A 72,089-nucleotide genomic window follows, 5' to 3' on the forward strand; every position below is an offset into this window, starting at 1 on the left:
TAGCAGGATTTTTTTTATTTACATACTTATTTCCTTTCTTTCAGATCATGTCTGTTTCTGCTATTCCTTCTCATAAGTACCTAAACAAACTAGATTCCTTTTGTTATATATGTGGCAGTTTCAACACTTCCAGCCAAAGGATGAACATCAGCACATTTGTCAAGTCTTGGGCCCCTCACACGCTGTGCAAGCAGTATGTTAAGAGTTTACAGATGTGAACAATGGGAAGCCTTGATAAGATGCCATTTGGTTTACCTACTGTATGGTTTGGTGAGAGCCAAAAGATGATACCAGTGAAAACTTCACGATCTAACGAGAAAAATAAATCTAAAATCAAGTGTCCTTCCATCAGCTATATGTCCAGTGCCTTCTTCTGCTCAAATCCCAGTTTTTCTTGAGACAGCAGAGCTTGTGAAAGCATTGGGTATAGAGGACCTGGCCTCCAAGTTCACTTTAAACCTGGTGATACAAATATTCTACATGAGCCACTTGTTGACAGAAAGAACATTATATGAAACTGGATCTCTAAGCAATTCGTTAGTTTTGCCAACTGAAAGAGACTGTTTCAAGCACTTCATTTTGGCAGTTCCTAGCTTGTCATTTAAAAAAATAAAGGCCGTCGAGTTTGATGGCCACAGATTTGGCAGCTAATCAAAAGAGATGAACATTTAATCAGGATAATATCAGCATGGCGAAATAATGCTTGGTTATCATTCAAAGACCGAGTCAATGACTTTCTTGGAAATACAAGAGCAAACATTGACACCAAAGTTGTCCGGATATTTTTGGAGAGCTACAATAGCTTGGCTGCAACATGAGCATCAAGTGTGTTTTCGGCGTAGCCATCTTGCCAACTTTCCTGAAAACTTTGGTGGAGTCAGTGATGAGCAAAGTGAACAATACCACCAAGATTGGATAGCTGACTATAGTTGGAGCATCAGGCGAGAATGTTCACAGACTGATCACTCCAGGATAAGCTATAAGCATAAATTTGTACCTTAACAGCTACGTAACTTTACAACTTGCTCACAATTTGACTTACAAGATCAATAGACCATTTGTATAAACAAAATAGCTTTGAATGAACATTACTTTCAGTTTATTTTTTGCCATTGTATGTACATTTCGTATGGTTTTTGGAAACAAAGAAAGGGTATCCGGCAACTTAAAAAGTTGTTTTGATAACAAGAAAAACTGGGATCCCTTTAGGATTCAGAACCCAAAAGTTAGTCAAAAACAAGTGTCAGATTTAAAGCAACGAAAATTATGTTCCCCAGTTTATAAGTATCTGCCTGTATGTCTCAGCATTTAATCCGTAATCATTAACCCTGATCAAGTCCCCAACTCCATTTGCTGAAATGTAGTCTCCAACTTGCAAGAAACCTCCATCATGCTTTACTGTTACCCTCAGATACAGCTGTGCTCAAAAGTTTACATACCCTTGTAAAAATGTTGCTTTCTTGGACTTTTTCAGAGAAAATGAATGATAACGCTAAGGGCCCATACTCACTTGCGCAATACCCGGCACTCAGATCTGAGCGTGCGGCCACATAGCAATACATGCAGCCACACGCTCCGCTCCTCTGTGCCAGGTGCAGTGCTGGGTATTGCCGTGCGAGACTCATCGAGTCTCGCGCAAGTGAGTATGAGCCCTAAAACTTTTTCTCCACTCATGGATAGTGGTTGGATAAGCCATTTATTGTCAAACTACTGTTTTCTCTTTTTAAATCATAATCACAACCCAAATCATCCAAATGGCCCTGATCAAAAGTTCACATACCCCATTTCTTAATACCGTGTATTTCCCCTCTGACATGACAGCTTGAAGTCTTTCGTGGTAGTTTTGGATGAGGTTCTTTATTTTCTCAGATGGTAAAGCTGCCCACACTTCTTGGCTAAAAGCCTCCAGTTCCTGTAAATTCCTGGGCTGTCTAGCATGAACTGCGTGCTTGAGATTTCCCCAGAGTGGATCAATGATATTGAGGTCAGGAGACTGAGATGGCCACTCCAGAACCTTCACTTTGTTCTGCTGTATTCAATGACAGGTCGACTTGGCCTTGGGTTTTGGATCGTTGTCATGTTGGAACGTCCAAGGACGTCCCATGCACAGCTTCGGGGCTGATGATTGCAAATTTGCCTCCAGGATTTGCTGATAACATGCTACAGAACTGTACGTTATTGTACAGCTTACCAGTCCTTCGGTGAATAAACAGCCCTCTGTTACAGCCAAATAATTCACATATTGACCCATCAGTGCAGAGTACCTGCAGACACTCTGCACCTTGGTCTCGCTGCTATGTCAAAGTTATGGTTTTTTGCTGCAATTCTTCCATGAAGACCACTGCTGGCCACACTTCTCAGAACAGTAGATGGGTGTCGCAATGTCACACTAGTTGCTGCCAGGTTTAAGCTGCTGGACATCTTTTGATTTGAAAGGGAAGTAAACAAGATTTGTTTTTCATGTCCTGCACCGTTTCCTTGGCTGACCATTACCGTCCTCAACATTACCAACTTCTTTCTTCAAAAGAGCTTGAACAGTGCATCACGAAACCTCAGTCTGCTATGATCTTTGAATGGACAAGACCTTGCTGATACAGTTTAACTATCTGGTGTCTTGATGTGCTTAGTCTGGCCATGGTGTAAGACCTATGACATGAAACGGTCTTCCACAGCTTCACCTCTTTGACAGAGATTGGCTATTGCTCACCCAGTTTTAAGCCTCCTACACAGCTGTTTATGTTGATGACTATTTTCATATGTAGGTTGTAACACAATCATCAGTTTAGCATGACTAGTTAATTGGTTACTCATACACCTGACTATAATTCTACAAAATCCCTGACTTTGTGAAAGTGTACCTAAAAGAATTGATTTTGTGAAACCACCCCAAATATTGATGCAATTTAGATTTCTCCTTTGATTCACTTTGCAATTTAATTGATAAAAAATAACCTATTAATACTTCTATTTTGAAAGCATTGGTACACACACACATATATATATACACATACATACACACATTATGTATGAATATATATGAACAAGGAATGTGGCAATTTAATGTTTCTCTAGCACTTTCAATTTCACTTGAAAAGACATCAGCACACCCTAGTGACAGACTATATGAACTGAACTAAACACACCAAATCCCAAAATTTGTAACTGTGTTCCACTAGCAAAATGTTAGATGTATTTTACTACTTTTATTTTTCTAGCATATGTTTAAAATGGAGGACTGACTGGACTCTCCGCCAATATAAAGTACAAAAGCAGGGGGGAAGAAGTGTTGTCATTGGGATGAGTTTTATAAGACCAAGAGGTTTCAGCCATATTAACTGGTCACTTTCTCCATTAGGACAAATTTACATATCTATGTTTTTTAATACCACGGTGGTGGTATCTGTGAGTTGCCCGTTGCATCACAGACCCATTGATTGTCGTGTGTTTGGTCTGTGGATCAAACCAATTTCAGACATGCCTCTGCTTCTTTTCTACAGACCATGTGTCCTCAAAACATGAAGGGAGACATAGGCTATAATGGATAAGTGTTATATCCACAGAAAAAAAAAATAAGTTTATGGGGCCTGAGCAATGTCATTGACAGTATCCGTATAATATCCTTTGTGATGCATATCAGTGTTATTTAGAAGTATTTACTGCTCACTAGTCATTATTTGTACAATTAATAAAAGTGGTTTTCCCATGAACAAATTACATTGTAATCAATAGATCTTTGCATAAAAATAAGTTCCACAATTTGATGTATTCAAAAACATGTGACTGTGCGGAGACAATTTTATAAAAGTACCACTACTACTCAGGGAAGGAAGCACAAGTCACTTAGAAGTGACTGTACAGACAAAATAGCAAGGGCTCACAATTGCTTCTTTCTAATGTAACACATTGCCCTGCCTGGTTTATCACAGGAGCGGTTGTTTCTGCTGTGTCTCCAGCTCTAAAGCTCATCCTAAAGGAAGACATATGACAAAGTCAGCAACCAATGGAGGTCTTACCTCATTGACTTGATTTATGACGAGCTCAGAGGGCTGGAAACACTTACACCTGTGATAAAACAAGCAGGGAAATGTGTTCGCTCAAAAAGGAGCAGCTGTAAGCCCCTTTTTGTTTGTATATTCACTCATAAGTTACTTAACCCCTTAGTGACAGAGCCAATTTGGTACTTAATGACCGAGCCAATTTTTACAATTCTGAGCACTGTCACTTTATGAGGTTATAACTCTGGAACGCTTTAACAGAACCCACTGATTCTGAGAATGTTTTATCATTACATATTGTACTTCATGATAGTGGTAACATTACTTCGATATTACTTGCGATTATTTATGAAAAAAACAGAAATATGGTGAAAATTTTTTAAAATTTAGCAATTTTCAAACTTTGTATTTTTATGCCCTTAAATCAGAGAGAGGTGTCACAAAAAATAGTTAATAAATAACATTTCCCACATGTATACTTTACATCAGCACAATTTTGGAAACAAAATTTTTTTGGTTAGGGAATTATAAGGGTTAAAAGTTGACCAGCAATTTCTCATTTTTACAACACCATTTTTTTTTTTTAGGGACCACATCATATTTGAAGTCATTTTGAGGGGTCTATATGATAGAAAATGACCAAGTGTGACACCATTCTAAAAACTGCATCCCTCAAGGTTCTCAAAACCACATTCAAGAAGTTTATTAACCCTTTACGTGCTTCACAGGAACTGAAACGTGGAAGGAAAAAATGAACATTTACCTTTCTTTGCAAACATTTTACTTCAGAACCATTTTTTTTTTTATTTTCACAAGTGTAAAAACAGAAATTAAACCATAAATTTTGTTGTGCAATTTCTCCTGAATACGACGATACCCCATATGTGGGGGTAAACCACTGTTTGGGCGCACCGCAGAGCTTGGAAGAGGAGCGCCGTTTGACTTTATCAATGCAGAATTGGCTGGAATTGAGATCGGACGCCATGTCACGTTTGGAGAGCCCCTGATGTGCCTAAACAGTGGAAACCCCCAAGTGACACCATTTTGGAAACTAGACCCCTTAAGGAACTTACCTAGATGTGTGGTGAGCACTTTGAACCCCCAAGTGCTTCACAGAAGTTTATAACGTAGAGCCGTGAAAATAAAAAATCGCATTTGTTTACACAAAAATGATCTTTTTGCCCCCAAATTTTTATTTTCACAAGGGTAACAGCAGAAATTAGACCACAAAAGTTGTTGTATAATTTCTCCTGAGTACGTCGATACCCCATATGTGGGGGTAAACCACTGTTTGGGCGCACCACAGAGCTGGGAAGAGGAGTGCCATTTTACTTTTTCAATGTAGAATTGGCTGGAATTGAGATTGGATGTCATGTCGCGTTTGGAGAGCCCCTGATGTGCCTAAACAGTGGAAACCCCCCACAAGTGACCCCATTTTGGAAACTAGACCCCCCAAGGAACCTCAGGAAACTTATCTAGTGTGTGGTGTGGTGAGCACTTTAAACCCCCAAGTGCTTCACAGAAATTTATAAAGTAGAGCCGTGAAAATAAAAAATCCTTTTTTTTCCCTCAAAAATGATTTTTTAGCCTGCAATTTTTTATTTTCTCAAGGGTAACAGGAGACATTGGACCCCAAAATCTGTTGACCAGTTTGTCCTGAGTATGCTGATACCCCATATGTGGGGGGGCGTACTGTTTGGGCACCCATAGGGGCTCGGAAGGGAAGGAGCGCCGTTTTGGAATGCAGACTTTGATGGAATGGTCTGCGGGCGTCATGTTGCATTTGCAGAGCTCCTGATGTACCTAAACAGTAGAAACCCCCCACAAATGACCCCATTTTGGAAACTAGACCCCCCCAAAGAGCTTATCTAGATGTGTGGTGAGCACTATGAACCCCCAACTGCTTCACAGAAGTTTATAATGTAGAGCTATGAAAATAAAAAAAAAAATCATTTTTTCCACAAAAATTATCTTTTCACCCCCAAATTTTTACTTTCACAAGGGTAACAAGAGAAATTGGACCCCAAAATTTATTGTGCGATTTATGCTGAGTAGGCTGATACCCCATATGTGGGGGGACCACTGTTTGGGCGCATGGCAGAGCTCGGAAGGGAAGGAGCACCGTTTTGGAATGCAGACTTTGATAGAATGGCCTGTGGGCGTTATGTTGCGTTTACAGAGCCCCTGATGTGCCTAAACAGTAGAAACCCCCCACAAGTGACCCCATTTTGGAAACTAGACCCCCCCAAGGAACTTATCTAGATGTGTGGTGAGAACTTTGAATGCCCAAGTGCTTCACAGAAGTTTATAATGCAGTCGTAAAAATAAAAACATTTTTTTCCACAAAAAAGATTTTTTAGCCCGCAAGTTTTTATTTTCACAAGGGTAACAGGAGAAATAGGACCCCAAAAGTTGTACAATTTATCCCGAGTACGCTGATGCCCCATATGTGGGGGTAAACCACTTTTTGGGCGCACGGTAGAGCTCAGAAGGGAGGGAGCACCATTTGACTTTTTGAGCGCAAAATTGGCTGTCGTGTTTGGAGACCCCCTGATGTACATAAACAGTGGAAACCCCCCAATTCTAACTCCAACCCTAACCCCAACACACCCCTAACCCTAATCCCAACCCAATCCATAATCCTAATCACAGCCCTAACGATAATCACAACCCTAACCCCAAAACAACCCTATTCTCAACCCTAACCATAACCCTAATCAATACCCTAAATCCAACACACCCCTAATCCTAATCTCAACCCTAACCCTAATCCCAATACACCCCTACCCCAAACGTAACCCTAATACCAACCCTAATCCAAACCCTAACCTTAACTTTAGCCGCAACCCTAGCCCTAACTTTAGCCCCAACCCTAGCCCTAACTTTAGCCCCAACCCTAGCCCTAACTTTAGCCCCAACCCTAACCCTAACTTTAGCCCCAACCCTAAGGCTACTTTCACACTTGCGTCTTGTGGAATCCGTCGCAATCTGTCGTTTTGGACAAAAAACAGATCCTACAAATGTGCCCGCAGGATGCGTTTTTTGCCCATAGACTTGTATTGCCGACGGACGGCCACACGTCGCGTCTGTCGTGCACTGGATCCGTTGTGTTTTGGCGGACCGTTGTCACAAAAAAGCGTTCAGTGTAACTTTTTTTGTACGTCGTGTCAGCCATTTCCGACTGCGCATGCGTGGCCGTAACTCCGCCCCCTCCTCCCCAGGACATAGACTGGGCAGCGGATGTGTTGAAAAACTGCATCCGCTGCCCACATTGTGCACAATTTTCACAACGTGCGTCGGTACGTTGGGCCGACACATTGCGACGACCCCGTACCGACGCAAGTGTTAAAGAAGCCTAACCCTAGCTTTAGCCCCAACTCCTCTAGCTGCCGGCCGGCAGATCATGGCGGGCACACTGCACATGCGCCGACCCTGATCATGTTCTTTGGGGGTCTCGGCTACCCCCGGCAGCCGAGACCCCAAAGATCCTCCGGGTGCATTCTTTTGCCGGAACAAGATGGCGGCGCCCATCGGGACCCACGAGGAGCACCGGGGGGAGACAGGTGAGTATTGGGGGGGCTATCGGGACCCTATTTCTCTGTCCTCTGATGTGCGATCACATCGAAGGACAGAGAAATTAAATGGGAAATCGCTTTTTTTTTTTTTTTTTGCGACCGCCGGTAAACGGTTAATTACCGGCGATCGCAACTCGGGGGTCAGTAAACACCGCCCCCCCCTCCCCCGAATCGTGTTCTCTGGGGTCTCGGCTTCCCCCGGCAACCGAGACCCCAGAGAAAATCTGACTCTGGGGAGCGCTATTCACTTTTTCCACAGCGCCGTTAATTAACGGCGCTGTGGTTTGAGTACCCTTAACTGCCGCCGTTAAAAAGTGTATCGGCGGTCGTTAAGGGGTTAAGCTACCACGCTGGCCAGGAGCTGTGGTATGTGCGGACCATGAACTGGAGCAGATATGCATGATCAGATACAGCAAATAACAGTATGCAGCAGGGGCACATTAAAAGATTATCTCAGCACCGTAACAGTTTATTGTAACATATAGTCATGGAACGTATTATTATTCAAAGATGTATTGATTAAAGTGTACTTTATTCATTGGACAATCCTTTTAAAGAAGGTGTTGTCCGGCTTATTTAGAACACGGGGCCAAAGCTGCTTATGCTTAGGTCAGATTTAGAACATGTGACCACAGCAACAAAGGATTGCACACATGGCATCAGTACTGTACACCTGTCACCAAAAATCATCAGGGGAGCAGTGCTGAATGGCAGGTGTTCAGGAGGTAAATGCCACTTATTTTAATATTTCGTAGCATTGGCCTAATTTTTTTTTTAACAAAACCAGTCAACCCCGTGAAGTGTAACTGTTCAAATAACAGACACTGGCAGCCATGTTCATCAATAGGGGTCCAGGTCTCGAGAGTCCCACCGACTGCACAAAACACTGCTCTGAAGTGTAACGCTCTTGTAAGGGCAGTGTGTGGGCTTAATAGTAAGTCATGGGTCCCCTCACTGCTCGGAGATGGAGAGGATGGGCCGATAGACTGACTATGAAGCCTGTGTACTGCTGTGGGCACTCTGCATAAAAGAGCTGCACAGTTCAGAGCTGTCTTTCTTACATTCTGAGGGGTCACGGGACGAAGACCCACACCAAACTGCAGCTATTGCAGTGTCTTTTTCATAAAAAATGTGCATATCTACAGTTATACTTCAGAGACATTTATATAAACAGGCCCGATGAAGGAGCCCCTGTGCTCTGAAAGCTTGAAAATATCATTTTTCTGCTTAGAAAGATATAATTCCTGGAAGACTTTTGTCATTGTTGGCATAAGAGCATTTACAAAGATAAAAGACAGAAAGGGAAGATGTCAGTAGGGTAGTGTAGCCTACTGAAGAGCATAGCTCACTAAACCTTATGGAGCTTCCTACTGAAACATATCCAAGATCTACTTCTATTAGATATCATAGAAAGAAATCAGCAGAAAGCATAAACCCCAATGGAAATAAAACAGACCAGAGCACTCATGGTTTTACGTAAGAGAAAAATAAATATTTTATTAGCCAGATCTGGAATCTGCAAACCTATGTGGTCCCTAAAACCAAATCCACTAGGAGTTAGAGGATCTGCCACCAGCTTAAAAAATATAAGCTCCATACATTAGACAGGTCTCATTTCAGAATCGGATTCAATAGAAAAACAGAACAGAGGCTCACAGTGAAGCACTGGGAGGCGCTAGCGAGCGCTGCACTTATGCTTCACTGAATGACCTTATTGACACAAGGGCAACGGGTTTCTACCTCGACTTGAGGTCTTGCTCAGGCTCTATAAAAACATCCTTCTCTCAGAGAAACGTCAGACTGCAGGAAATGGTGTACTCACTTTTAAAATCCATGTGGTACAGGCATTTTATTTTCCCAATTGATATAAATGTAAGGTAAAATAATGTTCAAGAACTATACAGCCTATATGGCATGGATTTTCTGAGAAACTACGCTATCCTTGTCGACACTACGACTACTCCAATATTTTAGGCAGTTTGTACTCTCATTCTGGTGACAGATCTTCTTTAAAAAAACGTATTTGTGTCATTTTTAGTAAAACGTGAAATGTAAATAAACTGAAATGAACCTGAAGGGACAAAAAGACTCATGACTGATATGTACAGTTCTTTATGGAGGCCAGCCACAGTAACTTCAAGTTTAAAGTGGTTCTACAGATGGATACATTTCTAGAATTATCTGACCAATATGGACAATGTGTGACGCTGTTAATCAGCCGTGAGCTGCATAATTGTGCTGGCCTGGTTGTTAGCTGTTCGCCTTTGCCGAGGAGCCTTCTTGGAAACCAGTCTGTCTCAGATATCTCTGACGGACAGCTGATACCATGCTAACAGCACCGAAGCGTCTATCACTTACTGTCACGTTATTCCAGAGACACTAAAGTGAAGAAGCTTTTCACCCAGGTGCCATGCTGGAGACAGAGGACATTCAACTACTCCAGGATCTCCTGTCCTTGCTGTAAGATCTGCGGTGATGCTTCTTCTCCTTATGACTGGACCTAACCTTCTCTCTACCTTTGGTTTTGCTACGTTCGGAGCTGACACTTCTTCTCCGTGGGCTGTGATCCTTAGAGGAATGCTTTTTATGTGATTTCTTCACCTTTCTGTGGTCATCATCTTCTCTATTCAAGTCACGTTTGTATTTGGTCTTCTGCCTGCGCTCTGTGTCCTGAGTGTGACTGTACTTAGCGGCTTTCGCCTGTCTGTACGAGTCATCTACATCGGCTCCACTGTGACGTGTTTCACTCTCCTCCTCCTCCTCCTCCTGTAAAGCTGGATCTTTACTTGCCGAGTTTTCATGATGCATCATCTTATTGCCTAGAATGCTGGTAAGTGAGTACAGGGGTCGCCCTGGGTTCAGGACATTCACCTGGTTGTAATCCTGGACGTGGGGGTCTTCTGTGCAGACTCCATTGACAGCATGAAGAGATGAATTTGCATAGTTGATGTAAGGCCTGAGCGGCTCATAGTCCGGTGGCGTTTGTGTTGAGGTAGATGTGACGTAGTTCACAGGTGGGTCACGAGGGAGGTTTTCACTGGGATTGAGAGGATAAATCTGCAGAGGATTAACGTCTTCTTTCACTTGAGACGCAGAGCCCAGGTTCCTGTTGAGTAGACTGTTGACCAACTTTTCTCTCAACTCCCTCTCCTTCCGGTGTAAACTCAGAGTTCGCTGCTTCTCTTCTTCTACTCGCCTCAGTTCTGCCTCCTGTTGTCTTCTCCGCTCTTCCAGCTGCAAAAGACGAATTCTCTCTGCTTCATTCTCCTCCTGTTCACGAATCTTTGTAGCCTGTAAAACAAGGCGAAAGTCCATTAAAAAAAAAACGTGATAGCACACATGTAATTGTAGAAAAGATATGATTATGAGAGGTAACACTTTCAGGTTTTCATCCAACTGTGGGATTAACGGGGGCTTAAAAGAACTAGTCCACTACTCGGACAACTTCTCATACCCCTCGCTTGGCCCCGATAAAATAATAAAGCTTATATTCATCTCCAGTGCGAACGCCGTTCCTGCACTGTTAAGACTCGCTCTCCCTAGGGCTCTCGTGCGGTGTTGTGACATGTGACGCTGGCCCGCCTTCGGCAAATTGAACATAAAATGGAAGTACGGGATCTGCTGCAGTCTAGACTTCCTCTTTATGTTCAATTTGTCCGAAGGCGGGACAGGGGGACAGTGACGCCAGTGCTGATTGGACGCCAGGGTCACGTGACCCAACACTGCACAAGAGCCCTGTTTATAGCATGAAGCATTTTGTCTAAAAAAAAACAAACAAAAAACTAAGTGGACACTGTGAAAATTGTAAGATTATTGATTCATTGTTTCATTTTTAATACAGATCGTAATAAAAAAAAACAAAAGCACTGCCAACATTTAAAAAAAAAAAATATGGAACATAAAGTTGAGTTAAAACAATTAGACATTATCTGATGAAAATTTCCATTTATGTTTTCTCTCTGCAAATTATGTAAAGGCGACAGTCTTTAATATTGCTCCATTAAAAAAATGCACTCGGCACTCACTGCCAGAAGGAAGGAGCCGACTGCTGCGGCTAAAGCCTGTGCCTGCTGCTAAAGAGAAATTAATATTCAATGCACTCGCAGTGAATATTCATTTCTCTTTAATAGCGGGCAGAGTAGTCGCAGCAGCCAGCTTCCTGTAGTGTCGGGGTGACCATGTGTGCCCGCTACTTAAGGGAATGAATATGCACTGCCCTCCACGTTCATTCCCTTTCACCCCACCATTGCAGCTGCTTGCATCGGAACGCTGCGGGGAGCACAGGGACGGTAAAAAAGGATGATTTATTTTTTATGTTTTTATTCTGGTGGACATGCAAACCAGGATATGAATAAGGAGCCATGCATACCAGGATAGGGATGAGGGGCCATGCAGACCAGGATAGGGATGAGGAGGCAATGCATACCAGGATAGGGATGAGGAGCCATGCATACCAGGATAGGGATGAGGAGCCATGCATACCAGGATAGGGATGAGGAGCCATGCATACCAGGATAGGGGTGAGGAGCCAAGCATACCAGGATAGGGATGAGGAGGCAATGCATACCAGGATAGGGATGAGGAGGCAATGCATACCAGGATAGGGATGAGGAGCCATGCATACCAGGATAGGGGTGAGGAGCCAAGCATACCAGGATAGGGGTGAGGAGCCAAGCATACCAGGATAGGGATGAGGAGGCAATGCATACCAGGATAGGGATGAGGAGCCATGCATACCAGGATAGGGATGAGGAGGCAACGCATACCAGGATAGGGATGAGGAGGCAATGCATACTAGGATAGGGATGAGGAGCCATGCATACCAGGATAGAGATGAGGAGGCAATGCATACCAGGATAGGGATGAGGAGCCATGCATACCAGGATAGGGATGAGGGGCCATGCAGACCAGGATAAGGATGAGGGGCCATGCATACCAGGATAGGGATGAGGGGCCATGCAGACCAGGATAAGGATGAGGGGCCATGCATACCAGGATAGGGATGAGAAGCCATGCATACCAGGATAGGGATGAGGAGCCATGCATACCAGGATAGGGATGAGGAGCCATGCATACCAGGATAGGGATGAGGAGCCATGCATAACAGGATAGGGATGAGGAGCCATGCATACCAGGATAGGGATGAGGAGCCATGCATACCAGGATAGGGATGAGGAGCCATGCATACCAGGATAGGGATGAGGAGCCATGCATACCAGGATAGGGATGAGGAGGCAATGCATACCAGGATAGGGATGAGGAGCCATGTATACCAGGATAGGGATGAGGAGCCATGCAGACCAGGATAGGGTTGAGGAGGCCATGCAGATCAGGATAAGGATGAGGGGGCCACGCATACCAGGAATGAGATGAGAGGGAAGTGCATACCAGGATAGGGATAAGGGGACAATGCATACCAGGCTTATACTTGGCTTGTCATCGCTGCATCCAAAACGACCCGACCTATAAAACTGTCCCACTAGTTAACACCGTGAAAAAAAGATAACATGGCAAAAAAGGATGCTTTATCATATCATCGAATAAAAAGTAGAATAGAATGCAATCAAAAAGATGAATGCAAATAAAAAGTATGAAACAGTCATCTTGTCCCACAAAAAAACAAGCAGCCATACAGCTTCACCAGCAGAAAAACAAAAAAGGTATAACTCTCAGAATAAAGTGGTGCAAAATAATTTTTTATAAAATACTTTTTATGTAAAAGTAGCAAATCCTAAAAACAAGATATAAATGGGGTATAGCTGTAATCGCACTGACCCAAAGAATAAAGCTGCATTATCAATTTTACCACACCCGGAATTCAACAATTGCTGGTTTTTGTTCACTTTTCCACCCAAAAGTCGGAATAGAGCCTATCAAAAAATGTCATGTGTCTGAAAATGGTACCAATAAAAATGTCAAGTCTCGCAAAAAAACAAGCTGTCACATGACTGTCGGCTGAAATTTGTAAATGACAGAAATTAGAATAATAGCGATGCAAAAACTTGGTTTTGCAAAAAAAAAAATTAGTGTGTGACAGCAGCCAAACATAAAAACCCAATAGAAAACTTGTTATTGCTGTAATCACACAGACCCGAAAAATAAAGTCACCTAATTACTTAGACCGCACGGGGAATGGAGTAGAAAATAAATAAAACTAATTCACCTGCCATTATGTTAATTCTGCATCCCAAAGATCGCAGTAAGGCTTGGTGTACATTTATCCTGAACTCTGCGCTGGGCGCTTACATCGGGGTTTCCGTGTAAATGTCTGAAATATGTGATTCAGTCGGAGCCCACGGCAGAAAATTCCCTACAATGAGGCAGATGGAGGCACTGTTAACGCCATCTTACGTATGATCCAGAGGTGTCTGTTTTTTTAAGTGTGCATAAAAGTGCGGTCTGACAGTTTTGTGCACTTCTAAAAAGAAGGACAAAGCTGAACAGAGCTCACACGGAGTCCAGAGTAACTCTGCTGCTTCATTATAGTGAATGGATCCCTCGGGGTTTCATCTGAATAACGTTACTCAGGGGTTTTCATTTAAATCTCCAAATAAGTGCTCAGCGTAGAGCTGCGGATAAATATGATCCCAAAAGTTATGTAAAATGTTCCCAATACAAGAGTCAACTCAATCCACAAAAAAAAAGCGAGTCTCCACTCAGGTCCGTTATGTATCAATGGAAGTATTGGGGGCTTCCATATTACTGGTAGCACAAAGGCTCTGGAAAAGTGAAATGGTTCCTTGCCCCTCAAAAAAAAATTCAGCAAATTCTGTGCTCCGAAATCCATATGCCCCCTCCCTTCTGAGCCCCAACGTGCCTAAATCACATATAGTGTCCACACGTTTGGCTTTTCTGAGCAATGAGAGGCCACCTAATTTATGGGTGTGTGTCTCCAGAAGCATGAGCTGGGCACTACCACGTACTGGGGACTACAATGTACTGAGCACTACAATGGCAGTTTGCAATTTTGACTCAGCAACATACATTGCTGCTTGTTTCTGGAAAACACCCATCTCTCTCTTCAGCGATGTCCTTTTTTTTTCAGAAGTGCACAAAATTGTGGCAGCTAGATAGTATCCACAGTGCCTCCATCTGCTTCATTATAGGGAATCTTTCTGCTAGGGTTTCCGTCTGGATCAAGTATTTCAAAGATTTACACGGAAACCCCGGTGTAAGTGCTCAGCGTAAGATAAATCTGAGCTGAGCCGTACCGCGATTTTTCGGAAGCAGAATGAACAAATCAACAGCAGGTGAAGAATTGTTTTTAATTTTTACGTTGTTTCTCGTGCGGTATAAGGGATTAGACAACTTTATTCTTCGGGATGGTGCGATTACAGCAATACCAGCGATATTTATATAGAGTTTTTATGTTTGGCTGTACATTATAAAAAACGCTTTGTTAATCGCTTTATTCTAAGAGCTATAACTCTTAGGGCAAGACAAGGACAAGATTACATTTTCAGTGATACTTTACATTCAACTTTTGATCCCGTTTTATTCCACTTTTTGTGCAGCGGTATGCTGAAAAAGCATTGCTTTTTGCCACTTTTTTACGGTGTTCCCTTAAAGCGTTAACTAGTGGGACAGTTTTATAGATCAGACAGTTTTGGACATGGCGATATCACATAAATCTTTTTTTTTTTGTTCATTATTTTGTGGCTTGTTTTTTTTTTTCTTTACTTTCCCTGCCCTTACCTAATACTCGCTAATGCTTTTTCATTGCAGTGCATTAGATCAGTAAATCAGACACAGGTCACGGTACCTGGGTGATCCCGTGGCCATCTCTTGGACTGGGGTCACCATGGAGACCATCGACAACAGAATCATAATTGCACTGTGCCGATCAGAGCACAGAGGGAGCTCCCTCCCACTGCTACACTTGTCGATGTAGCTGTCACTATTGACAGCGGCATCAGAGGGATTAAAAACACCCGCAATCGGCACTAGCCTGCACAGATTGTGGGCGTTGCTGAAGTGTGTCAGCAGTCCTATAGCGCCGACACCTGGCTTTTGATTGCACCGGCGCTTGGAGTGAGCCCACGTGATTGTCACGACGCTGTACATGTACGTCGGTTTGCAGGAACGCACCTCCTGCAGCGCATGTATGGCGGATGTCGTGTAGACATTAAAATTTCTATATCGGTTCACATGAATGGTCGCCATGTAATACTGCATTTCTCTGACGAGGCAGACACTATGCAAGCTGACAGAGCTAACAAGCATTTCCACACATCCCCGTGTAACTTGGGCTGCATATAAAATATAGCTGTGGGTGACATGTTCTGTGCAGCAAGACTGAAAATTACACGAGGAAAAAAATGGAGTGAAAAAACTGTACATGCACACTTGCTCATTCATGTATTCAGCAGGACGCTACGTGACACCAAGCTGGACGCTCATCCATGCAGCCGGGTCTCACCTTCACTCTGCTCAGAAGCTCCACAATTAATCTGATGGACTGTAAATTCCTCTGAGCCAGTAGAAGCTTTCTCTCCTCAAATCGGATTTTCTCCTGCAATCTCTTTTGTTCCTCGGCCTGCAGTTTTTGTAATTTTTTCTTGTTCTTGCGAGCTTCCCGTTCCCTCTGCTTCTCCTCCTTCCGCTTTATCTTATCCTTCCGTTTTTTCTCTTTTTCCAGCTCTTCCAGTTCTTTCTGTTTCCTAAAAGACAACCAGTTCATGTTAGCAGAACAGAAGTGATTTTACTATGGGTAAGGTCTCTTCAGAGTTTTAGAAATTTTATTGGAGGTTGTCACGGATCCCTTCTCCGTGGTGTCACTTATTCGTCACGTGCCTGCTCTCACAGGTGACTTGGGGTTGTGCCTGCAAGGGTTAATCTATCTCCCCACTCTCAGTCCAGCATTCAACCTCTGACGTATGCTGTAATGGGAGCATAAATCACACACAGACCCAGGCCACACACCCGCTCATACACGCTGCCACCACTCATCGAATACACGGGCGATGAGTCCCGGAAATAATATTACTAATAAAAATATGTCTATCACTCATAAGGCTCACACACCTTAGGCTATGGATTCTTTTAGAACATTCAAGGTTCAACTTGTTAAAGTTTTATACTTTAATAACAAAAGGTTCAATGCTTACAATAAGAAAAAGGTATAAAAATATGATAATAAAAAGACATACAACTTATGCAAAACAGTATCAAAATAAACAGGAGAAACTTACAGAAATTATCTAACTGGTAATTGCTTTCTGCTCCCTGGGGGTAGGAAGAATGTAGATTGGATCACACCAGCTTCTCAAGCTGCCCCCATCATGTGAACACAATTGTCTGTCTGCAGCCTAAATTTATAACTTTGGTCTGAGGTCAGGTTTCTAGACTGGCCCCTCAGGTTAATATCATAATTGCGGTCGGTTTGATTGGGCACGGCCGCTCTACTAATGAATATATATTATTTTCCTCTGAAGACACTTGTGAGATGGTTCCCAGGAATAGCTAACCTCAGGCCGCAATTAGCATGTCCCCTCCAAGCACTAGGAGGTGTCAAGTGTTCCTTTCTTCTTGGCTTAGCCAGACCTCCTGGTGAGATATGGAGACAATTTCTACTAGTCCCAAGGAAGTACCTATTAACACCTAGGTGCGACTTGCCTTCAGGACAGATGTTACATTATCACTAGTCACACATATAACCCTAGACATATGTCACTACACACATATAGATATATACACACATATTTCACCACAGAGGTATATGTCCAGATTATCTCCAGATGTTTATCTCCACTAGGTCCTATTTTATAAAAACCGAACAGTGACAAACATTTTTTTTTCTGGAAGCAGTCCATACCCAAAAAAAACAGTAATTAGACCTACTGGTAATTGTATTTCCAGGAATCCATCCTGACAGCACACTGGGGAGGACGTCCTTCTTATCCTTGATGGGACAGGAACACGAGAGGTTAAAAGGACCCTCCCCCTACCACCCTTCAGTGCTTTTCCAAAGTAACACATCTGGATGGATGCAAAAACACAGGTTTATTTCAACAAAAATAATCAATCATACAAATGTTACATCACATGAGTATAAAGATCATACATTAGGGAGGGAACTAATAGTGCTGTCAGGATGGATTCCTGGAAATACAATTACCAGTAGGTCTAATTACTGTTTTCCAGTTCACCACCTGACAGCACACTGGAGAAATACCAAAGGAGACTGGTATTTAGGGAGGGACCACTGCTTGCAGTACCTTTCTACCGAAAGCCAACTGTGGTGATACTACATCTAATTTATAATGCTTAGAGAAAGTACTAAGGCTAGACCATGATGCAGCCCTGCAGATCTGATCTGCCATCGCCCCCCCTTTCTCCGCCCAGGACGTGGCCATGGCCCTAGATGAATGGGCTTTAATGTTAACCGGGGAATCTTGTCCTCTAGCTTTATAAGCTAAACTGATTGTGGATTTTATCCACCGTGCGATGGTCGCTTTAGACGCTTTTCTACCTTTATTAGGACCCCTGAATTGGACGAACAGATTATTGTCTCGTCGCCAGGGTCTGGATAAATCGAGGTACCTGAGCACCGAGTCTCTTACGTCTAAGTTGTGGTAAAAACTCTCTTTCTGATTTTTAGGGAACTGGCAAAATGATGGTAAAACAATCTCTTGATTCATATTGGAATCTGACACAACTTTAGGGAGAAACGCCGGATCGAGTCTGAGTACTAATTTGTCCTCGAAAATCTGCAAATATGGATTCTGCACCGACAGAGCCTGAAGTTCCCCCAATCTTTTTGCCGACGTGATCGCGACTAAAAATGCAGTTTTAAGGGAGAGTTTATCAATTCCTATATCCCGTGTTATATCCCACTCCTGTTCACATAGGAAATTTAAAACCAAGTTCAGATCCCATGGCGGGACTGACTTTCTAATTAGTGGCTTTAATCTCTGGACTGCTTTAGAGAATCTACTAATCCAGGGATGGGCAGACAGGGAAGAATCAAAGAACACACTCAGGGCCGCTATCTGGACCCTTAATGTACTTGGTCTAAGACCTTTTTGAAACCCTGACTGCAGAAAGTCAAGAATTTTGGGGATGTTTGGATGGTCAGTGTCAACTGTCGTCTCTCCGCAAAACCCACAGAATCGTTTCCATATTTTGGTATAGATAGCCGATGTCACCGGCTTACGGCTGGCTTGAAGGGTAGAAATGACATCCTCTGAAAGCCCTTTTGCTCTTAAGACTTTCCGTTCAGGATCCAGGCCGCCAGCTGAAGTGCTTCCGGATTCTGATGTAGAACTGGACCTTGCATAAGAAGATCCTCTCTTTCTGGTAACAGGATGGGTTCTTCCACTGACAGTTTCCTTAGTAATGGAAACCAACTCCGTTTCGGCCAGTGCGGAGCTATGAGTATGACCTTGGCCCCCTCCTCGCAGATCTTTCTGAGTGCCCTCGGGATCATTGCTAGAGGAGGGAATGCATACAGGAAACCGCGGTTCCAGGGTTGTGAGAAGGCATCGATCGCGGCTGGACTCTCCCAAGGGTTTAGGGAGTAGAAGATCTTGAGCTTCGCGTTTCCTCTTGTGGCAAATAGGTCCACCGTCGGTCTGCCCCAGCGCTGACACAGCTCCTTGAACACCTCGTTGTTCAGTTCCCACTCCGTGGGGGATACGTTTTTTCTGCTGAGGAAATCTGCCAACTGGTTCCTGGATCCCTCCAGGTGGATAGCCGAGATGGACAGAACCGACCTTTCTGCCCACTGGAATATGCGTTCCGCCAGGTTTTGTAACGCCAGGTGTCTTGGACCGCCTTGATGCCGCAGGAAGGCTACCGTTGTCGTGTTGTCTGAGAAGACCTTCACGTGTTTGTTCTGCAGCAGATGCTGCGCCGCCGTCAAGACCTCCCAAACCGCCTGTAGCTCTCTGTGGTTTGATGACTGGTTGCGGTCTTCTTCTCCCCAGCGACCTTGAAAATATCTTCCCAGTACATGACCTCCCCAACCAAGCTGACTGGCATCTGTTGTAACTGATATGCTTGGCGTCTGAAGCCATGGCACCCCCAGTCGGAGGTTTCTGGGAAGAGTCCACCACACTAGAGATCTTTTGACTTGCGGAGTAAGGCTCAGGATCCTGTTCAGTGAATTCTGCTTTCTGTTCCAGCTGCTTAAGACTCCCCTCTGAAGCTGTCTGGAATGAAATTGGCTCCATCTCACGCAGGGAATACAGGCCGTCATCAGTCCTAGAATTTTCATCCCGTCTCTGATCGTGTGTCGACCCCGAGAAAAGTGACGGATCTTCTGTATTATGCCCTTTAGCCTTTCTTCTGGAAGAAATGACATTCTTGCTTGCGAATCGAGCATGACTCCCAAAAATTTTATTCTGGGATTTGGGATTAGATCTGACTTCTCCCAATTTATAATCCATCCCAGATTCTGCAATGTTGAGATGAGAGACTGACAATTGACCCTGAGCTGGACTTCTGAGTCTGCTGCTATCAAGAAGTCGTCCAAGTAGGGAACCACCATAATATCCTGATTCCTCAGGAAAGCGACCACTTCCACCATAAGTTTTGTAAAAACTCTGGGAGCGGAAGCCAGGCCGAAGGGGAGACAGCGGAATTGGAAATGGAAGATCTTTCCTTCCAAGTTTACCGCAAACCGCAGGAACCTCTGATGATTTTGATAAATGGGTACATGGTAATATGCACTCTTTAAGTCCAGTGTGCACATCACCATGTCTTTTCCCAAAAGAGGGATGGTGGACCGGATTGACTCCATCTTGAACCTTTTGTAAAGGACCCAATTGTTGAGATGTTTCAGATTTATAATCGTTCTCGATTCTCCTGATGGTTTTATTATCGAGAAGAGATTGGAGTAGTGACCCCTGCACTCTTCCTGAAGGGGTACCGGAACGATAGCCGCCATTTTTAACAGGTCTTGAATGTCTGACCACATAGGGGATGACAATTTTAGACGGGAGCTGGATACCAGGAATCTTTCTGGAGGAAGGGAAGTAAACTCTATTCTGTACCCCTGGGATACTACTTGTAGAACCCATGGACTTTTTGTGATCCCCTTCCATCCTCCCAGGAATCCTGTCAGACGGCCCCCTACTCTGATGGCGTCATTTCCTGCGGTAGCTAGACCCTGGTCCTGAGTAACTCGTTTCTTTATTTTTAGACCTGTTATCCCCTCCTTTCTGGTAGCTCCACCTACCCTGCTTTCCCTTACCCCTATAATCGGGTTTCTGATTATAGCGGGGTCTCCGAAAGGGCTGGAATTTTTTAGGTTTTTCTTCCGGAAAACCCTTCTTGACATCTGCGGCTTTTTCTAAAATATCGTCGAGGACCGGTCCGAAGACCCTGCCCCCGGAAAAGGGTATAGAGCACAACTTGTTTTTAGAGTGCATGTCCCCCGACCAACTCTTAAGCCAAATAGCTCTACGGGCTGTATTAGAAAGAGATTGCCCTCTCGCCGCGAATCTGACCGATTCAGCAGATGCGTCTGCCAAGAAGGTAGTTGCCAGTTTTAGCAAAGGTAGTGACTTTAGAATAGTGTCTCTCGGAGTTTTGGCTACCAATTGATCTTTAAGATCATCCAGCCAAAGGTCCATAGAGCGGGCTACTGATGTTGCTGCAATATTAGCCCCGATGATCGCCGAGGAACTTTCCCAGGCTCTATTCAGAAGGCCATCCGCCTTCCTGTCCATGGGCTCTTTCAAATTGGACGAATCTTCAAATGGAATCGCCGTCCTTTTGGAGACCTTAGCCAAGGGTATATCAATCTTCCGTACATCAACCCATTCCTTAACTTCCTCTGGATTGAACGGTAAGCGAAGTCTGAAGTCCTTAGGGATAGTCAGTCTTTTTTCGGCTTCCTCCCATTCCTCCAGAATCATAGATCTGATATGGGAGTTTACAGGAAAGACTTTAGATGTCTGTGAGCGCAAGCCCCCAAACATTTCATCTTGAACGGAGCAAGATGGCTGCGGCTCTTCGATTTGCATGGTATGCCGCACTGCCTCCAACAGTTCTCCAGTATCTGTAGCAGAGAATAAGTATCTTCTCCCTTTCTCCGGGAGATCTCTACTCTCATCTTCCTCTTCTACCTCTGACCCACAGGATGATGAGTCTATGGAAGAGTACTCGACCCTCGGCCTTTTCCTCGGCCTCTCCGAGGGTGAAGGTGAATGTGAGACTTGAGGTAGTACCAGACTTGAGACTGAAGCCTGCACTTCCTCCCTTATCATGGCTCTCATATTAGACATAAGAGATGCCTGTTCCTCTCCTATGACTCATAGGGGTTTCTGCCAGGAATCCTTTAGCTTAACCGCACAGATAGGACACTTCTTATTCCTACTGGGTTTCTTTACCGATTTCTCAGATAGGGAGGCTGCCTATGGAGAAATATATATATATATATATAGCAAACACTAGCGTTTTTTTTTTTTTTTTTTTTTTTTATTTGGGCCTCTACTTACTAGTGCTGCTGACTCCTGACCCTCTGCTCTAGCTGCGTCCTCCATGATGCTGTAGAGATCACTACTGCCCCTGCACATACCTTTTTATTCTGATCCTCACTTCAAGAAAAAAATGACGCTCCAGCGTTCTCCACCTCTCTTTCCTCTGCACTTCCTGTAGCAGAGACGCCGTCCGTCCCCCTCAGCCGAAAACCGGAAGTGACATGCGGCCGGAAAGAGAGGAGGGTGCGCCGTTGAACTGGCTCCCCCAGCGGCCGCATGAAGACGCCGACGCCAGCAGAGGCCGCCGCTGAGCCGCGCACACCAGGGGACAGACGGAGGGATCGAGAGCCCCCGCCAGGAGGAAGCGATCCCCGACCAGGAGCAGCGCTACACTGGTAGGCTGAGGGACCCTCGGGCGGGTGTCAGCCAACGGGTGTCTCAGGAGGGAAGGGTGAGGCAGAGCCCCCCCGATCCACATCCCCCCCGCACAGAACGGCAGATCCTCTCGTCCGTTCCTATCCCCGATGGGACAGGAAAAACACTGAAGGGTGGTAGGGGGAGGGTCCTTTTAACCTCTCGTGTTCCTGTCCCATCAAGGATAAGAAGGACGTCCTCCCCAGTGTGCTGTCAGGTGGTGAACTGGAAAACAGCATTAATATTGTGGCTCAATGGAGGACACATGGCAGGGACCTATGGGGACATTTCTGCCATGAACTTTCTTGGTGGTTACAGCAACGTTATGGCACTGAACAAAGTGTGCATGTAGATGAAAATGGCACCTTTTATGGTTGGACCTGCTGTGCCATTGATGAAAACGCTGATGTGTAAACCAAAAACAAACCAGGCGGCACTCCCAGGCTCATGTGTATATGGCTTTTAGATTAGATTTCTCAAGATGGGCACGGCTGATCTCTATTGGAAAGGTCTCATTTTCTTCGGGTGCAAGCACTTACACAGCCATAACATAATGCCATGCATAACAATATGCTGGTAGATTATCTTTAAATGCTAAAAAATATTAACGATTGACCCAATCTGCAGTTTGTTAAAAAATAACAAACCACGCTGTACTCGCCCTCCTTGGGTCGACCGGCGATACTACGCCTCTGCTTCCAGAGTCTGGCAATAGCTATGGTGCTGACGTCACATGGACAGCCAATCAGTGAGCTCAGTGTCTCAGCCCATGTAAACGGAACGCCCCCGCCAGAGCTGTCGAGTTCCCTGACTGGCTGCTGCGCTGCCCACCTCACATCACTGCTGTAGCCAATGCGGGGAAGAGAAGTACACAACAGTACAAACTGCAAGCGGGCCTGAACGTTGTCTGAAAGGGGACAGCCCCTAGTACACTGAGGATATGTTGATGAGTGATGACCATGACCTTACCGTTCCTCCTCCTTTTGCCTCTCTGCAGCTTCCTTCTCTTTTCTCTTCTGATCCTCTCGCTTCTGTTCTAGTTCTTGCAACTTCTGACGCTCCAGTTGACGTTTCCTAATGGAGGTTTCGCTCAGGTGCTTGGTTGTGTCAAATGAGACCTAAGAAATGGAAAAAAGCCCATGAAATAGATTATTTTATTGCAATGGAAATGCTCTTACTAGCAAGCTAATTTTCTAATTCGTTAATATTCTTACTCCTGCACATTTTCTGTCTATACTAGATCCATTTCTATTAGGGTGCAACGTTCATACGTTGGGAGCAGTATTATTGGGAATCTGGTGGTACCTGATTATTTCCGATACACACAGTGCAGTCTGCCCGGACCTACAATAGGCAGGTAATGTCCCTGAGCACAATCTGCACTTGATCCTTCAGTTTCCCCATATATAATCAATGCTATAAAGTAATGTTTTCTCCCGGGTCTCAATGTGTCAAATGATATGAAACACAGAGATTCCATTCTGTGCAGTTTACCGTTTTACGCTAGGTGTACAATCCAGGTGATTGCATGCGCTGTGTTTTGCTGCATGTGTCCAAAAATATGTCCACCACAGGGCAGTTTCACAAGTGTGCAGCAAAATGCAGCATGTGCGACACCCGGAAAGGCCACTCACTGAGTGTATCCCTTAACCCACTCACTGCCAGGGCAATTTTCACACTGTGGACAACAAATCAGCTATATTATATGCCTAATCAGCCAGGAAGTACAACACAAGGAATGTGACCCCACTAGTAGATGTAAAATGCTCATTGTATCGCTATACAGGCAGTAGCGGGTCATGAACTAGGTAGGTTCTCTAGGTTTGTTCATAACCCGAATTTGTATGCAAGTTGGAACAGAACTGGCAAAACCCCCCCAAAAAACCTAATAACGCAATGCTGACCCCTTCAGCTAGTCCTCTTCTTTTTGCCATGATCCACATTTCTGGCCTCTTAACTATAGGACAGGATTTCCATAAGCTTCCAGGCTTCGGAAGTCACTGAACGTCAAAGTTGAAGTACATCTTGACCTCAGGACCTTACAACACATAGTGACCTCCAAGGTCGGAAGTCCTGGCTCTTAATAAAGATGCTGGAGATGTGAAGCGTGGCAGCGGAGAGAAGAGGACCAGACGGCAGGCAACAAGCCTATATTACTGCTGAGAATATGGCAGCATACTGGATAGTTCTCTCCAGTTACTTTTTCTCACAATTTCACATAAAAAAAATATATTTTTTATGCCCATAGTGCCACTCTGCCAGCACTTTGTGGGGGTACGCTGCCTGCTGACCTTGTATACGAGGGACTACTAAGGAGGATCGGTAGCTTGAATTTAAACACACTATGGCCCCTTTCACACATCAGTCTTTTGCTGTCAGTCTCAATCCTGCAAATTTTGAAAAAAAACGGATCCGGCGAATGTTGCCGCTGGATCCGTTTTTTTCTCATAGACTTGTATTAGCGACGGATGGCCTCACGTTTCATCTGTCGTTCACCGGATCCGTCGAAAATTGTTTATCCGGCGGCCAGAGAAAACGGACAAAGTAACGTTTTTTGTGTCCATCCAAGAAAACGGACAGCGACGGATCCGTTGCCATCCGTCGTTTGCTAGAATGGAAGCCTATAGCGCCGGATCTGTCAAATGATGGAATCCGGCGACAGATTCCGTTTTTCTTAACTGAGCATGCGCCGATTTTTTTAGGATCCTATTAGCTGGATGAGCTAGTCACATCCAGCGAAAAAACGGATCCGTCGCATCAGTTTTTCAAAATCTGCAATGGATCCGTTTTTTTTTAACATTCGACGGATTGTGACTGATGGCAAAAAAATGATGTGTGAAAGCAGCCTATCCTTGTATGTTTCCTAGAGCTAATCTGCCACCAGAAAAGTCTGACCGCCGCTTTTCCTTCTCTCCCTATTCAAAACACATGAATGTTTGGCAGAGAGGAACATTACTGTGTAGGGCGATGAGCAGGAGAGGTAACCATGGCTGACAGAGAAGATATTAGGCCATTCTAAAAGGACTCTGCTTGGATCAGGACTTTAGCCTCAAAAATGTTAAATGCTAGCGTAAAATTGCATGAAGTTGCATGTGAATGGAAAGGATTGGGTGACATTTTGAAAAGGTCGCAGAAAATATCCGAAAACTTGAGGATATGGAGATTTTATGGTGGTGGACTAGGATTGTATTGTACTTTATCTGACCGGATTATCATTATTTTGGAAGGACATATAAGATTTCTTATGTACCATATATATTTAGTGAGCTCTAGTAAGTTGATAAAGGCTAAATATATGAACACTCCTATGACCGAATCCTCGTCTTTCTCTTGTTACCATCCACCCATCAGTTTTCCTTTTTTTGTGTATGTTATTATAAAGCATGACAGTGAAGGTTAGGATCACTATTTCTTCTTCTCATGCCTGAAAATTCCCTAGAGAAATGTCACAATTATTTTTAGATAAGGAATAAGCTAATTGAACCACTCGGGACCCTTGTTTGTAGCCCTGTGTCAGTGTCTGGGGAAATGTAATAGGAGAAAAGAAGTGATCTGCTTAACACTACACAATTACAAACCTTTATATTACAAGCCACAGCTTTTCCATCTTCCCCCTTATGCATAAGCTTCATCCCACGCAGAGCATTCATTGCCTTGACAAAGCCGACATACTCCTTGTATTGTACATAGGCTTCAAAGTTCAAGTGGCCACCAAAACTAAAAGTATGGAAGTTTCTGCCAGTCATTTCTTCTCGATACGGGTCAAGCATGGGGATATCCACATTCCTAATCTCGCCAAACAGACTGAACACCTTTACAAGTACATCTTCACTTGGTTTCTCAGTCCCGGAATCTTTTGAAGCAAACCACTTGCAAGGAAGACCTTCTAAGTGAATGGTGTCCGGTCTCTCTCCGGGTAGATTTTCATTCATGTCTTCTGCATCTCGAAAGAAAGAGTCCCAATCGTGTCTCGTTGGAAAATCTATTTTAAATTCGGCAGCTCGAACTTTCAGAATATCAGAGAAGCCGCTTAGCTTTATGCTCTTCCCATCCAAAGCGGCGATAAAAGCTTTAACCAAGCTCTTGTTCTCTACTTCTCCCTCGAACCGTATGAAGTCCATGGTGCTCTTGGAGATTCGGAGAGTGGAGAACTGATGGTTATTCACCATGCCCTTTAGACGTTCCATTACTTCCCAGTTTGAGATGGATTTTCCCGGTTGCTTCAGTTGAGGGAGTGCTACGCTGATGATCATTTTTGAGATAGGCTTTAAGAAAAGGCCATGTAGATGACATAGTTCCACAGCTTCAGATGTATCATGCACTATGGTGGCGGCAGCCATAGTATAAAACAGTCCTGTAAAAGAAATTAATTCACATATTAAGCTAGTTATCCTAGCAAGCCAAACAGCCATTCAATGTCTTTACAAAACTGCACTTACATAGGTCGCCCTATACCTGGAAAGCCATGATTATTTTATACAGCACATGTCCATAGGTTGTGTCTGCATTTGCAGCTCAGGTTCATTTAAACTAGAACTCCAGATTTGTTTGGGTCTTCTGTCCACCCTATACGAGTACCCCTATATACATAATCCAGCTAGTATTGCCTTATTTTGTTCTTCCTATCTGCAAATTCATCCTTTCTCTTCAATAGGTCATTATCTTTTGCAGACATGCCCTCTCTACACAGGAATTACATGTAGTTTTGTTCCCTGCAAGGGGTCACAATCTGTCAACAGAAGTTCTGATATGATGAAATTGGTAGGACTGTACCACATAAGTATTGCACAGAAACTCTTATCATGGGTAATAATGATGACTGCACAGCCCCTGTCACTTTTATGACGTAGCAGATCAGTTATGCCTCCCAGAGTGTAGGATATTTGCTTATTCAGGAGAATGTAGAAGCAAGGATAAACCCGTAGAATGTAAGTCCGTAAGGACAGGGTCCTCTCCCCTCTGTACCAGTCTGTCATTGTAAGTTTGTTTACTGTAAACGATATCTATAACTCTGTATGTAACCCCTTTCTCATGTACAGCACCATGGAATTAATGGTGCTATCTAAATAAATAATAATCAGTGACATACAAGCAGGCTGAGATGGTGCTGGCTCTAGCTGGTCATGCGATGCTATATTGATGAATCATGGGATTTTAGCAGAGCACAGAAAAATAAAAAGTAGGTTAAGAGCTAAAAATGGTGGGGAGAAGATAGGATTATATGGAAGTAAATACATCATGTATAGTAGAAGAGCATATTGTGACAATCAGATCTGGAGGGGGTATAGTTCTAAGAAGAAGAAAAAAACCTCGTAGTGGTTCTTTAAGTGAATGGTCTCACCTAGAATACCGAACTGTGGAAAAAAGAAGCCATGTTTTTCTAACCCCAAAATACTCAAAATGACAATATTCTTAATTATCAAGATCAATTAAAAGAGTTATGACATTTTTTAACCTTTTCCTAACATAAATCAGCTTGTACATTTCATAGCCCCAGCACTGTGATCTACACTACTCTGTTAATTCCTCCTGCAATGATGACAAAACATCAATGCACATCACAGCAACATCCAATCAGTAGCCACCATACATGCAGACACCATCGCTGAGGCAAGTGACTGGCTGCAGCGGTCATGTGCATGGAGAGTCTTCATTGCTGCAGAAAAGCCGAGATCAGTGGCGATTACAGGAGCGGAAGAGCAGGAAAACTGCATTCAAAAAGTGAAGCTTTCACTGAGAAATCTTGGGCTGCATCTTCAATTATCTTTTTCTGATAAAAACAAGAAAAAGATCAGTGTTTAAATTAAAGTTCTGAAACCCAGAGCTGCAGTGTGAACAGTGCGATGCAGAAAGACTGGAAAATGACATTGCCAGCTTCTGCTCACCAGCAACACAAATTTGACTGAAATTATATATATATAATATATATATATATATATATATATATATATATATATATATATATATATATATATATATATATATATATATATATATATATATATACACATACATACACAGTATATATACTAGCTATTGAACCCGTTCTACGCCCGGGTGGCGAGCATTTATATTGGTATATGGTCTCCATCCTGGTATGTGCTGCTCCCATCCTGCGCCCCCATCCTGTCATGTGTTGCACCCATCCTGCGCCCCCATCCTGTCGTGTTGCACCCATCCTGCGCCCCCGTTCTGCCATGTGCTGCTCCCAATCCTGCGCCACCATTCTTTAATTTGCTTCTCCCATCCATATGCCCCGTACACTGCTCCATAAAGGTTTATGGCCCCCATAAGATGCTCCATAGTATATGCCCCCGTACACTGCTCCATAAAGGTTTATGGCCCCCATAAGATGCTCCATAGTATATGCCCCCGTACACTGCTCCATTATGGTTTATGGCCCCCATAAGATGCTCCGTAGTATATGCCCCCGTACACTGCTCCATTATGGTTTATGGCCCCCATAAGATGCTCCATAGTATATGCCCCCGTACACTGCTCCATAAAGGTTTATGGCCCCCATAAGATGCTCCATAGTATATGCCCCCGTACACTGCTCCATTATGGTTGATGGCCCCCATAAGATGCTCCATAGTGTATGCGCCGTACAGTGCTCCATAAAGGTTTATGGCCCCCATAAGATGCTTCACCGAGAAGCAGCACTAAATAACCAAATAAATCCAATACACAATAAAACGTAACATTTACTATTGATAAGGATAAAAAATCCTTATCAATAGTAAATGTTACGTTTTATTGTGTATTGGTATCGGTGAATTATATTTCTTTTTGGGCACTGACATTTTTTCTGTGATACTTTTGCCCCCATAAGATGCTCCATAGTGTATGCCCCCGTACACTGCTCCATTATGGTTGATGGCCCCATAAGATGCTCCATAGTGTATGCCCCCGTACACTGCTCCATTATGGTTTATGGCCCCCATAAGATGCTCCATAGTGTATGCCCCCGTACACTGCTCCATTATGGTTGATGGCCCCCATAAGATGCTCCATAGTATATGCCCCCGTACACTGCTCCATTATGGTTGATGGCCCCATAAGACGCTCCAGTGTGTATGCCCCCGTATGCTGCAGCGATATATATATATAAAAAAAAATACCATACTCACCTATCGTCGCTGGGCGCCGAGTGCTGGGGGGCCTGAGCAGGCGGGGACACTGGCGCGCTGTGGGGGTCAGGTGCCGGTATCGCCCCTAGCTCAGGCCCCCCCGCACTTGCTATATTCACCTGTCCCCCGTTCCAGCGCCGTTTCCGCTCCGTGTTCCGGCTCCTCTGGCTGTGACTGTTCAGTCAGAGGGCGGCGCCGGTGCACATTAAGCGCGTCATTGCGCTCTCTGAACTGTGAACGTCACAGCAGAGGACCGGGACACGGAGCCGCACGCAGCGCTGGAACGGGGGACAGGTGAATATAATACTCACCCTCCTGGCGCGTCCACGGTCCCTGCCTCTCCGGTGGAGATCGCGGTGTGCGTTCAGTGTTTACGCATACCGCGATCTCCTGGGAGCGTCACTCTGTGGGGTCCAGACTGCGCCGGCGCTTGCGCAGTCTATAAAGGCTTCGGACAGAGTGACGCTCCCAGCGTTATATTATAGAAATATATATATATATATATATATATATATATATATATATATATATATATATATATATATATATATATATATATACACACACACTGCTCAAAAAATACAGGGAAGACTTAAATTACAGAATATAACTCCAAGTAAATCAAACTTCTGTGAACTCAAACTGTCCACTTAGGAAGCAACACTGTTTGACAATTAATTTCACATGCTGTTGTGCAAATGAAATAGACAACAGATGAAAATTATTGCCAATTATCAAGACACACTCAATAAAGGAGTGGTTCTGCAAGTGGGGTGTTGTGAGTTCTGTTTTTGGGCTCCCTCTGGTGGTTACTGATGGTACTGGGTGACTTGTCTTTCCTGGGTCTCTGGGTTCCACCTGTTCCATCAGGATATGGGAGTTTCCTATTTAACCTGGCTTTGCTGGCATTTCCTCGCCAGTTATCAATGTATCCAGTGTGTCTTGTTACCTCTGCTCCCTGCTCCTAGAATCTTCTGGACAAGCTAAGTTTGGATTTTCCTGTTTTGGTGTTTTGCTTTATTTGGTTTTTAGTCCAGCCTGCAGATATGTGATTATTGCTGCTGGTTGCTCTAGTGGGCTGAAATTGCTCCTCATGTACCATGAGTTGGCACATGAGTTCAAGTAATTTCAGGATGGTTTTTTGAAGGGTTTTTCGCTGACCGCGCAGTTCACTTTTGTATCCTCTGCTATCTAGCTTTAGCGGGCCTCATTTTGCTGAAACTGTTTTCATACTGCGTATGTGCTTTCCTCTCATTTCACCGTCATTATATGTGGGGGGCTGCTATTTCTGTGGGGTATTTCTCTGGAGGCAAGAGAGGTCTGTGTTTCTTCTAATAGGGGAAGTTAGATCTTCGGCTGGAGCGAGACGTCTAGGATCATCGTAGGCACGTTCCCCGGCTACTTTTATTTGTGTGTTAGGTTCAGGGTCGCGGTCAGCTCAGGTTCCATCGCCCTAGAGCTTGTTTGTATCTGTGCTTGTCCTTTAGTGATCCCCTGCCATTGGGATCATGACAGTATAACCGGCCCACAAAGTGTTAATTGTATTGGCTGAAGTAGGAGGATAAGTAGTCTGAGGAAGTTTTTTTTTTTTTTTTCTTCCCTCAGAGTTTGCTGCCTAGCCTTATTGCAGCCTGGCTACTTCCTCCTCCTCTTAATCTTTGAATGGCTCTGATCCCAGCTGTTTATCATGGACGTCCAGAGTTTGGCTTCCAGCCTGAATAATCTTGCCGCTAAGGTTCAAAATATACAGGATTTTGTTGTACATGCTCCTATGTCTGAACCTAGAATTCCTGTCCCAGAGTTTTTTTCTGGAGATAGATCTCGTTTTCTGAATTTTAGGAACAATTGCAAGTTGTTTCTTTCTTTGAAATCTCGCTCCTCTGGAGACCCTGCTCAGCAAGTAAAGATTATTATATCTTTCCTGCGGGGTGACCCTCAGGATTGGGCATTTGCATTGGCACCAGGGGACCCTGCGTTGCTTAATGCGGATGCGTTTTTTCTGGCATTGGGTTTGCTCTATGAGGAACCTAACCAAGAGATTCAGGCTGAAAAAGCTTTGTTGGCCCTCTCTCAGGGGCAAGATGAAGCAGAAATTTATTGTCAAAAATTTCGGAAGTGGTCGGTGCTTACTCAGTGGAATGAGTGCGCCCTGGCTGCAAGGTTCAGAGATGGCCTTTCTGAGGCCATTAAAGATGTTATGGTTGGGTTCCCTGCGCCTACTGATCTGAATGAGTCTATGACTATGGCTGTTCAGATTGATCGGCGTTTACGGGAGCGCAAACCTGTGCACCATTTGGCGGTGTCGTCTGAACCGTCACCTGAGATAATGCAATGTGATAAAATTCAGTCCAGAAGTGAACGGCAAAATTATAGGCGGAAAAAAAGGTTGTGCTTTTATTGTGGTGATTCAGCTCATGTTATATCAGCATGCTCTAAACGCACAAAAAAGGTTGATAAGTCTGTTGCCATTAGTACTTTACAGTCTAAGTTCATTCTGTCTGTGACTCTGATTTGTTCATTATCATCCATTTCCGTCGATGCCTATGTGGATTCAGGCGCTGCCCTGAGTCTTATGGATTGGTCATTTGCCAATCGCTGTGGGTTTAGTCTGGAGCCTCTGGAAGTCCCTATTCCTTTGAAGGGAATTGACTCTACACCTTTGGCTATGAATAAACCTCAGTACTGGACACAAGTGACCATGCGTATGACTCCCGTTCATCAGGAGGTGATTCGCTTCCTGGTACTGTATAATTTGCATGATGTCCTAGTGCTTGGTCTGCCATGGTTACAAACTCATAATCCAGTCCTTGACTGGAAATCGATGTCTGTGTTAAGCTGGGGTTGTCAGGGGGTTCATGATGATGCACCTCCGATTTCTATCGCTTCATCTACTCCTTCTGAGATTCCTGTGTTTTTGTCTGACTATCGGGATGTTTTTGAGGAGCCTAAGCTCAGTTCGCTTCCTCCTCACAGGGATTGCGATTGTGCTATAAATTTAATTCCAGGCAGTAAATTTCCTAAAGGTCGTTTGTTCAATCTGTCAGTGCCAGAGCATACTGCTATGCGGGATTATGTTAAGGAGTCCTTGGAAAAGGGACATATCCGTCCATCTTTGTCCCCTTTGGGAGCAGGTTTTTTTTTCGTGGCCAAAAAAGATGGTTCCTTGAGGCCTTGTATAGATTATCGTCTTTTGAATAAGATTACCGTAAAATATCAGTATCCTTTGCCATTGTTGACTGATTTGTTTGCTCGCATTAAGGGGGCTAAATGGTTCACTAAGATTGATCTTCGGGGTGCGTATAATCTTATACGAATAAAGCAAGGTGATGAGTGGAAAACCGCATTTAATACGCCTGAGGGCCATTTTGAGTATTTGGTAATGCCTTTCGGACTTTCTAATGCTCCTTCAGTCTTCCAGTCCTTTATGCATGATATTTTCCGTGAATATCTGGATAAATTTATGATTGTGTATTTGGATGATATTTTGGTTTTTTCTGATGACTGGGAGTCTCATGTTCAGCAGGTCAGGAAGGTGTTTCAGGTCCTGCGGGCCAATTCCTTGTTTGTAAAAGGCTCAAAGTGTCTCTTTGGAGTCCAGAAGATTTCTTTCTTGGGGTATATTTTTTCCCCTTCTACTATTGAGATGGATCCCGTCAAGGTTCAGGCTATTTGTGACTGGACGCAGCCTACATCTCTTAAGAGTCTACAGAAGTTCTTGGGCTTTGCTAATTTCTATCGTCGTTTTATAACTAATTTTTCTAGTGTTGTTAAGCCTTTGACGGATTTGACTAAGAAGGGTGCTGATGTTGCTTATTGGTCTCCTGCGGCTGTGGAGGCCTTTCAGGAACTTAAGCGCCGGTTTTCTTCTGCTCCTGTGTTGCGTCAGCCAGATGTTTCGCTCCCTTTTCAGGTTGAGGTTGATGCTTCCGAGATTGGAGCGGGGGCGGTTTTGTCACAGAGAAGCTCCGATGGCTCAGTGATGAAGCCATGCGCGTTTTTTTCTAGAAAGTTTTCGCCGGCTGAGCGGAATTATGATGTTGGTAATCGGGAACTTTTGGCCATGAAGTGGGCATTTGAGGAGTGGCGTCATTGGCTAGAGGGTGCTAGACATCGTGTGGTGGTCTTGACTGATCACAAAAATTTGATTTACCTTGAGTCTGCCAGGCGTCTGAATCCTAGACAGGCTCGTTGGTCACTGTTTTTCTCTCGTTTCAATTTTGTGGTTTCATACCTGCCAGGTTCAAAGAATGTGAAGGCGGATGCTCTTTCTAGGAGTTTTGTGCCTGACTCCCTTGGAAATTCTGAGCCCTCTGGTATCCTTAGGGATGGGGTGATTTTGTCTGCTGTCTCCCCAGACTTGCGACGTGCTTTGCAGGAGTTTCAGGCGGGTAAACCTGATCGTTGTCCGCCTGAGAGACTGTTTGTTCCGGATAATTGGACCAGTAGAGTCATCTCCGAGGTCCATTCTTCTGCGTTGGCAGGTCATCCTGGAATATTTGGTACAAGAGACTTGGTGGCCAGGTCTTTTTGGTGGCCTTCCTTGTCGAGGGATGTGCGTTCTTTTGTGCAGTCTTGTGAGGTTTGTGCTCGGGCTAAGCCTTGCTGTTCTCGGGCCAGTGGATTGTTGTCACCTTTGCCTATCCCGAAGAGGCCTTGGACGCACATTTCCATGGACTTTATTTCGGATCTCCCTGTCTCTCAAAAAATGTCCGTCATCTGGGTTGTGTGTGATCGCTTTTCTAAAATGGTTCATCTGGTACCCTTGCCTAAGTTACCTTCCTCCTCTGAGTTGGTCCCTCTGTTTTTTCAGAATGTGGTTCGTTTGCATGGGATTCCTGAGAACATCGTTTCTGACAGGGGATCCCAGTTTGTGTCTAGATTTTGGCGGACGTTCTGTGCTAAGATGGGCATTGATTTGTCCTTTTCGTCTGCATTCCATCCTCAGACGAATGGCCAGACTGAACGAACTAATCAGACCTTGGAAACTTATTTAAGGTGTTTTGTTTCTGCTGATCAGGATGACTGGGTTACCTTTTTGCCGCTGGCCGAGTTTGCTCTTAATAATCGGACTAGTTCTGCTACCTTGGTTTCTCCTTTCTTTTGTAATTCGGGGTTTCATCCTCGTTTTTCCTCTGGTCAGGTGGAACCTTCTGATTGTCCTGGAGTGGACATGGTGGTGGATAGGTTGCATCGGATTTGGAGTCATGTGGTGGACAATTTGAAGTTGTCCCAGGAGAAGGCTCAGCAGTTTGCTAATCGCCGTCGCCGCGTGGGTCCTCGACTTCTTGTTGGGGACTTGGTGTGGTTGTCTTCTCGTTTTGTTCCTATGAAGGTCTCTTCTCCTAAGTTCAAGCCTCGGTTCATCGGTCCCTATAGGATCTTGGAAATTCTTAACCCTGTGTCGTTTCGTTTGGATCTCCCGGCATCGTTTGCTATTCATAATGTATTCCATCGGTCGTTGTTGCGGAAGTAGGAGGTACCTGTTGTTCCTTCGCTTGAGCCTCCTGCTCCAGTGCTGGTGGAGGGAGAATTGGAGTATGTTGTGGAGAAGATCTTGGATTCTCGTGTTTCCAGACGGAAACTCCAGTATTTGGTCAAGTGGAAGGGTTATGGTCAGGAGGATAATTCTTGGGTGGTTGCCTTGGATGTTCATGCTGATGATTTGGTTCGCGCTTTTCATAGGGCTCATCCTGGTCGCCCTGGTGGTTCTCGTGAGGGTTCGGTGACCCCTCCTCAAGGGGGGGGTACTGATGTGAGTTCTGTTTTTGGGCTCCCTCTGGTGGTTACTGATGGTACTGGGTGACTTGTCTTTCCTGGGTCTCTGGGTTCCACCTGTTCCATCAGGATATGGGAGTTTCCTATTTAACCTGGCTTTGCTGGCATTTCCTCGCCAGTTATCAATGTATCCAGTGTGTCTTGTTACCTCTGCTCCCTGCTCCTAGAATCTTCTGGTCAAGCTAAGTTTGGATTTTCCTGTTTTGGTGTTTTGCTTTATTTGGTTTTTAGTCCAGCCTGCAGATATGTGATTATTGCTGCTGGTTGCTCTAGTGGGCTGAAATTGCTCCTCATGTACCATGAGTTGGCACATGAGTTCAAGTAATTTCAGGATGGTTTTTTGAAGGGTTTTTCGCTGACCGCGCAGTTCACTTTTGTATCCTCTGCTATCTAGCTTTAGCGGGCCTCATTTTGCTGAAACTGTTTTCATACTGCGTATGTGCTTTCCTCTCATTTCACCGTCATTATATGTGGGGGGCTGCTATTTCTGTGGGGTATTTCTCTGGAGGCAAGAGAGGTCTGTGTTTCTTCTAATAGGGGAAGTTAGATCTTCGGCTGGAGCGAGACGTCTAGGATCATCGTAGGCACGTTCCCCGGCTACTTTTATTTGTGTGTTAGGTTCAGGGTCGCGGTCAGCTCAGGTTCCATCGCCCTAGAGCTTGTTTGTATCTGTGCTTGTCCTTTAGTGATCCCCTGCCATTGGGATCATGACAGTGGGGACCATAGACCACATCTCAGTACCAATGCTTTCTGGCTGATGTATTGGTCACTTTTTAATGTTGGTTGTGCTTTCACACTCGTAGTAGCATGAGACGGACTCTACAACCCACACAAGTGGCTCAGGTAGTGCAGCTCATCCAGGATGGCACATCAATGTGAGCTGTGGCAAGGTTTGCTGTGTCTGTCAGCATAGTGTCCAGAGACTGGAGGCGCTACCAGGAGACAGGCCAGTACAGCAGGAGATGTGGAGGGGGCCGTAGTAGGGCAACAACCCAGCAGCAGGATCGCTACCTCAGTCTTTGTGCAAAGAGGAACAGGAGGAGCACTGCCAGAGCCCTGTGCTGGTGCGGTTGGCCCTGGCTTCCTCGTAATGCAGGACAATGCCAGACCTCATGTGGCTGGAGTGTGTCAGCAGTTCCTGCAAGATGAAGGCATTGAAGCTATGGACTGGCCCGCCCGTTCCCCAGACCTGAATCTGATTGAACACATCTGGGACATCATTTCTCGCACCATCCACCAGCGTCACGTTGCACAACAGACTGTACAGGAGTTAGCAGATGCTTCATTCAGTGATATCTAGGATGTGGGATTTTAGTGTTCCCTTTATTTTTTTGAGCAGTGTATATATGATCACATCGCATTTCGGGCCTCTGTTGGAGGTATATGTCAGGAGAACCTACCCTTACACTTCAGACACACATCCAACTGTACACACATAGGTCACCAAAGGCTGATAGTGTACAATGCAGGAGAGCTTGACACAAACTGGCACATTGTATGCTGAAAGGAAACTAGTTTTGCATATGTTAGGCACATGAGGAATATGAACACATCGGAGGTATACACTGGGGAATATTACCAAACCAGACCTGTGACGGGGAGAAAAATGATAACCAAACGTAAGACACCAGCACAGACTATGGAGACTGTCACTTCACATATGTACGATGGTGGCAAGTGGTGGTCTAATGTTATAGTGTCATCTATTGCCACGACTACTGCAATAATTGTGCCTTTCAAATAAATAATGCACCTGCACAGAGCGGGAGGGTCCGGCCACCTGCCCACAACGGGAGGGTCCGGCCACCTGCACACAACGGAAGGGCCGGCCACCTGCATGTAGGTAGAATAGTATGGAATGTAGCTGCTCTATAATAACATCCCAAAGTGGCCACTGCCCCAGTACAAGACACACACGTCACTGTACACCCTATGCTCGGGTGGGGGCAGACAAATCTCTCTGTACAGTCTTGTGCCCGGGTAGGGGCTCACACATCTCCCTGTGCTCACATATCACTGTACACCCTGTGCCTGGGTCAGGGCACTTACATCTCACTGTACACCCTGTGCCCAGGTAGGGGCACACACGTCACTGTACAGTTTTGTGCCCGGGTAGGGGCTCACACATCTCCCTATACACCCTGTGCCTGGGTAGGGGCACACATACATCACTGTACATTCTGTGCCCGGTTGGGGCACACACATCACCGTACACCCTGTGCCTGGGTCAGGGCACTTACATCTCCCTGTACACCCTGTGCCCGAGTAGAGGCGCGCACACACACGTCACTGTACACCCTGTGTCCATTTCACACCCCCCACACATCACTGTACACCCTGTGCCCGAGTAGAGGCACACACACGTCACTGTACACCCTGTGTCCATTTCACACCCCCCCACACATCACTGTACACCCTGTGCCCGGGTAGGGGCACACACACGTCAATGTACACCCTGTGCCCGAGTAGGGACACACATATCACTGTACACGCTGTGCCCGGGTAGAGGCACACACACGTCAATGTACACCCTGTGTCCATGTCACACACCCCCACACTACTGTACACGCTGTGCCCGGGTAGGGGCACACACACGTAAATGTACACCCTGTGTCCATGTCACACCCCCCCACACATTACTGTACACGCTGTGCCCGGGTAGGGGCACACACACGTAAATGTACACCGTGTCCATGTCACACCCCCCACACATCACTGTACACACTGTGCCCGGGTAGGGGCACTTACATCTCACTGTACACCCTGTGTCCATGTCACCCCCCCCCCACACATCACTGTACACGTGCCCGGGCAGGGGCACACACACGCCAATGTACACCCTGTGCCCGAGTAGGGACACACACGTCAATGTACACCCTGTGCCCGGGTAGGGACACACATATCACTGTACACCCTGTACCCGGGTAGGGGCACATACACATTAATGTACACCCTGTGTCCATGTCACACACCCCCACACATCACTGTACACGCTGTGCCCGGGCAGGGGCGCACACACACGTCAATGTACACCCTGTGCCCGAGCAGGGACACACATCACTGTACACCCTGTGACCGAGTAGGGCACACACACGTTAATGTACACCCTGTGTCCATGTCACACACACCCACATCACTGTACACGCTGTGCCCGGGTTATGGCGCGGACAGTATGTGCTGTTGATGACACGTAAGCCCATGATAGGACAGGAGAGTTGGGTGAGTCCCTCCCTGTGCCCCCCGGGGTCTACCCAACGTGCGGCACTCCGCAGCCTCCTACCTGTGCGGCCACCGATAACTGAGCCGCTATAAGCACATTTGGCGAATCGGCAGGAAGATCACGGAACCGCAGAGGAGCCTGGGATATGGGCGGGGTCAGAGCGCAGAAGATAATTTCCGGTTCCGCCGCTTAGCTTTACTGCGGTCTCCATGGAGATACGGGGAGAAGTCATCTATAGGAGGGGTGTTATTTACCGGAAGCGGATAATCCGCCATATTGGGTGAGGGCGCGCAGCGGCTGAGCGGGACGTTTTGTAAAGCAATGTGTTTTGTCCCAGTTAATACTAATGTGGTAGAAATGAGGGGACACGTGACAAAACGGGCGGGCATCGTGCAATATGAGGGGTTTCTTAATAATTTTTGCAGGCAATGGCGTGTCGCCATGCACCTGCCCTAAAGCGGCCTCCTAGAATAGCACAACTCAACGTTAGAGCATAATAGGAGAGCTCACTGTATGTGGCATCGATATAGTCTGCCAAGCCACACCAGCCCAGTACAAAGAGGCAGAGCAGCCCCCCATAGACCTTCCAACCAGAGACTGCCCCATTACTGTGCCAACCAGAGACTGCCCCATTACTGTGCCAACCAGAGACTGCCCCATTGCTGTGCCAACCAGAGACTGCCCCATTACTGTGCCAACCAGAGACTGCCCCATTACTGTGCCAACCAGAGACTGCCCCATTACTGTGCCAACCAGAGACTACATAACTGTGCCAACCAGAGACTGCCCCATTACTGTGCCAACCAGAGACTGCCCCATTACTGTGCCAACCAGAGACTGTACATAACTGTGCCAACCAGAGACTGCCCCATTACTGTGCCAACCAGAGACTGCCCCATTACTGTGCCAACCAGAGACTGCCCCATTACTGTGCCAACCAGAGACTGCCCCATTACTGTGCCAACCAGAGACTGCCCCATTACTGTGCCAACCAGAGACTGCCCCATTACTGTGCCAACCAGAGACTGCCCCATTACTGTTCCAACAAGAGACTGCCCCATTACTGTTCCAACAAGAGACTACACCGTTACTGTGCCAACCAGAGACTGTACATAACTGTGCCAACCAGAGATTGCCCCATTACTGTGCCAACCAGAGGCTACACTGTTACTGTGCCAACCAGAGATTGCCCCATTACTGTGCCAACCAGAGACTCCCCATTACTGTGCCAACCAGAGACTGCTCCATTACTGTGACAACCAGAGACTGTCCCATTACCGTGCCAACCGGAGACTGCCCCATTGTTGTGCCAACCGGAGACTGTCCCATTACCGTGCCAACCGGAGACTGTCCCATTACTGTGCCAACCGGAGACTGCCCCATTATTGTGCCAACCAGAGACTGCCCATTACTGTGCCAACCGGAGACTCCCATTATTGTGCCAACCAAAGACTGCCCCATTACTGTGCCAGAGATTGCTCCATTATTGTGCCAACCAAAGACTTCTCCATTTACTGTGCCAGCCAGAGACTGCGCCATTACTGTGCCGAGAGACTACCCCATTACTGTGCCAACCAGAGACTGCCCCAATACTGTGCCAACCAGAGACTGCTCCATTACTGTGCCAACCAGAGACTGCCCATTACTGTGCCAACCGGAGACTGTCCCATTATTGTGCCAACCAGAGACTGCCCCAATACTGTGCCAACCAGAGACTACCCCATTACTGTGCCAACCAGAGACTACCCCATTACTGTGCCAACCAGAGACTACCCCATTACTGTGCTAACCAGAGACTGCTCCATTACTGTGCCAACCAGAGACTGCCCATTACTGTGCCAACCGGAGACTGCCCATTACTGTGCCAACCGGAGACTGTCCCATTATTGTGCCAACCAAAGACTGACCCATTACTGTGCCAGAGATTGCTCCATTATTGTGCCAACCAAAGACTTTTTTTAATAATAATAATCTTTATTTTTATATAGCGCTAACATATTCCGCAGCGCTTTACAGTTTTGCACACATTATCATCACTGTCCCCGATGGGGCTCACAATCTAGAATCCCTATCAGTATGTCTTTGGAATGTGGGAGGAAACCGGAGTGCCCAGAGGGAACCCACGCAAAAACGGAGAGAACATACAAACTCTTTGCAGATGTTGTCCTGGGTGGGATTAGAACCCAGGACCCCAGCGCTGCAAGGCTGCAGTGCTAACCACTACGCCACCGTGCTGCCCGATGCCCGAAGACTTCTCCATTTACTGTGCCAGCCAGAGACTGCGCCATTACTTTGCCGAGAGACTACTCCATTACTGTGCCAACCAGAGACTGCCCCATCATTGTGCCAACCAGAGGCTGCCCATTACTGTGCCAACCAGAGACTGCTTGATTGCTGTTTCAACCAGAGACTGCTCCATTACTGTGCCAACCAGAGACTGCCCATTACTGTGCCAACCGGAGACTGTCCCATTATTGTGCCAACCAAAGACTGCCCCATTACTTTGCCAGAGATTGCTCCATTATTGTGCCAACCAAAGACTTCTCCATTTACTGTGCCAGCCAGAGACTGCGCCATTACTGTGCCGAGAGACTACCCCATTACTGTGCCAACCAGAGACTGCCCCATTATTGTGCCAACCAGATGCTGCCCATTACTGTGCCAACCAGAAACTGCTCGATTGCTGTTCTAACCAGAGAATGTCCCATTACTGTGCCAACTGGAGACTGCCCCATTACTGTGCCAACCAGAGACTGTACATAACTGTGCCAACCAGAAACTGCTCCATTACTGTGCCAACCAGATACTGCTCCATTACTGTGCCAACAATAGACTTGCCCATTACTGTGCCAACCTGAGCCTTTCTCATTACTTTGCCAACCAGAAACTGTACATGACTGTGCCAGCAGACTTCCTCTATTACTGTGCCTACCAAACACTGTCACATTACTGTGCCAACCAGAGACTGCTGCATTGCTGTGTCAACAAGACATTGCACCATTAGGCTGTGTGCCCACGTTGTAGAATAGAAGCAGATTTTTCCTCCTCAAAAACCGCACACCCTTGCCAGGGAAAACACATGCGGATTTTGATGTGTTTTTCATGCGTTTTTTTAAGCTTTTTTGAGCTTTTGAGCACAAATAAAGTTGGGACAAATAAAAAGGCTCCTATGGAGGTCATTTCCTAGTCAAACCCCTCTTCTCCATTTTATTTTCTTGTTGTATTCAAGATGCCACAAGTGCAGCCCCAGCGGCGTCTCAGCCAAGAAAATATGCAGATTCTGCTGCTTACATTAGTGATTCTGCTGCGCCACCACAGCAAGCAGGTAACATACGGTCAGTAGATTTTTTATCTGTTTTATATTTGGATGTGTTTGTACTAAAGACTATATTCTCCCATATACAAAAAAACAGAGAAACAGCAAAGGCCATAACATGGAGATCACCAGGCAGCAAAGATTTGTACAGCAAACACAGCTTTTATTAGGTACAACACGAGACAAAACATATTAAAAACATTTAAAAGACCAACATAAGAAACAATAGCCTGAGGTAAGGCATATGCCTGTATACCCATTAAACAGGGGGTGACACCCCTGATGAAGCCACCGTAGTGGCGACACGCGTAGGGTACTCGCTCTTTCTGTATGCCTGTTACCTATTTTAGGTTATCATACCCATGGGGTTTCTCTGTTTGAGATATGACTGGGGGGAGGCTTTGTAAGCTGGTAGTTGGTTATTTTTGGGCAGGTGTATATGTGCATGATTGGCATGCCTTTGTATTTTGATCTCTAGGGCTAATCTATTTACTCTATTACGCACTTTGGATATTTGAATGGTGCCTTTTTCAGTGCACCTGGGTTATTGCACCTTTTATAGAGTATAGTAATAAGCATATATAGCCTGTTGGCTTTTACTTAGAGCCATTATCCTGCATATTGTACTTTTTGGTCCTCAGTGGACCCAGGACCTTGTTTGGGCCCTCTTATGAGTTTCCTCCGTGTATACATCTATTTACCTCGGTCCTCTGTATGCTGTATATGTTTTTTTGGTGTCTATATTTATTTATGTATATTCCAATACTTATGCTGTTCATATAGGACCTTGAGGAGTATCTATATTTTTCTCATCCCCTGTTTAATGGGTATACAGGCATATGCCTTACCTCAGGCTATTGTTTCTTATGTTGGTCTTATAAATGTTTTTAATATGTTTTGTCTCGTGTTGTACCTAATAAAAGCTGTGTTTGCTGTACAAATCTTTGCTGCCTGGTGATCTCCATGTTACGGCCTTTGCTGTTTCTCTGTTTTTTTGTAAATGCTTATATTCTAAGGTCATGGTTGGATCCCAGTGTTATATTTTTCTGTGGTGCCCCCATATCTTATTCTTTTATATTCTCCCATAGGAGCGCTCTCGGAGGAGGGGGAGAACAACATGGAAAAGAATGTGGGTGCACCCGATTGTTCAGGAGCGGGTGAACAAGGGCCACTTCAATCTCGTTTACCATGATTTAAGGAGGTAAGATATATTAGGGAAAAAAGCTATATTGTCATCCGTGTGCACCTAATGTATTTTTAAAATGATTTTTTTTGTTGGTGGTATCCCTAAGATGTCAAATTTTAATCCATGTGATAAACCTAACATTTTTTTTGTTTATTTTCAGTTATCCGGATGTGCTCTGAAAGCTTGCAAACATATTATTTTCTGGTTAGCCAATAAAGGTATCACTCCCAGAATACTTCTGTCATCATTGGGCAGAAAAGTATTCACATCAGTTGTGCGGAGAAATTTATCCAGTTCTGCAGGCTCACGATAGAAACTTTTGATCGCCTACTCGCTCTTCTGTCTCCTGATTTAAATTACGTGGACACAGTCATGTGAAGAGCCATCTCTGCTGAGGAAAGGCTGCTCATCACCTTGCGGTAAGTGTATTACTTTTTTTTTTTTTTTTTTGGTAACACATTTTTCCCCCATAATGCTGCCACAGTAGCCCCATAATACTACCAGACACAGTGCCCCCATAATACTGCCAGACACAGTGCCCCCATAATACTGCCAGACACAGTGCCCCCATAATACTGCCAGACACAGTAACCCCATAATACTGCCACAGTAACCCCATAATACTACGAGACACAGTGCCCCCATAATACTCCCACAGTGCCCCCATAATACTGCCAGACACAGTGCCCCCATAGTACTGCCAGACACAGTGCCCCCATAATACTGCCAGACACAGTGCCCCCATAATACTACCAGACACAGTGCCCCCATAATACTGCCAGACACAGTGCCCCCATAATACTGCCAGACACAGTGCCCCCATAATACTGCCAGACACAGTGCCCCCATAATACTGCCAGACACAGTAACCCCATAATACTGCCAGACACAGTGCCGTCATAATACTGCCAGACACAGTGCCGTCATAATACTGCCAGACACAGTAACCCCATAATACTGCCAGACACAGTGCCGTCATAATACTGCCAGACACAGTAACCCCATAATACTGCCAGGCACAGTGCCGTCATAATACTGCCAGACACAGTGCCCCCATAATACTGCCAGACACAGTGCCCCCATAATACTGCCAGACACAGTGCCCCCATAATACTGCCAGACACAGTGCCCCCATAATACTGCCAGACACAGTAACCCCATAATACTGCCAGACACAGTGCCGTCATAATACTGCCAGACACAGTGCCGTCATAATACTGCCAGGCACAGTGCCGTCATAATACTGCCAGACACAGTGCCCCCATAGTACTGCCAGACAAAGTGCCCCCAGTGCTTGAATCTTATGTATTAAAAAGTCCATATATGTTTCCGTATAAATTTCAAATGTGCCATTCTGTTATATGTCTTTTATTTTTTTCGCTTTTCTCATTTTTTTTTTTATTTTCAGGTTTTTGGCCACAGGAAAGCGCTACACATCACTGCACCTCCAATTTAGGGTTGTTAAATCCACAATTTCAAGAATTGTGAGGTGCACATGTACCGTCATCTTGCAGAAGTTGCAGCCTATCGTGATGCCTTGCCCAATCGAGGAGACTTGGCTGCAGGTCACAGCAGGCTTTCAAACTGTGGCCAATTTCCCCAACTGCATATGTGCTGTCGATAGCAAACATGTGAGAGTGCAGAAGCCACCCCGATCAGGATAACGCTTTTTTAATTATAAGAAGTATTTGTCTGTGGTCCTGATGGCGGTGGCTGATGCACATTACAAATTTGTTGCTATTGATGTTGGTGCCTATGGCAAATCTGGGGACTCTGGGGTGTTGCAATCATCACAGATTGGACTGCAAATTCTTTGAGATGGCAGAACGCTCCCGGCCCCAAGACCTTTGCCGAGTTCCACAAATCCAGATCCCTTTGTGATGCTATTGGATGAGGCATTTCCCTTAAAGACCAACCTGCTGCGCCCATACCCACAAAGGGCACTGGATGACCGGCGGAGGATTTTTAATTATCGGCTGAGCCGTGCAAGGAGATATGTGGAATACACCTTTGGAATCATGTGTTGTAAGTGGAGGATCTTTCACACTGCCATCCAGTTATATCCGGAGACTGTTGAGACTGTAATTAAGGCATGCTGTGTACTCCACAAGTACGCTCGTGAATACAGCACAGAGGTAGATGAGGAGTCACAGCTGTCTGAATTAATTGCAGTTGACAACTTGGGTCAAGGATGGCAATCCAACTTGGGTGTGCGTGAAACCTTCACTGAATACTTCATGAATCCTGAAGGTGCCGTGCACTGTCAATTCTCCTGTGCCGCTGTTGAACAGCCTGAACAGCAGAGAAGATCTGATGCCTAACCACAAGCGATCAAGGCCCATTTTTCTTGCACAATTATTGAAACAAAAAAAGGTTAATAAAAAATTTACAATATATACTGGAGTATAAGCTGACCCGAGCATAAGCCGAGACCCCTAATTTTGCCACAAAAAACTGGGAAAACTTAATGACTCGAGTATAAGCCTAGGGTGGGAAATGCAGCAGGTACCGGTAAATGTCAAAAATAAAAATAGATACCAGTAAAAGTAAAATTAATTGAGACATCAGTAGGTTGTGTTTTTGAATATCCATATTGTATCAGGAGCCCCATATAATGCTCCATACAGTTCATGATGGGCCCCATAGGATGCGCCATATTAAAATATGCCCCATATAATGCTGCACAAATGTTGATTATGACCCCATAAGATGCTCCATACAGACATTTGCCCCATATAATGCTGTACAAATGTTGAATATGGCCCCATAAGATGCTCCATAGAGACATTTGCCCCATATCATGCTCCACAAATGCTGATTATGGCCCCATAAGATGCTCCATAGAGATATTTGCCCCATATACTGCTGCACAAATGTTGATTATGGCCCCATAAGATGCTCCATACAGATATTGGACCCACATAATGCTCCACAAATGCTGATTATGGCCCCATCAGATGCTCTATAGACACATTTGCCCCATATAATGTTGCGCAAATGCTGATTATGGCCCCATAAGATGCTCCATACAGACATTTGCCCCATATATGCTGTTGCTGCGATTAAAAAAAAAAAAAAATCACATAGTCACCTCTCGTCGCTCAGGCCCCCGTTCCACCGCTGGCCGCCGCTGTGTCACTGCAGAGGATGCGGAAGACGGAGCCCGGCGGTGGAACGCGGAGAGGTGAATATCGCACAATGCCCCCGCTATACTCACCTGCTACTGGCGCGGTCCCTGCACGTCCCTGGTTCGGTGCCGGCAGCTTCTTCCTGTGTTGAACGGTCACATGGTTCCGCTCATTACAGTAATGAATATGCGACTCCACCCCTATGGGAGTGGTGGCGGGTCCTTATTCATTACTGTAATGAGCGGTACCATGTAACTGCTCAACACAGGAAGAAGCTGCCGGCGCCCATCCAGGGTCGTGCAGGGACCGCGCCAGGAGCAGGTGAGTATGATTAGACAGCTTCCGCTCCCCCTCCCCTGCCGAACCCTGGGAATGACTCGAGTATAAGCAATTTCAGCCTAAAAAATGGACTGAAATTTTCAGCTTATACTTGATTATATACGGTACTTTGATTTACATTTTATATCTTGTCTCCATGAGTTTTTGACTGTTTTTGTCACTTTTTCTGATCCCATTTTCCATTGACAGTACCCAAACTCTAAGCATATACTCCCATTATTTTTTCAAAATGACCACAGACACAGTTTTCCAAATAAACTTTTTTTTTTCCTAAAGATTATATATGTAATAAACACATATCCCAAACGTTGGCTAAACTGATTTAATATGAAAACAATTGGACAAGCATTGTCCAAACTTTTTGTCCTTCGAAAATGGACAGGATAATGACCTGTCAACGGGGGGGGGGGGGGGGGGGGGGGTGTTTACATCCGGGGTGGTTGGTGGAGAAATAATATCCTTAAAACTGTTGGTACTCCGGCTCGTACCCATACCCTGGGAACATGTCTTGGGTGGACACTCTAGTATTTGGAGACATTGAGTGGTGGACAGTTGTTGGAGGGGTGGTGGGCTGCAATAACTGTAGGCGTTAGCAGAGTTGGGTGGCATGTATGCTGCTGCCTGCTCATAACGCTGGTGGTGGAGGCACAGTTTGGGGATGAAATTAATAATCCCTGTCATTATGGCTGGTGACAGGGGTATAGGGGATGGGACATCAACAGCCATGAGCAGAACGTTGGCTGCTGACATATATATATATATATATATATATATATATATATATATATATATGTTCTGCCTGTCCCGCGGCATGGACCTTAGGCGGCCGGCTACCAATGAGCCGAATTTGCAAAGCTCATCTTGTTGAGAAGAATTATTTATTAGATTGAGAGTTTGACTAGTGAGTGTTTCAATTACACTAGTTGAAGCCTCATTCTTTTTTCCCTTCTTGGGTGCCGCCCTTTTCAATGTAATGGGACGGACAGGAACAGCCCCCATCCCAGTGGGCCTTGACACTACACCAGCAGCCATAGATGCAGAGGCAGGAGCAGCCTCAGTAGACCCCAACGACACGTCCACAACAGACTACGAACTTCCATCCGCAGAGGAGGATGCCGAATCGGCTTCAGACATTGCGGAAGAAGGCCTGGCCTCTGGAGGATCTAGCGAGGAACACAAAGAAAAGTCATCAAACTCCTTGCCTAGACCGTGCTCTGGGCTGTTGCCATCATGGGTCCTTGGAGTTTGGGCCCATATATTGCCTTCAGTCCTGTAGAAAGAATAAAAAGCTATGTTAACAAAAGACTATTGGAAAAATTGGAGATTAAAAAATACATACATACAGTCATGGCCAAAAGTATTGACACCCCGGCAATTCTGTCAGATAATACTCAGTTTCTTCCTGAAAATGATTGCTAACACAAATTATTTGGTATTTTTATCTTCATTTAATTTGTCTTAAATGAAAAAAACACAAAAAGAATTGTCCTGAAGCCAAATTGGATATAATTCCACACCAAACATAAAAAAGCTGGTGGACAGAAGCATTGACACTGTTCGAAAAATCATGTGATGCTTCTCTAATTTGTGTAAATAACAGCACCTGTAACTTACCTGTGGCACCTAACAGGTGTTGGCAATAACTAAATCACACTTGCAGCCAGTTGACATGGATTAAAGTTGACTCAACCGCTGTCCTGTGGCCTTGTGTGTACCACATTGAGCATGGAGAAAAGAAAGAAGACCAAAGAACTGTCTGAGGACTTGAGAAACCAAATTGTGAGGAAGCATGAGCAATCTCAAGGCTACAAGTCCATCTCCAAAGACCTGAATGTTCTGTGTCTACCGTGCGCAGTGCCATCAAGAAGTTTAAAGCCTATGGCACTGTGGCTAACCTCCCTAGATGTGGACGGAAAAGAAAAATTGACAAGAGATTTTAACACAAGATTGTACGGCTGTTGGATAAAGAACCTCGACTAACATCCAAACAAGTTCAAGCTGCCCTGCAGTCAAAGGGTACAACAGTGTCAACCCGTACTATCCGTCGGCATCTGAATGAAAAGGGACTCTATGGTAGGAGACCCACGAAGACCCCACTTCTTACCCAGAGACATAAAAAAGCCAGGCTGGAGTTTGCCAAAACTTACCTGAAAAAGCTTAAAACGTTTTGGAAGAATGTTCTCTGGTCAGATGAGACAAAAGTAGAGCTTTTTGGGCAAAGGCATCAGCATAGAGTTTACAGGAGAAAAAAAAGAGGCATTCAAAGAAAAGAACAAGGTCCCTACAGTCAAACATGGCGGAGGTTCCCTGATGTTTTGGGGTTGCTTTGCTGCCTCTGGCACTAGACTGCTTGACCGTGTGCATGGCTTTATGAAGTCTGAAGACTACCAACAAATTTTGTAGCATAATGTAGGGCCCAGTGTGAGAAAGCTGGGTCTCCCTCAGAGGTCATGGGTCTTCCAGCAGGACAATGACCCAAAACACACTTCAAAAAGCACTAGAAAATGGTTTGAGAGAAAGCACTGGAGACTTCTAAGGTGGCCAGCAATCAGTCCAGACCTGAATCCCGTAGAACACCTGTGGAGAGATCTAAAAATGGCAGTTTGGAGAAGGCACCCTTCAAATATCAGGGACCTGGAGCAGTTTGCCAAAGAAGAATGGTCTAAAATTCCAGCAGAGCATTGTAAGAAACTCATTGATGGTTACCGGAAGCGGTTGGTCGCAGTTATTTTGGATAAAGGTTGTGCAACCAAGTATTAGGCTGAGGGTGCCAATGCTTTTGTCTTGCCCATTTTTGGAGTTTTGTGTGAAATGATCAATGTTTTGCTTTTTGCTTTATTCTCTTTTGTGTTTTTTCATTTAAGACAACTTAAATGAAGATAATAATACCAAATAATTTGTGTTTGCAATCATTTTCAGGAAGAAAATGAGTGTTATCTGACAGAACTGCGGGGGTGTCAATACTTTTGGCCATGACTGTATATATATATATATATATATATATATATATATACACACATACTAGCTGAAGAGCCCGGCGTTGCCTGGGCATAGTAAATATCTGTGGTTAGTTATAGCACCTCACTTCTCTTATTTTCCCATCATGCCTCTCATTTTCCCAATCACATCTTTCATTTTCCCCCTCACATCTCTAATTTTCTCCCTCACACCTCTCATTTTCTCCCTCACTCCTCTCATTCCCCCCTAACACTTGTCATTTCGACCTCACATCTGTCATTTTCCGATCACTCCACTATTTTCCCTCACTCCTCTCATTTTGCAATCACCTTTTCATTTTCACCTCACACCTCTCATTTTCACCTCAGTATATACATGTTTGTCATCTCCCTTATATATAGTATACACCTGTATGTCATCTCCTGTATATAGTATATACCTGTTTGTCATCTCCCCTGTATATAGTATATACCTGCTGTGTGTCATCTCCCCTATATATAGTATATACCTGTATGTCATCTCCTATATATAGTATATACCTGTATGTCTTCTCCTTCTATATATAGTCACGCCTTCCGTTGAAGCAGTGCGAAACGCGCGTGGGGACAGAGGGACGTCCGGGCTTCCACACCAATCCATACAGTGGTATGTACTTGCCGTTTTTTTATCTGGGATACATGTGGTCTTACCTAGGTGCCACTGCGCTATATTCATTGGGGTACTCTATGTGCACAATTTTTTGTATGTATTGCCTTTTGGGCGGCTTTGTTTAGCACATTATTTACTGTACCCCCACTCGCAGTAGGTTTCATTGGGGTATGATTATTCCCTGGTTTACTGTTTTGACATATAGCCATAGTACATATGGGGTTTAGTGTGTGGATTCCCAGGACTTTGTGTCCCTCTTTTGGTACATTCCAGCACCTTTTCTGTATAATGTTTTTATATTTGTATTAATAAAAATTCAATGTTTTATCTAGTATCTAGGTTTGAGACTCCCTTATTTCATTCAGAGAGTATCTCATGTGGTGTATTATATAGTATATACCTGTATGTCATCTCCTCCTGTATATAGTATATACCTGTGTGTCATCTCCCCTGTATATAGTATATATCTGTGTGTCATCTCCTCCTGTATATAGTATATACCTGTAGGTCATCTGCTCCTGTATATAGTATATACCTGTGTGTCATCTCCTCATGTATATAGTATATACCTGTAGGTCATCTGCTCCTGTATATAGTATATACCTGTGTGTCATCTCCTGAATATAGTATATACCTGTAGGTCATCTGCTCCTGTATATAGTATATACCTGTATGTCATCTCCCCTGTATATAGTATATACCTGTATGTCATCTCCTCCTGTATATAGTATATATCTGTGTGTCATCTCCTCCTGTATATAGTATATATCTGTGTGTCATCTCCTCCTGTATATAGTATATACCTGTGTGCCATCTCTCCTGTATATAGTATATACCTGTGTGTCATCTCCTCCTGTATTAGACCGCATTCACACGTTATTTGGTCAGTATTTTTACCTCAGTATTTGTAAGCTAAATTGGCAGCCTGATAAATCCCCAGCCAACAGGAAGCCCTCCCCTGGCAGTATATATTAGCTCACACATACACATAATAGACAGGTCATGTGACTGACAGCTGCCGTATTTCCTATATGGTACATTTGTTGCTTTTGTAGTTTGTCTGCTTATTAATCAGATTTTTATTTTTGAAGGATAATACCAGACTTGTGTGTGTTTTAGGGCGAGTTTCATTTGTCAAGTTGTGTGTGTTGAGTTGCGTGTGGCGACATGCATGTAGCGACTTTTGTGAGATGAGTTTTGTGTGGCAACATGCGTGTAGCAACTTTTTGTGTGTTGAGTTGCATGTGACAGGTTAGTGTAGCAAGTTGTGTGCAGCAAGTTTTGCGCATGGCGAGTTTTGCGCGTGGTGAGTTTTATGTGTAGTACCTTTTGAGTATGTGCAAGTTTTGTGTGAGGCAACTTTTGCATGTGTTGCAACTTTTGTGCATGTGGCAATTTTTCCGCGTGTGCAAGTTTTGCGTGTGGCGAGTTTTCCATGAGGTGAGTTTTGCACTTGTGGCGAGTTTTGCGTGAGCCTACTTTTTGCATGTGGCGAGTTTTGCGCGTGGCGAGTTTTGAGCGGCGACTTTTGTGTTTCGATTTTTATGTGGCGAGGTTGGTGTATGTGTGGTGAAATGTGTGCTGAGGGTGATATGTGTTCAAGCACATTTTGTGTGTGTGTTCATATCCCCGTGTGTGGTGAGTATCCCATGTCGGGGCCCCACCTTAGCAACTGTACGGTATATACTCCTTGGCACCGTCGCTCTCATTCTTTAAGTCCCCCTTGTTCACATCTGGCAGCTGTCAATTTGCCTCCAACACTTTTCCTTTCACTTTTCCCCATTATGTAGATAGGGGCAAAATTGTTTGGTGAATTGGAAAGCGCGGGGTTAAAATTTCACCTCACAACATAGCCTATGATGCTCTCGGGGTCCAGATGTGTGACTGTGCAAAATTTTGTGGCTGTAGCTGCGACGCCTCCAACACTTTTCCTTTCACTTTTTTCCCCATTATGTAGATAGGGGCAAAATTGTTTGGTGAATTGGAAAGCGCGGGGTTAAAATTTCGCCTCACAACATAGCCTATGACGCTCTCGGGGTCCAGACGTGTGACTGTGCAAAATTTTGTGGCTGTAGCTGCGACGGTGCAGATGCCAATCCCGGACATACATACACACACACATACACACACACATTCAGCTTTATATATTAGATTTTACCTCCGCAAATTCCTGCTTGACAAAATAAGCTGAAGCTGGTCTGCATAGGGCACCCTACTCTTGGATGACAAGGTGCCGCTTGGTGTCCTCAGGGACTTGACCAGCATGTCAGTCACAGAACGCCACCTCTTCTTTACGTCATCAACTTAACTGAAACAAAAAAAAATGAGGATTTCCAAAATCTATATTTCAAAAGTACACAAATTCATTCAAATTAATAAATACTTAGAAATCCGTTTTTGTCCCGCTTTTGGTAGCTGAGGCCACTGGGGGTATATTTCGGTCACTATAGCCGACCACGCATCATGTTTGGTATGTGAGGACTTGTAGTCTTCACTTGCGCTGTCCCACACCTCTGGGTGTTTCTCGATCTACAATGTTGAAGATTACAAGTCAATAAATTTATTTTAAAAAATTGTGGATTCAAAAATCAAAATATTATATCTATCTATACATACATACATTTGCACACATATATACATATATATCCACACTGAAACACACACGCAAAAACGATGTTTATATGTATGAATCCGTGTAAACGTGCTGACATTTTTGACACATACCGGAGACACTGATAAACACATAAGCAACATATAACGGCCAGACACGACGCACAAAGCAATGGTTTTTTTTCCATTAAGAAATGATCTTTTTGACCTTTATTTTTTATTTTCCCATGGGTAAGAGGAGAAATGGACCCCAAAAGTTGTTGTGCAATTGTCCTGAGTACGCTGATTCCCCATTTGTGGGGGTAAACCACTGTTTGGTTGCATGGCAGAGCTTGGAAGGGAAGGAGCACCGTTTGACTTTTTCAACGCAGAATTGGCTGGAATTTAGATCAGACGGCATGTCGCGTTTGCAGAGCCCCTGATATGCCTGAACAGTGGAAAACCCCCAATTCTAACTCCAAACTTAACCCTAACCCTGGCCCTAACCCTAGCACAAAAATCATTTCAGAACCCGACATGATATGACACATGGTTTACATACAGTTAACCATGTCATATCAAAACTATTTTTTATGTAAGTGTTTAATAAATTTAGTAGCTTGTGTTAGGAAAAATGTGGAACTCTAGGGATTAAATTAAAGGCTATAATCGCGGAAAAAAATTGTGTGGGCTCTTGCGCAATTTTCTCCACCACAGAGGGAAAGCCAGTGAGTGAGGGCAGATATTAATAGCCTAGAGAGGGACCATTGTTTTTGCCCCCCGGCTAAAAAATCTGCCCCCCAGCCACCCTAGAAATGGCGCATCTATAAGATGCGCCTTTTCTGGCACTTAGCCTCTCTCATCCCACTGCCGTGTAGCGTTGGCATATTGGGTAATAATGGAGAGGTGTCAATAAGACAACTGTCCATTATTAGCCCTAGAATAGTAAAGGGTTAAAAAAGACACATTAATTAAAAATCTTTTAATGAATTTATCACACCAAGTTTTTGACAAAATGTATTATTCTGCTAATCCCCCCAAAAACCCTTGTTCTGTTAAAAAAAAAAAAAAACAATATCCATACCTCTCCGCAGTACAGTCAGGTCCCACACCGTGAATCCATCACAAAGGGTTAACAATGGGGACCAGTGCTAATGCTACCGGCCCCGCTGTAAACCACTGCAGAATGAATTAAATCATCTCTACGCAGGCTCCCCGGCTGACTGGGGATGAACTGATTACCCATGAGTCACCTCTGGTCATCTGGGGAGTCCGTGCAGCCGCAGTGAGTACCAGTGACATCTTCGGCTCCCAAAGAGTTCACCCGAGCTGCACTCAGGTGAACTCGTTATGCAGTGAACAGGGTCGCTTTATGGCCCCGTTCATTGCATTGGCGGCGGCGGTTTAGAACAGCCACATGTTATGTGGCTGTTCTAAACTTCAGATCATCGTGGGACACTCGTTTAAAATGGATTCTACGAAGGGTAGGTATCTTTTGTGGTTTGTTATTTCACTTTTATTTTAAGGTGAATGAGGGCTTTGGTACTAGATGTCTAGGTGAGTATATGGTATTTATTTTATTTTAGGTGGTGATCGGTGGGGACAGGTATGTATAATTTATTTCCACAGGTAACCACTGGCCACCAAAGAAAATTTGTTTTGGGGACAAATTAAAAAAATAAATAATGGGCAAAAAAGAAAGGGATGAAATTACCGTATATACTCGAGTATAAGCCGAGATTTTCAGCCCATTTTTTTGGGCTGAAAGTCCCCCTCTCGGCTTATACTCGAGTCATACCGGGGGTCGGCAGGGGAGGGGGAGCAGGGGCTCTCTAATTATACTCACTTACTCCTGGCGCGGTCCCTGCAGGTCCCTGCTGCTTCCAGCGCTGCAGATTCTTCCTGTACTAAGCGGTCACATGGTACCGCTCATTACAGTAATGAATATGCGGCTCCACCTCCCATAGAGGTGGAGCCGCATATTCATTACTGTAATGAGCGGTAACTGTGACCGCTCAATACAGGAAGAAGATGCAGCGGTGGAAGAAGCAGGGACCGCGCCAGGAGTAGGTGAGTATAGGGGGAGGGGAGCGTTGCGCTGCGCGATATTTATCACTCCTCGTTCTGGTGCGGCTCCGTCTTCAGCGTCCTCTGGCTGTGACGCTCAGGTCAGAGGGCGCGGTGACGTAGTCAGTGCGCGCCCTCTGCTGAACGTCAGTGCTGAAGACGGAGCCGCACCGGAACAAGGAGCAGGTAAATATTGAAAGTGCCGGGGTCCTGAGCGAAGAGAGGTATGTGATTTTTTTTTTTTATCGCAGCAAAAGTATATGGGGAAAGTGATTGTATGGATCATCTTATAGGGCCATAACGCTTGTGCAGCACTATATGGGGCAAGTGACTGTACGGAGCATCGTATGAGGCCATAACGCTTGTGCAGCACTATATGGGGCAAGTGACTGTACGGAGCATCTTATGGGGCCATAACGCTTGTGCAGCACTATAATGGGGCAAGTGACTGTATGGAGCATCTTATGGGGCCATAACGCTTGTGCAGCATTATATGGGGCAAGTGACTGTATGGAGCATCTTATGGGGCCATAACGCTTGTGCAGCATTATATGGGGCAAGTGACTGTATGGATGATCTTATGGGGCCGTAACGCTTGTGCAGCATTATATGGGGCAATTGACTGTATGGAGCATCTTATGGGGCCATAACGCTTGTGCAGCATTATATGGGGCAAGTGACTGTATGGATGATCTTATGGGGCCATAACGTTTGTGCAGCATTATATGGGGCAAGTGTCTGTATGGAACATCTTATGGGGCCATAACGTTTGTGCAGCACTATATAGGGCAAATATCTCTATGGAGCATCTTATGGGGCCCTTATTACCCTTTATGCAGGATTATATGGGGCATATTTTAATATGGAGCATCTAATGGGGCCCATCAAACTTTATGGAGCATTATATGGGGCTCCTGATTCAATATGGATATTCAAAAACACAACCTACTGATGTCTCAATTAATTTTACTTTTATTGCTATCTATTTTTATTTTTGAAATTTACCAGTAGCTGCTGCATTTTCCACCCTAGGCTTATACTCGAGTCGCTAATTCCCAGTTAATTGCAAAATTGGGGGGTTCGGCTTATACTCGGGTCGGCTTATACTCGAGTATATACGGTAGTAATACTGGGCCATGCTAAAAAAAAAAAAAAAAAACGGGAACAATATTTTGAAAAATAAAGGGGGGGGGGGGGAAATAAAAAATATCGGGTCAGGGCTAAAAAAAAAGTGTTTTTGTTTTTTTACAGCAGGAACATTTCGATGGGAAATACTGCTCCCATCGAGCTGATCCTGCTGCCACTAAAGGGGAACAGACATAGGCCGATGGGAGTAGTAGTCTCATCGACCTATGTCTAGTTCTACACACACTGTACACAGCAAATGCAACACACCTAGAGACACCACACTGATCATGAAAGGGACATCCAGCGCCATGCGAACTTACCAGTCCATGTTAGCAGCCATCATCCAGGAAGACGGGAATGATCTGGGATTCTCGTCTTCCTGGATTATGGGATGCTCATAGGATGCCCATGATGTCACTTCCTATTTGCTGCGGTTTTGATTTACGCTTTATTTAAATGCGCTTGAAATCCGCAAACATTTTTAATATTTGCGAATTTCAAGCGTTCCAATACAAGTCTATTGCGGTGGAATCGCCGCGATTCCGCAAAATAAATGAACATGCGTATTTTTCCGCGATGAGATTCTGCTGTGGAAATTGCAGCATGGGCACAGCAATTGCGGAATGCAATTAAAATTAATGGGATGCATTTTATTTGCGTTTTTTAAGCATTTCCGCAGCGGAAAAATGCGGCGGAAACGCTTAAAAAACGCAGCGTGGGCACAGCCTAACTGTGCTTACCAGAGCCCGCTCCGTTATTCTGCCAACCAGAGACTGTCCCATTACTGCGCCAGTTGGAGACTTCCTCCATTACTGTGCTAACCAGAGACTGCCCCATTACTGTGCTAACCACAGACTTCCTCCAAATATTGTGTGTGATGACATAGCATTTTATCTTAGTTATCCAGATGCCTTTTTCAGTAAGCCATAAGATATATTCTGTTATCTATGTGTTGCCTTTTGAATTTGTGTTTCTTTCTTCGCTTGGTCAAGAGTCTGAAATGTTGACTCTTCTTGTAAGTTGAATTGATATTTGAAAAAGTATGAATGGTTGTTATTTACCTCTTATATCAGCTCCTACTGTTTATTTTACTGTTATCTTTGCAAGTGAGGGATGCAGGGTCACTGAGCAATTATGTTTTGCTGATATGTTGATTACACATTATACCAGGCCATGCAGTTTGTTGTCTTGCAAGCATTCAAGGATAAACTATAAATAATCAAATAATGCGGCTTAACCCCATTACCCCTTTCCCTTGACCTGTGTATTATGGCTTGAAGGACAGTTGTTGTGAACTATAAAAAGGGGTTATGGTTCTGTAACAAGAAATCCAAGACATCCAAAGTTCCCGAGATGCAAAGAACCAGAGATTCTTTACAAAACCACAGCCAGGAATGCTCTACAGGATGGGTGCCAGATCATGGCTCCATTACGAGGAGCCCAGATTTGACATTTTAAAGGATACCAGCATAGGGGACCATGGCCCTAGCTGAAAAAAATACAGATTTGCAGTATTAACCATCACTAAACCCATGGATACGTTTGGGAAAGCCAGGATTGGGTCCCATTGGTGACCTGGCTAAATGGAGATGTTTGGAGAAGCCAGGTTGTGACCCTCAGGTCATCTGGTCTTGTACTTCAATGGACTGTCAACTTCCTAAGCTTGTCGTTATTTCTTCTATGTGTGTGCCTTCTGGATGCTCTGAAGTCACAACTGCTTTTATCCCAGTGAGTCAGGGGAAGGGTGACACTGTAATTTTGCTGGGACTGTTCTATGAGTTATTTCCTTTTTTGTGTGGTTCAATAAAGTATTGCCTCATTGTTTTACCCTTGCCCTCTGAGTCTGAATTGTATTATGCCCATGGTAAAAGGAGAGCGGGAAATCGGTGGGATGAGCCCTGGTCCATGCGGTTTCGGCTAGTGGACTGCTGACCAGAGACTGCCTCAGCACTGTGCCAACCAGAGACTACTCCATTAGGCTAGGTTCACATTGCGTTCATTGACTACGTTAAACGGACTATGTTACACCGCAGCATAACGCGGTGTAACGTAGTCCGTTAACGCTGCCATTGAATGCAATGTCGGATGCATCGCTAGCGCACGCCCACAATGGGCGTGCGCTAGCGATGTGCCGTCATTTGAGTGACGGACCCGAGACGCGGGCTGCAGCGTTTCTGGGTCCGTCACAGCGCAGATGGAGCTAGCAGATGCTCCATCTGCGCTAGCGCGATGTAGCGCCGGTACTTGCGCTAGCAGCAGCCTGTTAGCGTATGTGCTGAACGGGCTGCTGCTAACGCAATGTGAACCTAGCCTTACTGTGACAACCAGAGGCTGTCCCATTACTGTGCTGAGCAGAGAATGTTCCATTACTGTGCCTACCAGAGTCTTAATACTGTGCCAACCAGATACTTCCTCCATTACTGTGTCAACCAGACACTACCCCATTGCTGTGCCAACCAGAGACTGCTCCATTACTGTGACAACCAGAGACTTCCTCCATTAGTGTGTGAACCAGAGACCTTCTCATTACTGTGCCAACCAGACACTGCCCCATTATTGTGGCAAACGGAGACTTCCTCTATTACTATACCAACCAGAGACTGTGCCAAGCAGAGAATGTCCCTGTTTCTGTGCCAGCTAGAGACTGCTCCATTGCTGTGCCAACCAGAGACTTCCCCCACTACTGTGCCAACCAGACATTTCTTCTTTCCTGTGCCCACCAGAGACTTCATTCATTTGCCAACCAGAGACTTCCTCCATTACTGTGCCCACGAGAGACTTCCTCCATTACTGCGCCAACCAGAGTATTATTCTAATTACTGTGCCAACCAGAGACTGTACATGAGAGTGCTAACCAGAGACTGCTCCATTACTGTGCCAATCGGAGACAACCATTACTGTACCAACCAAAGACTGTACATTACTGTGCCAACCAGATACTTCCTCCATTGCTGTGTCAACCAGACACTACCCCATTGCTTTGCCAAGCAGAGATTGCCCCATTGCTGTGCCAACCAGAGATTGCTCCATTACTGTGACAACCAGAGGCTGTCCCATTACTGTGCCAATCAAAGACTGTCCCATTACTGTGCAGAGCAGAGAATGTTCCATTACTGTGCCAACCAGAGTCTGTCTTAATACTGTGCCAACCAGAGACTTCCTCCATTACTGTGCCAACTAGAGACTTCCTCCATTATTGTGCCAACCACAGACTGCCCTATTACTGTGCCAACCAGAGACTTTTTCCATTACTGTGCCAATCAGAGACTGCTCCATTACTGTGCTAACTATAGACTGTCCATTACTGTGCCAGATACGGTACTTCCTCCATTACTTTGCCAAACAGACCCTGTCCCATTACTGTGCCAACCAGAGACTGCACATTACTGTACCAGTGCGCCCCCCGAAGAAGCAGGGCGAAATGCGTGTGTCGGGGCCAGAGGCTGAAGCTTTAAACATCTTTTATTGCAGCTGTTTTAACACCTTAGTGACAGAGCCAATTTGGTACTTAATGACCAAGCCAATTTCTACCATTCTGACCACTGTCACTTCATGAAGTTATAGCTCTGGAACGCTTCAATGTATCCCACTGATTCTGAGACTGTCTTTTCGTGACATATTGTACTTCATTGTTATTTGTAAAATTTCTTCTATATAAATTGCATATATTTATGAAAAAAAAAGGAAATTAGTCAAACATTTTGCAATTTTCAAACTTAATATTTGTACCCTTAAATCAGAGATTGATGTCACAAAATAGTTAATAAATAATATTTCCCACATGTCAGCTTTACATCAGCACAATTTTGAAAACATATTTTTTTTCTTACTATGTTATAAGGGTAAAGTTGACCAGCGATTTCTCATTTTTCCAACAAAATTTACAAAACAATTTTTTTAGGGACCACCTTATATTTGAAGGGAGTTTGAGGTCAATATAACAGAAAATACCCAAAAGTCACACCATTCTAGAAACTGCACCCCTCAAGGTGCGCAAAACCAAATTCAATAAGTTTATTAACCCTTCAGGTGCTTCACAAGAACTAAAGCAATGTAGAAGGAAAAAAAATGAACATTTTACTTTTTCACAAAAAAATTACTTTGGAACCAATTTTTTTTTTTAATTTTCACAAGGGTATCAGGAGAAAATGAACCACAAAACTTGTGCCACTTCTCCTGAGTTCGCTGATACCCCGTATGTGGAGGAAAGCCACTGTTTGGACGTATGGCAGGGCTCAGAAGGGAGGGAGCACAGTTTGACTTGCAAAATTGGCTGGAATCAATGGTGGGCGCCATGGAATCCCACCGATGTACCTAAACATTGGAACACCCAATTCTAACTCCAACCCTAACCTCAACACACCCCTAATCCCAACCTTAACCATAACCCTAACCTCAACCCTAACCCCACATACCCCTAATCCTAACTCTAACACACCCCTAATCCTAATCTCAACCCTAACCGTAATCCCAACCATAACCCTAATCACAACCCTAACCCTAGCCTAACCCTAACCCTAGCTCTTTCCCTAACCCTAGCCCAACCCTAATGCTAGCCTCAACCCTAGCTCTAACACCAACTCTAACCCTAGCCCATTTTCTAGGGGATGCAGAAGGTTACAGGGACACCGGAGCTAGCGCGGGGTGGCTTCGGGGGACCCCATTTCTCTCTGAGAAAGAGAGAGAGAGAGAGAGGAATTAAATTGGAAATTGGCCTTTTTCTATTTTTGCGGTCTCTGTTATTCCGTGAATAATGGGGATTGCATCACTGGGGTTCGTAAAATCTGACCCATATCATGTTCTCTGGGGTCTCAGCTACCCCCGGTAGCCGAGACCCAGGAGAATTTCCGACGCTGGGGGGCACTATATACTTATTTCTCAGCGCCGTTAAAATGCGGCGCTGAGTAATATGTACCCTTAACTGCCGCTGTTAGAAGGCGTATCAGCGGTCGCTAAGGGGTTAATGTATACCAAGCATTCCATGTTCCACTATCTTTGGATATCCTTTGGCAAGATTTTTTTTCTTCTTGCTACAGGCTATTAGTGACATAAAAATTAAATCATTGAAACTATAATGTCCAGTCATGTGTGGCCTTTCACAGGGAATATTTCCTGGCTTTATTAAAATCTTGGGATTTTCTATGCATCTCATTTAATGTTTTATGTTAAGCACATGCACTTTAGAATTTTAATATGGTAGAGCCGTCTAGTGGCCAACCACTAACATGTAGTGACACTACAGGACTTATTTGAAATCCTCTGAGATAAATTCAAAATAATTTCAATCTTTTTTTATATCGTTTTTTGAATGCATTAGCACCTTATAACTTTTTTTTTGTTAATTTCTTTGTAAATTATTTGATCATGTGTATGAAATTCATAAATATGTGTTATGAAAACTAGTATGGGATACCTCGCAGCTACTCATAATTGTTGTTAGTATTCATGCCTTCTCATTCCAGTATCCATTCTTGAATTTTTTTAAAATATTTTATTCATAATTAACTAAACATCATGTTTTAATTGACTTTGTAGTCACTTCTATTTTTGTTCTTGATTATTACATCAAGAACAAATCCTGTTTTTCATATATTCGCTAAAGAAGTGCAGGCCATTAATGATGGGCATGTTATAAATTGTGGACATTTTTTTTGATAAATTATATTATTGTGCCAACCAGAAACTGTCCCATTACTACGCCAATCAGAGAATGTTCCATTACTGTGCTAGCCAGAGACTGCTCCATTACTTTGTCAATGAGAGACCGTCCCATTACTGTGCCAACAAGAGACTGCTGCATTACTGTGCCAACAAGACATCGTACCATTACTGTGCCAACCAGAGACTGCTTCATTACTGCACCAACCAGAGACTGTCCCATTACAGTGCCAACCAGAGACATCCTCCATTACTGTGCCAACCATAGACTTCCTCCATTACTGTGCCAACCAGAAACTGCCCCATTACTATGCCAACCAGAGACTTCCTCCATTACTGTGCCAACCAAAAACTGCCCCATTACTGTGCCAACCAGAAACTTCCTCCATTACTGTGCCAACTAGAGACTGCCCCATTACTGTGCCAACCAGAAACTTCCTCCATTACTGTGCCAACCAGAGACTTTCTCCAATACTGTGCCAACCAGAAACTGCTCATTACTGTGCCATAGACTTCCTCCATAAACAGAGTAGGTTGCATCTGACAATAGATGCTCCTTTGATTTAGGAATCCACCGTAATGATAATGATCCCCAGTGAACTTTGTGGGCAGCGCCATGCATGCATTTGATTCTGGGCCAGAGTCGCGCAAATCCAGATGTTGCCTATGTTACTCAATAATTTATTTTTGCTGACCCAACACCTGAGTTTTCTTGGTATTCATCAACTTTTTACCTCAGTTGGGCTGCAAGAGACTCCATTTTGTGAGCAAGATTAATCTGTTATGGACTGACCTAGGTTGACATAGTGGTATTGCAACCATTAAGGGCAGCAGTGTAGTGTAGTCATGAATAGCCAAGTATTTGGTACACAGAAGCAGCAATGTAGTTTAAAGAAGCAGCACGTAACTAGTCAGGCATACATGGAAGCAGCAGCATAATCTTAGAAAGAAGGAGCAGGTGAAAGGAAGCTTGATTAGAGGCTGGTAGCTCAATAATCTCGCAAGGAAGGGAGTGCAATGCCAGATTTAAATAGGTTGTTCAATCAGGGTGGAGCCAATCAAGAACTCAGGGTGGAAACAAGCAGAAACTCAGGGTCGAGAAAATCAGAAACAACACAGGTACAAATATCTGGCTTAGCACAGAACTGTCGAGAGTTGCCGCCTGGTGCACAAGAGCTGCTGGGTTCGAGTCATGAAAGCTCCATTACTGTGCCAACTAGAGACTGTCCCATTACTGTACCAAACAGTACAAATTTTAACCCCTTTACCCCCAAGGGTGGTTTGCGCGTTAATGACTGTAGGGATTCGGACAGAAATCCGAGAGTGGACCCTCTGGGTCGTGACTCTAGAGCCCCCGGGGTCGAGCGGACCAGATGGAATCACCCCCTATACAGGGAGTGTTAGGAGCAGGACAGTGCACCTACAAGGCAAAGGCGTCTTGCCTGGAAAGACGCCGAGAAGAAATAGCCGATGGGCGCCGCCATGTTGGGGCGGAGCCATCGGGTCGCGACCTCCCAGAAGGCCCAGCGACGGAGGAGACGCGACCGCGCATGCGCAAAGAGACCGGACGCCGAGAGCCGGCAAAAGAGGACGCAGAGCGGCGAGGGACAGGATCGCGAGCGCGCCGAGGGATGGAAGAAGCCGGGTGAGTATGCGCAGCGAGTGTGACAATGACCAGGCCAATTTTTACAATTCTGACCACTGTCCCTTTATGAGGTTATAACTCTGGAATGCTTCAACGGATCCCAGTGATTCTGACACTGTTTTCTCGTGACATATTGTATTTCATGATAGTGGTAAAATTTCTTTGATATTACCTGCGTTTATTTGTGAAAAAAATGGAAATTTGGAGAAAATTTTGAAAATTTCGCAATTTTCCAACTTTGAATTTTTATGCAATTACTTTACATCAGCACAAATTGACTGGAATTGAGATGGGACGCCATGTTACGTTTGGAGAGCCACTGATGTGCCTAAACATTGAAACCCCCCACAAGTGACACCATTTTGGAAAGTAGACCCCCTAAGGAACTTATCTAGAGGTGTGTAGAGCACTTTGACCCATCAAGTGCTTCACAGAAGTTTATAATGCAGAACCGTAAAAATAAAAAATATTTTTTCACAAAAATTATCTTTTCGCCCCCAATTTTTTATTTTCCCAAGGGTAAGAGAAGAAATTGGACCCCAAAAGTTGTTGTCCAATTTGTACTGAGTACGCTGATACCCCATATGTGGGGGGGAACCACCGTTTGGGCGCATGGGAGGGCTCGGAAGGGAAGGAGCGCCATTTGGAATGCAGACTTAGATGGAATGGTCTGCAGGCGTCACATTGCGTTTGCAGAGCCCCCAATGTACCTAAAAAGTAGAAACCCCCCACAAGTGACCCCATATTGGAAACTAGACCCCCCAAGGAAGGGAAGGAGCACTGTTTTACTTTTTCAACGCAGAATTGGCTGGCATTGAGATCGGACGCCATGTCGCGTTTGGAGAGCCCCTGATGTGCCTTAACAGTGGAAACCCCCCAATTATAACTGAAACCCTAATCCAAACACACCCCTAACCCTAATCCCAACGGTAACCCTAACCACACCTCTAACCCAGACACACCCCTAACCCTAATCCCAATCCTATTCCCAACCATAAATGTAATCCAAACCCTAACTTTAGCCCCAACCCTAACTTTAGCCCCAACCCTAACTGTAGCCTTAACCCTAGCCCCAACCCTAACCCTAGCCCTAACCCTAGCTCTAACCCTAGCCCTAACCCTAGCCCTAACCATAACCCTAGCCCTAACCCTAGCCCTAACCCTAATGGAAAAATGGAAATAAATACATTTTTTTAATTTTTCCCTAACTAAGGGGGTGATGAAGGGGGGTTTGATTTACTTTACAGGTTTTTTAGCGGATTTTTATGATTGGCAGCCGTCACACACTGAAAGACGCTTTTTATTGCAAAAAATATTTTTTGCGTTACCACATTTTGAGAGCTATAATTTTTCCATTTTTGAGTCCACAAAGTCATGTGAGGTCTTGTTTTTTGTGGGACGAGTTGACGTTTTTATTGGTAAAATTTTCGGGCACGTGACATTTTTTGGTCGCTTTTTATTCCGATTTTTGTGAGGCAGAATGACCAAAAACCAGCTATTCATGAAATTCTTTTGGGGGAGGCGTTTATACCGTCCACGTTTGGTAAAATTCATAAGGTAGTTTTATTCTTCCGGTCAGTATGTTTACAGCGATACCTCATTTATATAATTTTTTTATGTTTTGGCGCTTTTATACGATAAAAACTATTTTATAGAAAAAATAATTATTTTAGCATCGCTTTATTCTGAGGACTATAACTTTTTTATTTTTTAACTGATGATGCTGTATGGTGGCTCCTTTTTTGCGGGATAAGATGACGTTTTCAGCGGTACCATGGTTATTTATATCTGTCTTTTTGATCATGTCTTATTCCACTTTTTGTTCTGCGGTATGATAATAAAGCGTTGTTTTTTGCCTCGTTTTTTTTTCTTATGGTGTTTATTGAAGGGGTTAACTAGTGGGACAGTTTTATAGGTTGGGTCGTTACGGACGCGGTGATACTAAATATGTGTAGTTTTATAGTTTTTTTTTTTAAATTTAGATAAAGAAATGTATTTATGGGAATAATATTTTTTTTTCTTTATTTAGGAATTATTTTTATTTATTTTTTTTTACACATGTGGAAATTTTTTTTTTTTTACTTTTTTACTTTGTCCCAGGGGGGACATCACAGATCGCTGATCTGACAGTTTGCACAGCATTCTGTCAGATCAGCGATCTGACTTACAGCGCTGCAGGCTTACGAAGCCACCTCCCTCCCTGCAGGACCCGGATGCCGCGGCCATTTTGGATCCGGGGCTGCTGCAGGGAGGAAGGTAAGAGACCCTCGCAGCAACGCGATCACATCGCGTTGCTGAGGGGGTCTCAGGGAAGCCCGCAGGGAGCCCCCTCCCTGCGCAATGCTTCCCTGTACCGCCGGCCCAAAAATCCCCCCCCCTCAAAAAAAAATATACAGTCTGTTCTGTCAGACTGAGGCCTGTTGAAAAATTATAGTTTGTCAGGCATACGTAGCATAGTTGTGTGTGCTACCCTTGTGCCCCTCAATTTTTTGGGGGTGGAGTTTTAAATTTACCAAAAAAAGGCCTCATATATCTGCATGCTCCAAGTTTGGTCATTGGAGGCCGGTGTATTTTTTTTTTTTGCTGTCTGATAGTCAAATTCTTTACAGCACAATTTCGTCTAAAAAAAAATTGAAAGGCCACAGATTTGCCAGTGTGGTATTTCCGTTACAGCCGTCATTGATCTCTGTGCTCCAATTTTGGGCATTGGAGGCCGGTGTACTTATTTATGGGCTGTTTTTTTGAAGGGAAAAAGGGAGACACAAAGTGCAAATAGGGTCTTATCTCACAAAAGAATGAAGGAATCACCAAGAAAATCACTCACCTGGTGAAACTAAAAGCAGGCATGTAAAGATTTCGGCTGCCGCAGATCCACAAGCCGGTCACCGACCATATGAAGCAATATACTATAGGAAGTGTGGATTAAATCCAGTCACTTAGCCACCACTACCTTGTCTTCCACACAGTCAGGTCTGAGTGGAGTACCCTTGAGTGTGACCAGGATATTCCTCACCCTGATCCTCCTTCCTCCCACCATGCCGAGTACCCTGAGACAACTAATCCCACACTTGGACACACTGAAGAGTTGTTCAGTTTTCCATTTCAAGAATCAGAAATCTCTGCCGGTCAACTTGAAGTGGGGAAAGATGAGATCACATGTAGAGCTGCCCAAAGCTTTGACCAGCCCCGGTCACACAAAGGCGATGGTGGCAAAGTGTCACAAGAGGTGGACGATGATGAGACACAATTGCCATGAAGTCAGGAGGAGGAGCAGGGTGCGGATGTGGAAAACGAGGTGGTGGATGACATAGTGACTGACCCAACCTGGCAGGAGGACATGCATAGCGAGAACAGCAGCACAAATGGGGAAGGAGGCATATCACCCAACAGGCAGGAAGAAGCAATCTGGTGGCCATAGACAGAAGGCGTGCATCCGTTCCCCGTAACACCAACATGAGTGAAGTTGCCATTCCATCTGTGAGATCTTCCCGAGTCTAGCTATTTTTTAAAGACTCTGCCGATAACCCCAAACAGGCCATTTGCACCACCTGCCATGGCCGCATCAGCAGGGGTAGCAAAACAACCAGCCTGACCACCACCAGCATGATCAGGCACATGGAAGCAAAGCACTCAACTTTTTTGGCTGAACCCCAGGCTCCAGGACCACTGCCTGCTGGTCACACCACTGCTTCTTCCACTGTTTTGCGTAGAAGCCAATCCCCAGTACACCGTGCATGTGAAGATGCCTCTAGCCCTGCTGTCACGATACCCGGGTATAAATGCTGCAGGGGAAACTGCACCCAGCAGCAACAGAGCTGGACCAGACACTGGGTAACTAACCTGATCAACAACGGTACCTTCCACATGAGACAGAGTGATCAGGTAAAGCAAAAAGACCTAAGATCATGTGACAGAGTGCGAGGCGGTCAGGGGGCAAAGCCAGACGCCGGGGAAACAGAGAAGGAACAAGCATAAAAGAATAGTGAAACAAGCAGAGGTCATAGCCAGGAGATTACAAGATACCAACAGGCAGAGTCAGGGAATAGTCAGAAGCCAAGTCAGAAGTCAGTAATCCAGGAAAATGAATAAAGCAGGTGACAGCAAGACACAAATCAAGCCAGCACACACTTCAGAGGTCAAGCATACAGACTGCAGAAAAACCTATAGCTGACAAGAATACCAGGTTAGGAGCAAGTATAAATAGCCCTCACATCTTGAAAGAGAGGCTAACAACATTAACCCTAAGAGCACAGGACATTAACCTTGTCCTAACCATTTCATCTGCACCTGTTGTGGCCCACAGTCAAGCAGCACCATCAGCAAGCGCGTCCACGTTCTTGTCCCAGCACAGCTTTCAGTTGTCTATAACCCAGTCTTTGGAACGCAAACGGAAATAACCAGCCAACGCCCCACAGGCCACAGTCCTCAGTTCCACTATTTCTCTTCTGCTTGCGCTAGAAATGCTGCCTTTTAGTCTTGTTGAGACAGAAGCTTTCTGCAACCTGATGGCGGTGGCCATCCCAAGGTACTTGGTCCCCAGTCACCACTATTTCTCCCGGTGTGCCTTTCTGGCATTACACCAGCATGTGTCCCATAACATTACCTGTGCCTTCAACAATTCTGTTACCGGGAAAGCCCACCTAACCACAGACACGTGGACAAGTGCTTGTGGGCAGGGACAGTACATCTCAATGACAGCACACTGGGTTAACATAGTGGAAGCCGGACCCAGTCGGACCTTGGGATGGAGCACATCCTCCCCACACCAAGGATTGCTGGCCCTACGTCAATCAGGGTTTCCCCCACAGTCTACAGCTCCTGCACCTCTTCCTCCTCCTCCTCTTCTTCATCCTCAATCTCTGAAATCAACACATCAGTCAGAAGCTGGAAGCACTGCAGCACTGCCTCAGCCAAGTGGCAACAGGCTGTGCTGAAGCTAATCTGCATAGGTGACAAACCGCACAATGCAGAAGAGTTGTGGACAGCGCTGAAAGAGCAGTCAGATGTTTGGATGACACCGCTGAACCTACAGCCAGGCATGGTCGTGTGTGACAATGGCCATAACCTGGTGGCGGCTCTGAGGCAAGGAGAGCTCACACGTACCTTGCTTGGCCCATGTGCTTATCCTCGTGGTTTAACGTTTTCTGAAAAGCTACCCGGAGCTGCCGGATCTGCTAGTGAAAGTACGCTGTCTGTCTGCCCAGTTTAGAAAGTCAGCTACAGCTTCAGCCGCCCTTGCCGTGCTACAGCAGCGGTTTCAGCTTCCAGCTCACCGACTGTTGTGTGATGTCCCCACTCACTGGAACTCTACGCTGCATATGTTGGAAAGGATTTGTGAGCAGAAGAGGGCCGTTATTGACTACCAACATCTACAAGGCCGTTGAATTTCAGGTCAGACTCCACACATAAGACCTCAGGAGTGGACATGGATGTTAGACATATGTAACATCCTCCAAAACTTTGAGGACTGCACCAAGATGGTGAGTGGCGATTATGCCATAATTAGCATTACCATCCCGCTTCTCAGCATTCTGAAAAACTCTCTGCTCACAATCAAAGAGGATGCATTGCAGTCGGAGCACGAGAACATGGAGCAAGGAAACATACAGGGCGATTACACTTAGCCCAGCCTCATGTCTTCTCAACGTGGAATGGTAGGCAATGAGGAGGAGGAGGACAAACAGGAGCTATTTTCATCTGCTATAGACGGTACTACAAACACATCTGTATTAGCTTCTGTTCAGTGGGGATGGCCTGAGGACAGGGAGGAGAAGGATGAGGAGGACAGCATGGTCAGTCGTCCTGTTGGTGAGGACACGGAAGTCTTGCCTGTTAGCATTCTGGCACGAATAGCTGACTTGTGGGCAGCATTTCATGTTGCGCTGCATTTCACGTGACCCTCGGATTATCAAAATTTTGGGTGACACTCATTACTGCTTGGTGACACTTCTAGACCCACGCTACAAGGAGAACTTTCAATCTCTTCTGCCTGAGGCAGAGAGGTGTGCTAAAATGTTGCAGTACCACAGGGCCCTTGTAGTGGAATTACTTAGAAAATACCCATCTGAGAACGCTGGCAGCAGACGTCAGAGTTTGTTGTACAACCAAGGACTCCAAGCGAGAGAGACAGAAGTACAATCCAGCTCAGGCAGGGGAACAATGGCCAAGTTCTGGGACAGTTTTCTCAGACCCTCCCATCGTGGCGGCACAGAGGCAAGGGGTGCTGTCACAAGAAGTGCAATGTTTGGGAAGATGGTGATGGAGTACCTTGCAGATCGTACAAACGTCCTCCGTGATTCCTCTGTGCCTTTTAATTATTGGGTATCCAAGCTGGACACATGGTATGAAGTGGCTCTGTATGCCTTGGAGGTCCTGGCCTGCCCTGCTGCTAGCGCTCTGTCAGAGAGGGTTTTTAGTGCCTCTGGTGGAATTATAACAGATAAGCGCATCCGCCTGTCAACTGAAAATGCTGACAGGCTGACTCTTATCAAAATGAACAAGGCCTGGATTGGGAAAGACTTCTGTACACCAAGTGAAAACTGAAACATAACCTCAAATACATTTTCTCTTTTGGGGAGGTGTATTCTCATGCACCTCTTCACAATCACACATGGGTATACGCTTCCAGATTTGGTCTGTTTGTTTTTATCCTCCTCCTCCTCATCCAGAACCACTATATCACCATGGTGAACGTGGTCTGTACCGTGCATTTTGGCCAAAGGGACTGTGATGGCACTCTTTTTTATTTAAAAAAAAAAAGGACAACACATTGGGGAATTGGGCCTACTTCTTAAGTCTGTTTCCTGCAATCTGTCCTGTACCTGCCAGTAGATCACCAGGGTGAACGTGCTCTGTACGGTGCATGTTGGCCAAGGGCCCTGTGATGGCACTCTTATTTAAAAAAAAGGATTTTACATTGCAGAATTGGGCATGACATTACATTGGGCCTACTTCTTAAGTCTGTCTCCTGCAATGTGTCCTTTAACTGCCACTAGATGACCTGGGTGCACGTGCTCAGTACTGTCATAGGCCGGTGATTTTTGGGCACGGGAGCTGTGAAGGCACTATTTCATTTTGTAAAAACAGGACCCCACATTGGGGAATTGGGCATTACATTACATTGGGCCTACTTCTTAAGTCTGTCTCCTGCAATGTGTCCTTTAACTGCCACTAGATGACCAGGGTGAAGGTGCTCAGTACTGTTATAGGCCAGCGATTTTTGGGCAAGTGTGCTGTGATGGCACTATATTTTTAAGTCCAAAAAGGACAACACATTGGGGAATTGGGCATGACATTTCTTTGGGCCTACTTCTTCAGTCTGTCTCCTGCAATCTGTCCTGTACCTGCCACTAGATCACCAGGGTCAACGTACTCTGTACGGTGCATGTTGGCCAAGGGGCCTGTGATGGCACTCTTTTATTTAAAAAAAAAAAAAAAAGGATTTCACATTGTGGAATTGGGCATGACATTATATTGGGCCTACTTCTTAAGTCTGTCTCCTGCAATCTGTCCTGTACCTGCCAGTAGATCACCAGGGTGAACGTTCTCTGTACGGTGCATGTTGGCCAAGGGGCCTGTAATGGCACTCTTATTTTTTTAAAAAAAGGATTTTATATTGGGGAATTAGGCATCACATTACATTGGGCCTACTTCTTAACTCTGTGTCCTGCAATGTGTCCTTTAACTGCCACTAGATGACCAGGGTGAACGTTGTCTGTACAGGGCATTTCGTTCTAGGGGGCCGTGATCGCACTATTTTAATCAGTCCAATAAGGACCCCACATTGGGGAATTGGGCATGGCATTCCATTAGGCCTACTTCTTAACTCTGTCTCCTGCAATGTCTCTTGTTTAACTGCCACTAGATCACCAGGGTGAACTTGCTTTGTACTGTTATAGGCCGGTGAAGTTTGGTCCAGAGGGGCTGTGATGGCACTAGTCTATTTTTACAAAAGGTGACCCCCATTGGTGAAACCACATCCTTGTTTGAACACACTTCAGAATCATAACATTTGTGTACCTTAAAAAGCTCACTTGAAAAGCTCCTTTTGTGTTGCCTGGTTGCTAACATTGGACACAATACACTTCATATAAATTTGATAAATCAATGCTGTTATTTTGCCTCTGTAGTTCATTAAAAATATAGCTTTGTCCACTGTATTTGTTTCTCTCCTTGCGAGCCTTAACTTTGTCTGTCTCAAATGTACAAATGAAGAATATACAAATGGGGATTTGTAAACAAGATTGAAATACTGTGTACCGAATGCATTCAGACAATCACAGCTGCATTTCTTGTACAACATTTAGAGATGTGACAGACAATGCTCATAGTGACACAATCTTGATAAATGTTTGTTTATTTACTTCACAAGCAGTTCTAAGCCTCTATATGTTTGCTGTTTGTCATTGTAAAACATTAAGGTTTACTGAAACTATTCCGGTGGTGGCTTGACCTAAATACTTGTGGCTTTTATTTTCTAGGGGTTTATGGCCCCTCGTCTGATGACTCCATGATATCTCAGTTTCATTCAACCTTGAAAAGTGGCCACTTGAAGGCGTAGATGAAACTAGAGTTACTACTTAGTATTATTCACTATATAAGACCAGAGAAACATGACTAAGACAGATTCCAAAACTGGGGTACCTGTACATGTACAGTGGGCTGATACCTGCTTAATTGGGGACACACATGCAGTGTAGGTAATCTCCCTGGGGTTCTCTGTCTTGGTTTTGCTTCTCTGATATTACAGACGGATGATGTTTAAAAGCCTCTTGCTGATGATCTAACTATACTGTATGTAGCTTATCTTCATATATACAAAAATCACTATATTTATTTAATCCTTATATGTACTTATTAACCTGTGTATGTTAACACATACAAAAGTGTACA

General features: G+C 44.8%; 1 protein-coding gene and 1 long non-coding RNA gene across 2 annotated transcripts; one reads left to right on the plus strand and one right to left on the minus strand.

Annotated features, from left to right (window-relative positions):
- Positions 1–9,037: 9,037 nt before the first annotated feature.
- AKAP17A (A-kinase anchoring protein 17A) lies at positions 9,038–38,692 on the minus strand. Its single transcript, XM_069761555.1, has 5 exons — positions 38,596–38,692; positions 25,989–26,764; positions 23,380–23,528; positions 15,990–16,230; positions 9,038–10,861 (listed from the first exon to the last, which is right to left on the minus strand). The coding sequence occupies exons 2-5, from the start codon at positions 26,748–26,750 to the stop codon at positions 10,001–10,003; spliced, it is 2,013 nt and encodes a 670-aa protein (XP_069617656.1). The 5' UTR covers positions 26,751–26,764; positions 38,596–38,692; the 3' UTR covers positions 9,038–10,000.
- A 4,245-nt stretch (positions 38,693–42,937) lies between these two features.
- Positions 42,938–44,667, plus strand: LOC138671965 (uncharacterized). The gene is made up of 3 exons (XR_011319507.1): positions 42,938–43,052; positions 43,198–43,456; positions 44,446–44,667. It is a non-coding gene; the product is annotated as an uncharacterized lncRNA (long non-coding RNA).
- The last annotated feature ends 27,422 nt before the right edge of the window (positions 44,668–72,089 follow it).

This window comes from Ranitomeya imitator, chromosome 3, assembly GCF_032444005.1.
Source record: "Ranitomeya imitator isolate aRanImi1 chromosome 3, aRanImi1.pri, whole genome shotgun sequence".
Lineage (NCBI taxonomy): Eukaryota > Metazoa > Chordata > Amphibia > Anura > Dendrobatidae > Ranitomeya > Ranitomeya imitator.

Excerpts from the sequence above, each read along its gene's own strand:
- AKAP17A (XM_069761555.1), bottom strand. The coding sequence starts at position 26,750 with ATGGCTGCCGCCACCATAGTGCATGATACATCTGAAGCTGTGGAACTA. Across the intron at positions 23,529-25,988 it reads CTGTGGCTTGTAATATAAAG|GTCTCATTTGACACAACCAA; the intron begins GTTTGTAATTGT and ends TCCATTTCTTAG. Across the intron at positions 10,862-15,989 it reads AGCTTCTGAGCAGAGTGAAG|GCTACAAAGATTCGTGAACA; the intron begins GTGAGACCCGGC and ends CTTGTTTTACAG.